Genomic DNA, 72,089 nt, shown 5'->3' on the forward strand with positions numbered 1-72,089 from the left:
AAACTACATTCTATGGTTGAATTATCGAAATCGAATATGCCCCTTTTTATTAAGTCTGGTAATCTAAGAATTAGGGAACAGACACCCTAATTGACGCGAATCCTAAAGATAGATCTATTGGGCCTAACAAACCCCATCCAAAGTACCGGATGCTTTAGTACTTCGAAATTTATATCATATCCGAAGGGTGTCCCGGAATGATGGGGATATTCTTATATATGCATCTTGTTATTGTCGGTTACCAGGTGTTCACCATATGAATGATTTTTATCTCTATGTATGGGATGTGTATTGAAATATGAAATCTTGTGGTCTATTGTTATGATTTGATATATATAGGTTAAACCTATAACTCACCAACATTTTTGTTGACGTTTTAAGCATGTTTATTCTCAGGTGATTATTAAGAGCTTCCGCTGTCGCATACTTAAATAAGGACAAGATTTGGAGTCCATGCTTGTATGATATTGTGTAAAAACTGCATTCAAGAAACTTATTTTGTTGTAACATATTTGTATTGTAAACCATTATGTAATGGTCGTGTGTAAACAGGATATTTTAGATTATCATTATTTGATAATCTACGTAAAGCTTTTTAAACCTTTATTGATGAAATAAAGGTTATGGTTTGTTTAAAAATGAATGCAGTCTTTGAAAAACGTCTCATATAGAGGTCAAAACCTCGCAACGAAATCAATTAATATGGAACGTTTTTAATCAATAAGAACGGGACATTTCAGTTGGTATCCGAGCGTTGGTCTTAGAGAACCAGAAAATTTGCATTAGTGTGTCTTATCGAGTTTGTTAGGATGCATTAGTGAGTCTGGACTTCGACCGTGTTTTCTTTAAAAATGATTGCTTAACATTTTTGTTGGAAACTATATATTTTTAACATATGAATATTATGTGATATATTAATCTCTTAACGTGTTTGATATTATGTGATAGATGTCTACCTCTAGAACAAGTCCCATTGACTCACCTAATAATAATGAAGAGTCAAATGTAAATTGGAATGATTTGTGGACTGATTCACAAGTTCCCGAAGAGGAACCGGAAGAAGAGTCGGAACCGGAAGAAGAATCGGAACCGGAAGAAGAATCGGAACCGAATGAAGAAATAGAACCGGTGGGGGAAATAATAAAACGGTTAAGTAAAAGAAAATCCTCAACCAACCGACCAAAGTTAATTATGGTCAATGGTGTTTCCGCCAAGGAAGCAAAATATTGGGAGGATTACCAATTCTCCGATGAATCGGATTCCGACGAGAATTCCGATGATGTTATAGAAATTACCCCAACTGAATTTAAAAAGGCAAAAGAAAATAATAAGGGAAAGGGCATAAAAATAGAGAAATCTAATTCCAACCCCGATGAACTTTATATGTATCGTCAACCCCCGAAGTCCTTAAGTTGTAACAATGACCCGGGAACCTCTAAACCACCAGGTTTTTCTAAACCAATGTGGACAACGACGGCTCGTATTAGGGGAACATCATATATCCCTAGAAACTTGGCAAAACGAACCAAAACCGAAGAAGAAGAAACTAGCGAGTCAGAATAAGATAGTTGTATTCGTGTGGTGTAATATATGGAATATAGTGTTCTTATGCTTTATGATATATGTAAAAATTGCTTGTATTAATAAGTATTTTTTTTTATGAATCTAACTCTTGTCTATTTTACAGTTTAAAAACACAAAATGGATAGACAACCCAATATTTTAAGAGACCTACCCGGAGACATGATTGATGAAATCTTGTCTAGAGTCGGCCAGAATTCTTCGGCACAACTATTTAAGGCGAGATCAGTTTGTAAGACATTCGAAGAACGTTCCAAGAATGTCTTGGTTTATAAGAGACTTTCGTTTGAAAGATGGGGGATATCACATTGGGAAACCCATAAGTTACGATGTGTTTACTTTGACGCATATATTGCGGGGAACCCAAATGCTATTTTACGCAACGGGTTAAGAAATTATTTTGACTCAATATATCCGAACATTGGACTTCGTGATTTAGAAAAAGCGGCTAACATGCAACATAAAGAAGCATGTTATGCTTACGGATTAGTAATGTTCGCTTCTCACCAAAGTGAGAACAAGAACATCGGGCTACAACTATTAAACAAAACGTTTCCACAAGTGACGGAGTCGGTAATTGGGGTAAGAAATGAGGTTTTTAGATTATTACGGGACTGTTGGACATTACGTAACCCTCGTCCCTTTGATGACGTTACAACACGCTGTCTTATCAACGGCCATAACGGTTATGTTTCACAAGACCAAGGATGGGAAGTAGTCCTAGTAAAACCAGAATGCATGACTTGTTTCTGGACGTATGAATTACGTGTCTTTATTGCCTTTGCTGAACGACTTGTGTACTAGCTAGAATTGTCTTCACAACTATCTTGTATCAAAGTTATTGTGTGCTATATTTGATGCTTTATGTAAAATAAGCGGTATTGTAAGTTTGTAAAATATTGTATAAAAGTTTGAACGCGAAATATTATTATAATCAGTTTTTCATATAGAATTGTAGTAGTTGAATTGTATATTAGCTACTAAGTATGAACTTAACGGGTAGGTACTACCCGAATTTAAACTTATAAAACGCTAATATGAAGAAAAAGCTTTTATAAATGAGTTCATATTATGCTACGAAATACTATTAACTACTCTTAATATTCTGTATGATTAACTTGTTCCATTTAACTATTTTGAAGGAAATGGCACCGACTACTCGACACACCGTGAATATGAATGAAGAGGAATTCCGTACTTTTCTAGCTTCAAACATAGCCGCAGTACAGGCTGCGCTACATACCAACAATAACCTTGGATCTAGCAGTACAGGAAATCGTGTAGGATGCACCTACAAAGAATTCACTGCCTGCAAACCTTTGGAATTTGATGGAACCGAAGGACCGATCGGATTGAAACGGTGGACCGAGAAGGTTGAATCAGTGTTTGCCATAAGTAAGTGTACTGAAGAGGACAAAGTGAAGTACGCTACGCATACCTTCACAGGTTCTGCGTTAACATGGTGGAATACCTATCTAGAGCAAGTGGGACAAGATGATGCGTATGCACTACCGTGGTCAGCATTCAAGCACTTGATGAACGAGAAGTACCGTCCCAGAACCGAGGTCAATAAGCTCAAGACAGAACTTAGAGGGTTACGAACCCAAGGATTTGATATTACCACGTACGAAAGACGATTCACAGAATTGTGCCTATTGTGTCCGGGAGCATTCGAAGATGAGGAAGAGAAGATCGACGCGTTTGTGAAAGGATTACCGGAAAGAATCCAAGAAGATATAAGTTCACACGAGCCCGCCTCCATACAACAGGCATGTAGAATGGCTCACAAACTAGTGAACCAGATTGAAGAAAGAATTAAAGAACAGACTGCTGAAGAGGCCAATGTGAAGCAAGTCAAAAGAAAGTGGGAGGAAAACGGTGATAAGAATCACCAATACAACAACAACAGCAATTACAACAATAATCGCAACAATTATCCCAACAATCGCAACATCTATCGCAACTACAACAAACGGCCCAACAACAACAACAACAACAACAACAGCAACTACAACAATCATCCCAACAACAATAATAACCGCAACAACAACAACAATCAGAAGCAACTATGCCAAAGGTGTGAAAAGAATCACTCGGGGTTCTGCACCAAATTTTGCAACAAGTGTAAAAGAAATGGTCATAGCGCGGCGAAGTGTGAGGTCTACGGACCAGGGGTTAATAGAACGAAAGGAACAAATGGTGTCGGAACGAGTAATGGCGGAGCAAGTAGTGTCGGAGCAAGTTATGCCAATGTAGTTTGTTATAAATGTGGAAAACCAGGCCACATTATTAGAAATTGCCCGAACCAGGAGAACACGAATGGACAAGGCCGTGGAAGAGTTTTCAATATTAATGCGGTAGAGGCACAGGAAGACCCGGAGCTTGTTACGGGTACGTTTCTTATTGACAATAAATCTGCTTACGTTTTATTTGATTCGGGTGCGGATAGAAGCTATATGAGTAGAGATTTTTGTGCTAAATTAAGTTGTCCATTGACGCCTTTGGATAGTAAATTTTTACTCGAATTAGCAAATGGTAAATTAATTTCAGCAGATAATATATGTCGGAATCGAGAAATTAAACTGGTTAGCGAAACATTTAAGATTGATTTGATACCAGTAGAGTTAGGGAGTTTTGATGTGATAATCGGTATGGACTGGTTGAAAGAAGTGAAAGCGGAGATCGTTTGTTACAAAAATGCAATTCGCATTATACGAGAAAAAGGAAAACCCTTAATGGTGTACGGAGAAAAGGGCAACACGAAGCTACATCTTATTAGTAATTTGAAGGCACAAAAACTAATAAGAAAAGGTTGCTATGCTGTTCTAGCACACGTCGAGAAAGTACAAACTGAAGAAAAGAGCATCAATGATGTTCCCATTGCAAAAGAATTTCCCGATGTATTTCCGAAAGAATTACCGGGATTACCCCCACATCGATCCGTTGAATTTCAAATAGATCTTGTACCAGGAGCTGCACCAATAGCTCGTGCTCCTTACAGACTCGCACCCAGTGAGATGAAAGAACTGCAAAGCCAATTACAAGAACTTTTAGAGCGTGGTTTCATTCGACCAAGCACATCACCGTGGGGAGCTCCTGTTTTGTTTGTCAAGAAGAAAGATGGTACATTCAGGTTGTGTATCGACTACCGAGAGTTGAACAAACTTACCATCAAGAACCGCTACCCACTACCGAGAATCGACGACTTATTTGATCAACTACAAGGCTCGTCTGTTTATTCAAAGATTGACTTACGTTCCGGGTATCATCAAATGCGGGTGAAAGAATATGATATTCCAAAGACTGCTTTCAGAACACGTTACGGTCATTACGAGTTTATGGTCATGCCGTTTGGTTTAACTAATGCACCAGCTGTGTTCATGGACCTTATGAACCGAGTGTGTGGACCATACCTTGACAAGTTTGTCATTGTTTTCATTGATGACATACTTATTTACTCAAAGAATGACCAAGAACACGGTGAACATTTGAGAAAGGTGTTAGAAGTATTGAGGAAGGAAGAATTGTACGCTAAGTTTTCAAAGTGTGCATTTTGGTTGGAAGAAGTTCAATTCCTCGGTCACATAGTGAACAAAGAAGGTATTAAGGTGGATCCGGCAAAGATAGAAACTGTTGAAAAGTGGGAAATCCCGAAAACTCCGAAACACATACGCCAGTTTTTAGGACTAGCTGGTTACTACAGAAGGTTCATCCAAGACTTTTCCAGAATAGCAAAACCCTTGACTGCATTAACGCATAAAGGGAAGAAATTTGAATGGAATGATGAACAAGAGAAAGCGTTTCAGTTATTGAAGAAAAAGCTAACTACGGCACCTATATTGTCATTGCCTGAAGGGAATGATGATTTTGTGATTTATTGTGACGCATCAAAGCAAGGTCTCGGTTGTGTATTAATGCAACGAATGAAGGTGATTGCTTATGCGTCTAGACAATTGAAGATTCACGAACAAAATTATACGACGCATGATTTGGAATTAGGCGCGGTTGTTTTTGCATTAAAGACTTGGAGGCACTACTTATATGGGGTCAAAAGTATTATATATACCGACCACAAAAGTCTTCAACACATATTTAATCAGAAACAACTGAATATGAGGCAGCGTAGGTGGATTGAATTATTGAATGATTACGATTTTGAGATTCGTTACCACCCGGGGAAGGCAAATGTGGTAGCCGATGCCTTGAGCAGGAAGGATAGAGAACCCATTCGAGTAAAATCTATGAATATAATGATTCATAATAACATTACTACTCAAATAAAGGAGGCGCAACAAGGAGTTTTAAAAGAGGGAAATTTAAAGGATGAAATACCCAAAGGATCGGAGAAGCATCTTAATATTCGGGAAGACGGAACCCGGTATAGGGCTGAAAGGATTTGGGTACCAAAATTTGGAGATATGAGAGAAATGGTACTTAGAGAAGCTCATAAAACCAGATACTCAATACATCCTGGAACGGGGAAGATGTACAAGGATCTCAAGAAACATTTTTGGTGGTCGGGTATGAAAGCCGATGTTGCTAAATACGTAGGAGAATGTTTGACGTGTTCTAAGGTCAAAGCTGAGCATCAGAAACCATCAGGTCTACTTCAACAACCCGAAATCCCGGAATGGAAATGGGAAAACATTACCATGGATTTCATCACTAAATTGCCAAGGACTGCAAGTGGTTTTGATACTATTTGGGTAATAGTTTATCGTCTCACCAAATCAGCACACTTCCTACCAATAAGAGAAGATGACAAGATGGAGAAGTTAGCACGACTGTATTTGAAGGAAGTCGTCTCCAGACATGGAATACCAATCTCTATTATCTCTGATAGGGATGGCAGATTTATTTCAAGATTCTGGCAGACATTACAGCAAGCATTAGGAACTCGTCTAGACATGAGTACTGCCTATCATCCACAAACTGATGGGCAGAGCGAAAGGACGATACAAACGCTTGAAGACATGCTACGAGCATGTGTTATTGATTTCGGAAACAGTTGGGATCGACATCTACCGTTAGCAGAATTTTCCTACAACAACAGCTACCATTCAAGCATTGAGATGGCGCCGTTTGAAGCACTTTATGGTAGAAAGTGCAGGTCTCCGATTTGTTGGAGTGAGGTGGGGGATAGACAGATTACGGGTCCGGAGATTATACAAGAAACTACCGAGAAGATCATCCAAATTCAACAACGGTTGAAAACCGCCCAAAGTCGACAAAAGAGCTACGCTGACATTAAAAGAAAAGATATAGAATTTGAAATTGGAGAGATGGTCATGCTTAAAGTTTCACCTTGGAAAGGCGTTGTTCGATTTGGTAAACGAGGGAAATTAAATCCAAGGTATATTGGACCATTCAAGATTATTGATCGTGTCGGACCAGTAGCTTACCGACTTGAGTTACCTCAACAACTCGCAGCTGTACATAACACTTTCCACGTCTCGAATTTGAAGAAATGTTTTGCTAAAGAAGATCTCACTATTCCGTTAGATGAAATCCAAATCAACGAAAAACTCCAATTCATCGAAGAACCCGTCGAAATAATGGATCGTGAGGTTAAAAGACTTAAGCAAAACAAGATACCAATTGTTAAGGTTCGATGGAATGCTTGTAGAGGACCCGAGTTCACCTGGGAGCGTGAAGATCAGATGAAGAAGAAATACCCGCATCTATTTCCAGAAGATTCGTCAACACCTTCAACAGCTTAAAATTTCGGGACGAAATTTATTTAACGGGTAGGTACTGTAGTGACCCGAACTTTTCCATGTTTATATATATTAATTGAGATTGATGTTTACATGATTAAATGTTTCCAACATGTTAAGCAATCAAACTTGTTAAGACTTGATTAATTGAAATAGGTTTCATATAGACAATTGACCACCCAAGTTGACCGGTGATTCACGAACGTTAAAACTTGTAAAAAAACTATATGATGACATATATATGGTTATATATATAGTTAACATGATATTATGATAAATAAACATATCATTAATTATATTAACAATGAACTACATATGTAAAAACAAGACTACTAACTTAATGATTTTGAAACGAGACATATATGTAACGTTTATCATTGTAACGACATTTAATGTATATATATCATATTAAGAGATATTCGTACATCATAATATCATGATAATATAATAATTTAAAATCTCTTTTGTTATTATAAACATTGGGTTAACAACATTTAACAAGATCGTTAACCTAAAGGTTTCAAAACAACACTTACATGTAACGACTAACGATGACTTAACGACTCAGTTAAAATGTATATACATGTAGTGTTTTAATATGTATTTATACACTTTTGAAAGACTTCAATACACTTATCAAAATACTTCTACTTAACAAAAATGCTTACAATTACATTCTCGTTCAGTTTCATCAACAATTCTACTCGTATGCACCCGTATTCGTACTCGTACAATACACAGCTTTTAGATGTATGTACTATTGGTATATACACTCCAATGATCAGCTCTTAGCAGCCCATGTGAGTCACCTAACACATGTGGGAACCATCATTTGGCAACTAGCATGAAATATCTCATAAGATTACAAAAATATGAGTAATCATTCATGACTTATTTACATGAAAACAAAATTACATATCCTTTATATCTAATCCATACACCAACGACCAAAAACACCTACAAACACTTTCATTCTTCAATTTTCTTCATCTAATTGAACTCTCTCAAGTTCTATCTTCAAGTTCTAAGTGTTCTTCATAAATTCCAAAAGTTCTAGTTTCATAAAATCAAGAATACTTTCAAGTTTGCTAGCTCACTTCCAATCTTGTAAGGTGATCATCCAACCTCAAGAAATCTTTGTTTCTTACAGTAGGTTATCATTCTAATACAAGGTAATAATCATATTCAAACTTTGGTTCAATTTCTATAACTATAACAATCTTATTTCAAGTGATGATCTTACTTGAACTTGTTTTCGTGTCATGATTTTGCTTCAAGAACTTTGAGCCATCCAAGGATCCATTGAAGCTAGATCCATTTTTCTCTTTTCCAGTAGGTTCATCCAAGGAACTTAAGGTAGTAATGATGTTCATAACATCATTCGATTCATACATATAAAGCTATCTTATTCGAAGGTTTAAACTTGTAATCACTAGAACATAGTTTAGTTAATTCTAAACTTGTTCGCAAACAAAAGTTAATCCTTCTAACTTGACTTTTAAAATCAACTAAACACATGTTATATATCTATATGATATGCTAACTTAATGATTTAAAACCTGGAAACACGAAAAACACCGTAAAACCGGATTTACGCCGTCGTAGTAACACCGCGGGCTGTTTTGGGTTAGTTAATTAAAAACTATGATAAACTTTGATTTAAAAGTTGTTATTCTGAGAAAATTATTTTTATTATGAACATGAAACTATATCCAAAAATTATGGTTAAACTCAAAGTGGAAGTATGTTTTCTAAAATGGTCATCTAGACGTCGTTCTTTCGACTGAAATGACTACCTTTACAAAAACGACTTGTAACTTATTTTTCCGACTAGAAACCTATACTTTTTTTGTTTAGATTCATAAAATAGAGTTCAATATGAAACAATAGCAATTTGATTCACTCAAAACGGATTTAAAATGAAGAAGTTATGGGTAAAACAAGATTGGATAATTTTTCTCATTTTAGCTACGTGAAAATTGGTAACAAATCTATTCCAACCATAACTTAATCAACTTGTATTATATATTATGTAATCTTGAGATACCATAGACACGTATACAATGTTTCGACCTATCATGTCGACACATCTATATATATTTCGGAACAACCATAGACACTCTATATGTGAATGTTGGAGTTAGCTATACAGGGTTGAGGTTGATTCCAAAATATATATAGTTTGAGTTGTGATCAATACTGAGATACGTATACACTGGGTCGTGGATTGATTCAAGATAATATTTATCGATTTATTTCTGTACATCTAACTGTGGACAACTAGTTGTAGGTTACTAACGAGGACAGCTGACTTAATAAACTTAAAACATCAAAATATATTAAAAGTGTTGTAAATATATTTTGAACATACTTTGATATATATGTATATATTTTTATAGGTTCGTGAATCAACCAGTGGCCAAGTCTTACTTCCCGACGAAGTAAAAATCTGTGAAAGTGAGTTATAGTCCCACTTTTAAAATCTAATATTTTTGGGATGAGAATACATGCAGGTTTTATAAATGATTTACAAAATAGACACAAGTACGTGAAACTACATTCTATGGTTGAATTATCGAAATCGAATATGCCCCTTTTTATTAAGTCTGGAAATCTAAGAATTAGGGAACAGACACCCTAATTGACGCGAATCCTAAAGATAGATCTATTGGGCCTAACAAACCCCATCCAAAGTACCGGATGCTTTAGTACTTCGAAATTTATATCATATCCGAAGGGTGTCCCGGAATGATGGGGATATTCTTATATATGCATCTTGTTATTGTCGGTTACCAGGTGTTCACCATATGAATGATTTTTATCTCTATGTATGGGATGTGTATTGAAATATGAAATCTTGTGGTCTATTGTTATGATTTGATATATATAGGTTAAACCTATAACTCACCAACATTTTTGTTGACGTTTTAAGCATGTTTATTCTCAGGTGATTATTAAGAGCTTCCGCTGTCGCATACTTAAATAAGGACAAGATTTGGAGTCCATGCTTGTATGATATTGTGTAAAAACTGCATTCAAGAAACTTATTTTGTTGTAACATATTTGTATTGTAAACCATTATGTAATGGTCGTGTGTAAACAGGATATTTTAGATTATCATTATTTGATAATCTACGTAAAGCTTTTTAAACCTTTATTGATGAAATAAAGGTTATGGTTTGTTTAAAAATGAATGCAGTCTTTGAAAAACGTCTCATATAGAGGTCAAAACCTCGCAACGAAATCAATTAATATGGAACGTTTTTAATCAATAAGAACGGGACATTTCACATAATATACAATACAAGTTGATTAAGTTATGGTTGGAATAGATTTGTTACCAATTTTCACGTAGCTAAAATGAGAAAAATTATCCAATCTTGTTTTACCCATAACTTCTTCATTTTAAATCCGTTTTGAGTGAATCAAATTGCTATGGTTTCATATTGAACTCTATTTTACGAATCTAAACAAAAAAAGTATAGGTTTATAGTCGGAAAAATAAGTTACAAGTCGTTTTTGTAAAGGTAGTCATTTCAGTCGAAAGAACGACGTCTAGATGACCATTTTAGAAAACATACTTCCACTTTGAGTTTAACCATAATTTTTGGATATAGTTTCATGTTCATAATAACAATCATTTTCTCAGAATAACAACTTTTAAATCAAAGTTTGTCATAGTTTTTAATTAACTAACCCAAAACAGCCCGCGGTGTTACTACGACGGCGTAAATCCGGTTTTACGGTGTTTTTCGTGTTTCCAGGTTTTAAATCATTAAGTTAGCATATCATATAGATATATAATATGTGTTTAGTTGATTTTAAAAGTCAAGTTAGAAGGATTAACTTTTGTTTGCGAACAAGTTTAGAATTAACTAAACTATGTTCTAGTGATTACAAGTTTAAACCTTCGAATAAGATAGCTTTATATGTATGAATCGAATGATGTTATGAACATCATTACTACCTTAAGTTCCTTGGATAAACCTATTGGAAAAGAGAAAAATGGATCTAGCTTCAATGGATCCTTGGATGGCTCGAAGTTCTTGAAGCAGAATCATGACACGAAAACAAGTTCAAGTAAGATCATCACTTGAAATAAGATTGTTATAGTTATAGAAATTGAACCAAATTTTGAATATGATTATTACCTTGTTTTAGAATGATAACCTACTGTAAGAAACAAAGATTTCTTGAGGTTAGATGATCACCTTACAAGATTGGAAGTGAGCTAGCAAACTTGAAAGTATTCTTGATTTTATGTAACTAGAACTTGTAGAATATATGAAGAACACATAGAACTTGAAGATAGAACTTGAGAGAGATCAATTAGATGAAGAAAATTGAAGAATGAAAGTTTTTGTAGGTGTTTTTGGTCGTTGGTGTATGGATTAGTGAAAGGTCCGAGACTAATCCTCCCGGACGGAATCTTCAACAGTTGGTTCCATCGCGATGATCGACTCCAAGTAAGGTCCTTAGTATGAGTTAATGCACAGCGGAAGACTTAATTCGTACCTGAGAATAAACATGTTTTTAAAAAGTCAACATAAAGTTGGTGAGATATATAGGTTTGATGCTAGCAGCGTTATAACTATGAACCACAAGATTTCATATTTATAAACATAATACACTCGCAAGTGTATGAAAAGCATTCCAAGCAATGGGCACCCGGTAACTAGCCTTAACAAGAGTGTGTACCCCTGAGTTATATAATATGTGCACCGAATCAAGTGCGTTCCGTTAACCTCGGAGTACTAAACACCCGTTCTTCTAGTTTACTAGAACAACATCTGGGTGGGGGTGTAAAACCCGATAGATCTATCTTTAGGATTCGCGCCTACCAGTTCATAAACCAATAGTTAAAGTTACCAAGCTAGGGGATTTTTGATTCAAACCCATGTAGAACGTAATTTTAGTCACTTGTGTCCATAACGTAAATCATTTATAAAAAAACAGCGCATGTATTCTCAGCCCAAAAATATTTAGAGTTTAAAAGGGATCTATATACTCACCATACTGTATTTTGTAGTAAAAATACATATAACATCAGAACAAATGTAGGGTTGGCCTCGGATTCACGAACCTATATCAGGTATATATATTAATACATAAAATCATCATCAAACAAGTTTATATATATATATTTCAATTGTTATATATTTCTAGGTATATATACTTTTATATATATATATTCTTTATATAAGTATTTATTTGATAAAAATAATATTAATAATGTTAATGAATAAAGAGTTATATTATTTTGTAATAATAATAATAATATTCATAAAATTAATAATAATAATGATAATAATAAAAAATAGGTTAATGATAAAATAATTATTTTAATACCACAACTAATAATAATAATAAAAGTAATAATGATATCATAATCAAAAATTTTTATCATAACTATACACTATCTTATGCTTATAATTTTTATCATTATCTTTTAAGCCCTATTACTTATAATTTCCTACTCATTTTATTTAGTATTTTACTTTTATCGTCTTTTATATAACATAACAATAATCATAATAATTGTAACCATAATAATTTTATCAATTAATAGTAATAATAATAATAATGATAATAATAATAATAATAGGGGCTACCTTATAAGTCATTTCTTAAAAAAAATGTCATTGCCCAGATTCGAACCCTGGACCTCTTGCTAACTCGAAACAACTCCTAACCATCAATCTATCTCAGCTTTTCTGATGTAATTTGTATACTACTTCCATTTAACCCGTTTCCTATCTGTTTCATTTTTCTACTTCTTAATAAAAATTTATTCAATCGATCAAATCATCAATTTCATATTCCTATATGTAAATCACAGCTACACTCCCAATATTTCGGTCCATTTTCTGGTCAGCCCATCATCATTACTCACCGGCCCAACACACGGCCCAATCTATCTTTAATTCAAACCCGGAAGTAAAAAGGGTTTTGGTTTATACAGCAAACAGAAAAGGGTGAGTGATAGCAGCCGCAGGAAAAATAAATAAATAAGGGTTTCCTTTTCTCCCTAGCCTTTCCCTTCTCCAATCCGACATCTCAACAATAATACTGTATTTCTCCTTCTTGCTTCCTTATTACTGTTTTCAGAAAAAAAATAACTGCAGTGATGGTGGCGGTTCTTAAAACAGAAAAGATAGAGAGTTTGAGGGTTGGTGGTTTGATCGAAAACGAAAAAGAGAAGAAGAGGAGATGGCTTGGTGGCGGTTTGTTGTATATGGGTTTGATTATGGTAATTGATGATGACTGGTTTAGTGTTGGTGTTTGTATTCGAACAGAAACAAGTGGATTGCAGGAGAACCGAAAGAAAGGGAAACTGGAGCAGGCTGTGGTGTTTTGTTTTGGTGTTTTAATGGCGACGGTGGTGACAGAAATAGCAGACAGAAACAGTGTGACAGCTTGTGGCTTCAAGGGTGGTGTTTGATTAGTGATGAAGGTAATTTACATGGTTTTAATTTCAAACAGAAAGATAGAAGCAAGAAGTTGTAGCAATCTGTGGTGACCGTGGGGTTTATGTTGGGTTAGGGTCTGTGGTGGTGATTATCGAATGTTAGGTGGTAGTTCTTGGTGGTGGAACGTGACTATCATGGTGGTTTGTTGATATAGTGATGGTCAATGGTGATGATGATTGATTGTAATCGAACGTAAACAGGAAGGTGGTAATAGGATTATTGTTGTAGGTGTTTGAAGATGAAGCTAAGGTGGTTCATGGTTGTGCTGGGTGTTCGATTATAGAAGTTAGAAGGAGTATGTTGAGATGTTTTGCAAAGGTGGTTTGGTGCTCAATTTAAATGATAAACAAATGTGGGTTTACTTGAGAATAAAAAAAAACATAGATATAAAACAAAATAGACTTGATAAAGATGGATATAGACTTCGTTCAATTGAGGGGTTAAATTCAACAATCAGTTACAGTATTTACAAATCAAATACAGTGGAAAATGACATATAAGCGAATGTTTGATTCTATCATGCTTGTATATATATATTTTATTAACAATAATAATATTAATATTAATAATAATATTACAATTACAATACTAATAATAATAAGAAATATATTATGAAGGATATCATTAATTATGATTATATCAGTAATAATATAACAGTTTATTTATATATGCATATTTTCATATTACTACTACATATATATTTTTAACATTGAAAGTGATAATTATTTTACTACAACAATATAATTTATAATTTCTTTACTTATTATATTAATTATTAATATTAATTAAAGTTAAAATTTTACTACTAGTTATAGTGAGATTGATATTAAAGATGACATTAATAACATTAATTAATATAACAAATCAGATATATCAAGTTCAATATTAAAATTTTCGTATAGAAACATGTATTTATGTACATATATTTTTATATATGTATATATGTATAGATAGTCATTTACAACAATAGTTCGTGAATCGTCAGTCATGGTCAAAAGGGTCATGGTCGAAAGGTAACTGATTATCCGAACATAAATTTCAAACTTTCTAGACTCAATATTACAAATTTTGCTTATCGTGTCGGAAACATATAAAGATTAAGGTTTAAATTTGGTCGGAAATTTCCGGGTCGTTACAGTACCCACCCGTTAAAGAAATTTCGTCCCCGAAATTTGATAGAGGTTGTCATGGATAACAATGGGAATATTTTCATGACAAATATAAGGTAATAATGGAGTTTAGTCATCATTGAGAGATATAGATAAAATGATTCGATCATGTGATGCGCACGAGTGAAGCTATCATAAAAGAGTGAAATGAGTAAATAAATATATTTATTTCAACCGATGACGTAGTTACTATTGACTTCCGAAATTTAAGGATTTAAAGAAAATCTTACGTAATAAGATTTGGTTCTTCGGCGATCAGGATCTTCTTTGATTTAATACGGCAAATCTGTTTTGATTTCTTTGTTGAATATTTCACTATAAAATTACTTCCTTCGTTTCTTCTTCCCGTCCTCGAGTCAAGCTAGCAATGATCCGGAATTCGTAGGTATGAAATTTGGAATGAACATAGCTAATGCTCTTAGAAAGAAATGGTAATGGCACGATTTTTATTTGTCAAATTACCAGAATATCCAGAAAGATAGAACTATCAAGATGATATGTTCTTGATATATTTGGAGATTGGATAGAATGTAAGAGCCGTGTAACATGGCACATGATGACGGTACTGTGAATCATCACATTCCATTAGAAACTTAACATGACTTACTGTAATATAATGAAGTTGATCAAGTTTCATTATATTATACTAATTCATGCATCAGTTCCCAACACTACTTCAGAACATTCCTATTTTAAACTCAAAGGTTTCAGAATTTAGAAACTATTGCAGTTTCTTTTATATTGTAACGCGGATATAAATGATTTCGGATAAGGATAGTTATGAAAATATCTTCAGAGATACTGAGGATATTTATATTTAAAGACACGATGATATCTTAGGTTTTCTATCATCGATGGATAACGAGGAGGATTTGTTTTAGAATAAGAAGTAAGGTGTGTATTGACGATCTCGATAGACACTGAATCATTTGAATCCTTTGAAGGCAGGTTCCATTCTCTGTGGTTTATTCACAACCTCTTTCATACTTTGCTCAATCCACTTCTCTTAAGTTTTACCAACTCACTGTACTTTATTGTCTCACTTTTGACTGTTAAAGTCGTTTACAGTTTTTGCTGCTTCATCAGCATTTCAAGAATTATCTGTAGTTCAAGATATTTTTCAGAACTTCACATTTGGAGTATGAATTTCTTAGGGATAGACGTTGTAAGTATAACTGGAGAAGTTCTGCGAGATTTTCAATATACCGATTGTTGATTCCGTTAAAGAGATGACGAGCTGCTGGTACATCTGCTGATGATGTCGTGAAATATGAAAGATTCTACGATAACGACGGCGAAAGGATGATGTATATATATCGAGATTATAATAAGGCTAATCTTTCAGAGAGGTCGAAGTGGAGCTGTAACAAAATTTGGTTACTTTGAAAAGGAATTATAAGGTTGTTTTTGCTAATGAATGATAAGGAATTCGACGTGGATACGTTTTAACTATAACTTCAGTTTCGAAAGTTTTTCAGGTGCATAAGTGTATGCATAAATCTCTCTTCCATAAACAAGGTGTGGCGGATTCAATTTCTCGATCGAGGTGTTTTCAAGAATTATGAAAGATTTGAACGCGAATTGTAATTGTCAAAGTACAAATGAGGTTTAGGATAAAATCAAGTGGCAAACTTGAAGAATTGTTTAGTTTCATATGTTATAATCAACATTTTAATTCATTTTACTTGTCCATAGTTAGCAGTATAATAGTCCGATTCTCCAATAATCCAATAAATTCATATATAAATTAGATATATAATATTCGAATTAGTTAATACGTATCGTGACCCGTGTACATGTCTCAGACTCGATCACAACTCAAACTATATATATAGATGGGTCGATATGATATGTCAAAACATTGTATACGTGTCCCGATATTTATAATGCGTAAATAACAGAATGACGATAAATAAAGTGCGTAAAATAAATAACAGAAATTAAATGACGATAAATAAAATTGCGAGAATGTAAATTGCGAGAATGTAAATTGCGATAAATTAAATGTTAATCAGTTAGCTGGGAGCAGTTAGCCGGAACAGTTAGCGTGTAATCCTAACCAAATTTCAATTAGTTAATTCGTCTGTTTCTAACACTTTTTATTTTGTCCAATGTTTTCTTCGTTATGCCACTTGTTGGATTCTGATAGGTCAAAATCCAAATATGAAATTTGAATGAAAATGGTTATTCTGTGGTGAACGGATACGTATATCGATAGTTGTAAGTAGGATAGTAAATGATCGTTGAATCAGATTCGAAGAATGTACAGTGTAACTTATTAATGTGAATTCTAAATATTCCTCGGGTACTATCCACCCGTTAAAATATTTTCATCATTAACAATTTGTACGAAAGAATTTTTAATTACGATCTTTATGAAAATATACTTGCATATATATTTTCTTCAGATGTAATTATGGATTTAATGAGTCAATAAGATATTAAACTCATTTGATTTATCGTTAATACTGGATTACATGATCTCTAAAACATTAGAGATTTCATAATCACCATGTCTAACGGAGGTAAATGAGATTGAACGATACATAAGGCGAAGATAATCGATATAGAACGATATGTAGAACGAAGATCATATTCGAAGTACAGAATGAGATATTGAGGCGTGTGATGTTGATATCCGAGGTGTAGATTGAAATGTTGAGGTTTACGACGCGGTTGTGGTTGAGGGTGATAAGGGTACAGTCGGCGTTGATGATGGTGATACGAATTATGCTGCTGGTGCTGCTGCTGGTGTTTGCAACCTTCGCACCATGTTCTCCAAAGCCGTCACACGAGCACGAAGTTCGTTAACTTTTGCTAGTACATCGGGATGATTGGCGGTTGGAGCGAGCGAATGAAATATGGGATAGTATGTAATCGTGACGAGGTACTCGGAAAAGGGGAGAGAAAATGGTTTCTCGAACTGGTTCGCCGGTAAGCGCTTCAGGTTCGCCGCCAAAAGAGTAATTCGGTGGATGAAAAGGATCTTCGTCGTGAAATGATTTTCGAATATAGGATGATATTCTAACTTCATAGAATATCTATGTATATAATACTAAAGATTTTGTAGACTACGGAGGAATATACGGCATACGTCAGGCAAATCTACAGATGCGCTAAGATAGGGATTATCAGATACGCTAAGATATGAATTTTGTCTATACACTATCAATGCATTAAATGCAGTAAGATGTGTCTAGACCTATGAATGATAAGCAGGCAATTCCCTAAGGATGATAAGCAGATGGTTTCCGACTAAGACTGATAAGCAAAACTTTTTGACATGTAGACACGGTCAAAGTCCAGACTCATTAACGTATCTAAACAACTAATAGTTAGACACACTAATGCAAGGCCTGGTTCGCTAAGACCAACGCTCTGATACCAACTGAAAGGTCCGAGACTAATCCTCCCGGACGGAATCTTCAACAGTTGGTTCCATCGCGATGATCGACTCCAAGTAAGGTCCTTAGTATGAGTTAATGCACAGCGGAAGACTTAATTCGTACCTGAGAATAAACATGTTTTTAAAAAGTCAACATAAAGTTGGTGAGATATATAGGTTTGATGCTAGCAGCGTTATAACTATGGACCACAAGATTTCATATTTATAAACATAATACACTCGCAAGTGTATGAAAAGCATTCCAAGCAATGGGCACCCGGTAACTAGCCTTAACAAGAGTGTGTACCCCTGAGTTATATAATATGTGCACCGAATCAAGTGCGTTCCGTTAACCTCGAAGTACTAAACACCCGTTCTTCTAGTTTACTAGAACAACATCTGGGTGGGGGTGTAAAACCCGATAGATCTATCTTTAGGATTCGCGCCTACCAGTTCATAAACCAATAGTTAAAGTTACCAAGCTAGGGGATTTTTGATTCAAACCCATGTAGAACGTAATTTTAGTCACTTGTGTCCATAACGTAAATCATTTATAAAAAAACAGCGCATGTATTCTCAGCCCAAAAATATTTAGAGTTTAAAAGGGATCTATATACTCACCATACTGTATTTTGTAGTAAAAATACATATAACATCAGAACAAATGTAGGGTTGGCCTCGGATTCACGAACCTATATCAGGTATATATATTAATACATAAAATCATCATCAAACAAGTTTATATATATATATTTCAATTGTTATATATTTCTAGGTATATATACTTTTATATATATATATTCTTTATATAAGTATTTATTTGATAAAAATAATATTAATAATGTTAATGAATAAAGAGTTATATTATTTTGTAATAATAATAATAATATTCATAAAATTAATAATAATAATGATAATAATAAAAAATAGGTTAATGATAAAATAATTATTTTAATACCACAACTAATAATAATAATAAAAGTAATAATGATATCATAATCAAAAATTTTTATCATAACTATACACTATCTTATGCTTATAATTTTTATCATTATCTTTTAAGCCCTATTACTTATAATTTCCTACTCATTTTATTTAGTATTTTACTTTTATCGTCTTTTATATAACATAACAATAATCATAATAATTGTAACCATAATAATTTTATCAATTAATAGTAATAATAATAATAATGATAATAATAATAATAATAGGGGCTACCTTATAAGTCATTTCTTAAAAAAAATGTCATTGCCCATATTCGAACCCTGGACCTCTTGCTAACTCGAAACAACTCCTAACCATCAATCTATCTCAGCTTTTCTGATGTAATTTGTATACTACTTCCATTTAACCCGTTTCCTATCTGTTTCATTTTTCTACTTCTTAATAAAAATTTATTCAATCGATCAAATCATCAATTTCATATTCCTATATGTAAATCACAGCTACACTCCCAATATTTCGGTCCATTTTCTGGTCAGCCCATCATCATTACTCACCGGCCCAATACACGGCCCAATCTATCTTTAATTCAAACCCGGAAGTAAAAAGGGTTTTGGTTTATACAGCAAACAGAAAAGGGTGAGTGATAGCAGCCGCAGGAAAAATAAATAAATAAGGGTTTCCTTTTCTCCTTAGCCTTTCCCTTCTCCAATCCGACATCTCAACAATAATACTGTATTTCTCCTTCTTGCTTCCTTATTACTGTTTTCAGAAAAAAAATAACTGCAGTGATGGTGGCGGTTCTTAAAACAGAAAAGATAGAGAGTTTGAGGGTTGGTGGTTTGATCGAAAACGAAAAAGAGAAGAAGAGGAGATGGCTTGGTGGCGGTTTGTTGTATATGGGTTTGATTATGGTAATTGATGATGACTGGTTTAGTGTTGGTGTTTGTATTCGAACAGAAACAAGTGGATTGCAGGAGAACCGAAAGAAAGGGAAACTGGAGCAGGCTGTGGTGTTTTGTTTTGGTGTTTTAATGGCGACGGTGGTGACAGAAATAGCAGACAGAAACAGTGTGACAGCTTGTGGCTTCAAGGGTGGTGTTTGATTAGTGATGAAGGTAATTTACATGGTTTTAATTTCAAACAGAAAGATAGAAGCAAGAAGTTGTAGCAATCTGTGGTGACCGTGGGGTTTATGTTGGGTTAGGGTCTGTGGTGGTGATTATCGAATGTTAGGTGGTAGTTCTTGGTGGTGGAACGTGACTATCATGGTGGTTTGTTGATATAGTGATGGTCAATGGTGATGATGATTGATTGTAATCGAACGTAAACAGGAAGGTGGTAATAGGATTATTGTTGTAGGTGTTTGAAGATGAAGCTAAGGTGGTTCATGGTTGTGCTGGGTGTTCGATTATAGAAGTTAGAAGGAGTATGTTGAGATGTTTTGCAAAGGTGGTTTGGTGCTCAATTTAAATGATAAACAAATGTGGGTTTACTTGAGAATAAAAAAAAACATAGATATAAAACAAAATAGACTTGATAAAGATGGATATAGACTTCGTTCAATTGAGGGGTTAAATTCAACAATCAGTTACAGTATTTACAAATCAAATACAGTGGAAAATGACATATAAGCGAATGTTTGATTCTATCATGCTTGTATATATATATTTTATTAACAATAATAATATTAATATTAATAATAATATTACAATTACAATACTAATAATAATAAGAAATATATTATGAAGGATATCATTAATTATGATTATATCAGTAATAATATAACAGTTTATTTATATATGCATATTTTCATATTACTACTACATATATATTTTTAACATTGAAAGTGATAATTATTTTACTACAACAATATAATTTATAATTTCTTTACTTATTATATTAATTATTAATATTAATTAAAGTTAAAATTTTACTACTAGTTATAGTGAGATTGATATTAAAGATGACATTAATAACATTAATTAATATAACAAATCAGATATATCAAGTTCAATATTAAAATTTTCGTATAGAAACATGTATTTATGTACATATATTTTTATATATGTATATATGTATAGATAGTCATTTACAACAATAGTTCGTGAATCGTCAGTCATGGTCAAAAGGGTCATGGTCGAAAGGTAACTGATTATCCGAACATAAATTTCAAACTTTCTAGACTCAATATTACAAATTTTGCTTATCGTGTCGGAAACATATAAAGATTAAGGTTTAAATTTGGTCGGAAATTTCCGGGTCGTTACAATTAGATATAAAGGATATGTAATTTTGTTTTCATGTAAATAAGTCATGAATTATTACTCATATTTTTGTAATTTTATGAGATATTTCATGCTAGTAGCCAAATGATGGTTCCCACATATGTTAGGTGACTCACATGGGCTGCTAAGAGCTGATCATTGGAGTGTATATACCAATAGTACATACATCTAAAAGCTGTGTATTGTACGAGTACGAATACGGGTGCATACGAGTAGAATTGTTGATGAAACTGAACGAGGATGTAATTGTAAGCATTTTTGTTAAGTAGAAGTATTTTGATAAGTGTATTGAAGTCTTTCAAAAGTGTATAAATACATATTAAAACACTACATGTATATACATTTTAACTGAGTCGTTAAGTCATCGTTAGTCGTTACATGTAAGTGTTGTTTTGAAACCTTTAGGTTAACGATCTTGTTAAATGTTGTTAACCCAATGTTTATAATATCAAATGAGATTTTAAATTATTATATTATCATGATATTATCATGTATGAATATCTCTTAATATGATATATATCCATTAAATGTCTTTACAACGATAATCGTTACATATATGTCTCGTTTAAAAATCATTAAGTTAGTAGTCTTGTTTTTACATATGTAGTTCATTGTTAATATACTTAATGATATGTTTACTTATCATAGTATCATGTTAACTATATATATATCCATATATATGTCATCATATAGTTTTTACAAGTTTTAACGTTCGTGAATCACCGGTCAACTTGGGTGGTCAATTGTCTATATGAAACATATTTCAATTAATCAAGTCTTAACAAGTTTGATTGCTTAACATGTTGGAAACATTTAATCATGTAAATATCAATCTCAATTAATATATATAAACATGGAAAAGTTCGGGTCACTACATGGACGTCCCTATAAATAACCATATACACTCAATCGGACACGATGGGCGGGATATTTATATGTACGAATAATCGTTCATTTAACCGGACACGGGAATGGATTAATAGCCACTAGAATTATTAAAACAGGGGTGAAATTATGTACAAGGACAATTGGCATAATTGATAACAAAGTATTAAAACCTTGGGTTACACTCAGTCGACATCCTGGTGTAATTATTAAACAAAGTATTAAAATCTTGTTACAGTTTAAGTCCCCAATTAGTTGGAATATTTAAACTTCGGGTATAAGGATAATTTGACGAGGACACTCGCACTTTATATTTATGACTGATGGACTGTTATGGACAAAAACCAGACGGACATATTAAATAATCCAGGACAAAGGACAATTAACCCATGGGCATAAAACTAAAATCAACACGTTAAACATCATGATTACGGAAGTTTAAATAAGCATAATTCTTTTATTTCATATTTAATTTCCTTTATTTTATATTTAATTGCACTTCTAATTATCGTATTTTTATTTATTGTTATTGTATTTAATTGCACTTTTAATTATCGTACTTTTTAATTATCGCAAGTTTATTTTATCGCACTTTTATTATTCGCAATTTCATTATCGTTATTTACTTTACGCTTTAAATTAAGTCTTTTATTTATTTAATATTTTACATTTTGTTTTAACTGCAACTAAAGTTTTTAAAATCGACAAACCGGTCATTAAACGGTAAAAACCCCCCTTTATAATAATAATATTACTTATATATATATATTTTTATTTTTATAAAAGTAAACTAATATAGCGTTAAGCTTTGTTTAAAGATTTTCCCTGTGGAACGAACCGGATTTACTAAAAACTACACTACTGTACGATTAGGTACACTGCCTATAAGTGTTGTAGCAAGGTTTAAGTATATCCATCCTATAAATAAATAAATATCTTGTGTAAAATTGTATCGTATTTAATAGTATTTCCTGCTAAAATTTAATAGTATTTTATACCCCTTAGCTTTAACATCAAGTTATTTTTGGCGCCGCTGCCGGGGAAACAATCTAGCTTAAAAGCCGAAAGCGCAACGCGAATATATATATAAGAAAAAAAAAGATTTTTCTTTTTAGTTACTTTTATAAAAAAAAATACGCTTTTGTAAAAATACGTTTTAAATATTCAAAAATATTAAAAGAAAAACAAAAATATAAATATTTTTAAGAGTTTGGTAAATATTTAAGTTTTATAAAGTTTCTTTATTTCTATTTTTTTTGTTTGTAAAAATTTAAGTTTTATTTAATTTATTTTATAAATATATTTTATATATATATTTTACACAAAAAAAACAGAAAAAAAAATATAGTAAAACTCGAGTCCGGTACTGTAGCAGCCCATTCTGTGGCCCGAAACCCTAGCCCATGCGAACTGAAATTATGGAGACATTATTTGCGCTCAAATTATGGAGACATTATTTGTATGGAACTAAAAGTACTATCTTTACCGATCACAAGAGTCTCCAACACATCTTCGATCAGAAGCAACTGAACATGAGACAGCGTCGATGGATTGAGATTCTAAACGACTACGATTGTGAACTTCGCTACCATCCGGGAAAGGCCAATGTTGTAGCTGACGCATTAAGTTGAAAGGAGAGGACGGTACCTCTTCGCGTTCGGGCTCTGAACATCACCATCCATTCGAATCTTCACAGCCAGATCCGAGCGGCCCAAGAAGAGGCTCTCAAGGAGGAGAACATATCTCGTGAATACCTGAATGTTCTTGTCTCTAAATTCGAGGTTAAGGAGTCTGGACTCCGATGTTATGCCGGAAGAATTTGGGTACCTCGTTACGGAGATCTACGGAACCTTATACTTGATGAAGCCCACAAGTTAAGATATTCGATTCATCCAGGAGCCGGAAAAATATACCACGATCTTAAGGAACAGTATTGGTGGCCAAATCTTAAGAAGGATGTTGCAACTTATGTTGGAAGGTGTTTGACTTGTTCGAAGGTTAAGGCTGAACATCAGAGGCCATCTGGATTACTTCACCAACCAGAAATCCCACAATGGAAATGGGAAGTAATTACGATAGATTTCATCACAAAGCTACCAAAGACGGTGGGCGGATACGATACAATCTGGGTTATCGTTGACCGTCTTACCAAATCTGCTCATTTTCTAGCGATGAAAGAAACAGATACAATGGAGAGACTTGCTCAACTGTACATCAAAGAGGTTGTATCTCGTCATGGTGTGCCTCTATCAATTATCTCAGATCGTGATCCCCGTTTTGCTTCCAGATTCTGGCGTTCTTTGCAAGAAGCCTTGGGAACTCGTCTCGATATGAGCACCGCTTATCACCCACAGACCGACGGTCAGAGTGAACGAACGATTCAGACATTGGAGGACATATTACGTGCATGTGTTATTAACTTTGGAAAGTCTTGGGAAAGACATCTGCCGCTAGCCGAATTCTCTTATAACAACAGTTATCATTCGAGTATTAAAGCCGCGCCTTTTGAAGCGTTGTATGGCCGCAAGTGCCGTTCTCCTATTTGTTGGGCCGAGTTAGGCGAAGTGTAAATCACCGGACCCGAGATAGTCCATGAAACGACGGAGAAGATTTCTCAGATTCAGGCAAGACTTAAGACGGCCAGCGATCGCCAAAAGAGTTATGCTGATCTTAAACGTAAAGACTTCGAATTCAACATAGGTGACCGGGTAATGTTGAAGGTCGCACCTTGGAAAGGTGTAATTCGTTTTGGAAAGTGCAGCAAGTTAAACCCGCGATATATTAGTCCTTTTGAGATTTTGGAACGTGTTGGACCCGTTGCTTATCGTCTGGATCTTCCGACTCAGTTGAGTGCTGTTCATACTACCTTCCATGTATCAAATTTGAAGAAGTGTCTTGCTCCACCGGAACTCGTCATACCATTGGAAGAACTTACCATTGATGACCAACTCCACTTTGTGGAAGAACCTGTCGAAATTATGGACCGTGAGGTCAAAACCTTGAAACGCAATAAGATTCCAATTGTCCGAGTTCGATGGAATGCCAAGCGTGGACCTGAGTTTACCTGGGAACGAGAGGATCAAATGATGCAGAAGTACCCTCACCTTTTCCCGACTCCAACACCTACCTCAGCTTAAATTTCGGGACGAAATTTCCATTAACAGGTGGGTAATGTAACAACCCGACTTTTTCGACTTGCTTTTGTGCCTTGTATTTTAGCGAAACTGCGTATTTGTGCGTACTGTGTTACTTTATTACTCCGGAACCTTGGCACACGTGTTTTATATGCATATTTACCCTAAAACATGCCTTGGTGTATGTGGAATGCTTAACTTGTCCATTGGATGCTTTATAACAGTTAGTGTTATTTAACGTTACGAATAAAATGCGGACTGCGCGCACGATTGACTTTTGTCGGAACCGGAACTTTTGGACTGCGAAATATTAATTATTATTTTATAATAATAATTACTTGGGCCTTTGGATGCTTAATTTTATTTATTTAATTGCTAAAGCCCAATAGTTAGTCTTGTTGGACTTTCTACCTTGTTGGGCTCAAGCCCACCCTACTCTAGCTAGTGACCCAATTAATTAGCCCAAGTATTATCACTAGTGACCCATAATAAATAAATAAATAAATTAATTAATTAATTAGTGAGTCATACTAGCATAATGGATAAGGTTTATCTAATTGTCACATAGGATTCTAGCAAAAGGACACACTTTAGACAACCACTAACCAAAAAGCAAAATGGTGTCTCCCCCTCCCCCCCTCAAAAATTTCGGCCATATGGCCTTCCATGTCATCAATCCAAGTTAAATTATGCCTATAAATACTAGCCTAATCCCATTCATTTAACACTTACTCTCATTTGAATTTCACACACACTTGTTCTTTCTTTCTTTCCTTACTTGTAAGTTTTCTTTTTCTTCCTCTTTTCTTCATCATTTTCGTGTACATCATCATCATTTTTATGGAGATCAAGTTCCTTGTAGCTTTGATCTTACTTATATCTTGTTGATTCAAGCATTAATCTTTCAAGAACATGGAAGATTCAAGCTTTCTAGCTTGAATCTTCATATCTTTTGTAGATCTACTTCTTTTATACTTTAATCTTTCTATTTTGTGATAAAGATTCAAACTTTTGTTTGTAATCTTCATGCATCTTCAAGATCCAAGCTTTATGCTTCAAGATCTTCAAGAACAAACAAGATGCAAGCTTTCTAGCTTGAATCTTCATATCTTTTTGTTAGATCCAAGTTCTTTTTGCTTTGATCATGTTGTTTTGTGAAAAAGATTCAAACTTGTGTTTGTTATCTTCATATATCTTAAAGATCCAAGCTTTATGCTTCAAGATCTTCAAGAACACTTAAAGGTTCAAGCTTTCTAGCTTTGCAACCTTGTAACTTGTATGAAATGGATCCAAGCTCTCTAGCTTAGGGTTCCATCACCTCATTTGACTTAGATTGTGCTTATACTTGTTGAATTAATGTAAAGTTTGTAACTTTAGTTGTTATTGTGAATTGAAATTGTGTTAAGACTAAGGATATGATGTAACCTTGCTTCATCATCCATCTAAGACTCATGAATGAGTTGTGTTCTTACTTGGTCTTAACATATTGGGTATTGATGGTGAATCTTGGTCAAAAGTGATGCTAAACCATCAACGAGTTGTACACTTGAAGCTACAAGCATCAAGGATGAGAACCGTGATGAGCATCAAGCACCAAGAACCCCACCGGAGCACTTGACCACTGATTTTCGTATCTGTTAAGACCACCTGGGCTACTGTAAAGTTGATTTTCAGTTAGTTCGGTTCGAGTAGATGATTTTCCGTTTAGGCCTCGTCTTAATCCGAGTTACGGTTTAGGATTTATGGCCCTCCGAGAGTCACTACACCCTATTAACGTTATGCTGAAATTTCTGACCTACTCGCACTTAAACCATCGCCACGGTCAAAAGAAGACGAGTTAGGTTATGTAAATTGGTCAGTGGTTAGGGGACTCATATACGGAGCCATAGCCACTGATTATGCATCTTTTCGATTTACGTAGAGGTTGTAGCAGCTGACCGAATTCAGCCTATTGTTTCGATCTCTATTCTTGTCGAACTTACTTAGCTTTTATGATGATGAATGATGATGATGATTACACTTAAACTTATTTTATGCACTATTAGAATTTATAAAGACAACCTACTGACCTAGTAACCTTGATTTAGGTTGACGACCTTTCGGACCGACTTACTACTTGCGTACTTTCATTACCGACTTTACCGCTTTTATCACTTTGGATTATAGTATCCCTTTTTACTACTTTAACTATTTTGGGACTAAGAATACATGCACTTTTACGTTTTACATACTAGGCACGAGTACTTAAACTTTATATATGTGTGGGTTATATAACGGCATAAACATTCCCTTTAGCACGGTAACATTTAGTCATTGGTCTTTGAACCGGTGAACGCGAATCTTAGATATGGATCCATAGGGTTTGACATCCCCACTCGGGCTAGTCGCGCTAGCATTTAACGGGTGTTTAATACTTCGTGAACATACGCACTCGCCAAGTGTACTTTCAGGGGGTTATAAACGTTAAGTCTAGTTACCGGGTGCCCACGGTTATGCATATACTTTTCATACTATTTTGATACGCTGTTGTAGCACTGAAATCTCGTGGCCTATCTTACGTTACTATTACAACTTAAAATATAGCTCACCAACATTCGTGTTGACTTTTTAAGCGTGTATTTCTCAGGTGCCTAGAGGTTTATTGCTTCCGCTGTTACACTTGCTGTCATGCTGTTATTGAATTACTGTTATGGACCTACTGTACTAGTTATCCGCTGCATTACTAGAGATGTCTCAAATTATGAAACTTATGTTTTGCATTCGTAAACTTATGTTATTTTAAAACAATGGTTTGTAATAAGTCTTATGACATGTTATCTTTGTAAAACGTTATCTTTTTAATGAATGCAAATCGGTTTTCAAACAGCATATAGTGTTTGACCTTGTGATGATCCTGTTGTTGATGATCCGTACACGATGGTTTTGTACGGGGCGTCACACGGTAGATCACGACTAAGGCAAACCGAAGCTCCTGGCCATTCGTTGTCTGATAATACGTTGTATGTTTTAATAACAAAACGATGTAATTAGGGGTATCAAAGATAAATGGGCTAAAATTCATAAGTTTGTTGGGCTAGGGAAATATAAAGGCCAATATAAATGTTGGGCGACAACATAAAATATAAATAACTTTAACAATATAAATTCGCTCAAACCACTGCTAATGTCGACTGCTATTGTTATGAAGCATACATGGTGATAATGATAAGGATACAAGGTTGATATAAGTGAAGTTAGATCATAGCGAGATGATTTTGGATGATAGATAATACGGTAATGATAGTGAGTATGCAAGATGATGATGGTATTCGAATTTAAGGATGATAATGATGAAAATTAGGATCATGATGATGAAGATAATAATAATTGATGATAGTGATGATGAAACAGAAATGGTATGATAAGGATACATGATAGAATGATGATGGTATTATATGATGTCGATTGTGTGTTAGAAGAACAGACATGATACGGATTATATTGTTTTAACTCGGAATTAAAAACAGAAAATGATAAGCGGATCAGTGGTTAAGCGTAGGAGGGTTTGAAGGAAAGGTCGAGGGTTCGAGCCTCGACTGTAGCAATTTTTTTTTTTTTAAAAAGATGAAGTAGAACAGACAGGATAAAATGGTTAAAGATAGATAGAAACGGAACTAAACCTGGAAAACTGATTAGTTTGGATGGTTTGTGGTGTTATTGGGTTAGTGGGACGTCGCGGGTTCAAACCCGGACTTGGGCATTTTTTAAAGGCTACTTCTTTGAGGTAGATTACTTATTACATCTTATCATTATTATTATCATTAATATTATTGTTGTTATTAATAATTATTGTTATTAGATTATTACAAATATTAAAAATATAATTATTAGTATCATTCATACAATTAATATTATTATCATTATTGTTAGTATTAGTAATATCATTATTATTATTATTATTACTCTTATTATCATTATTATCATAAGTATTAAAGTTATTATTATCATAATTACTATTATTATTAGTAGTATTATTATCATTATAGTTATTAATATAAATATTAGTATTATTATTGTTATTAGAAAATCATTATTTTTATAGTTATAAGTATTATCATTTTTAATATCATTATTAACATTATTATTATTATTATTATTATTATTATTATTATTATTATTATTATTATTATTATTATTATTATTACTACTACTACTACTACAACTACTACTATTATTTTATCATTATTACTAAAATTATCTTTTTATTTAGATTAACATTGTTATTAAGACTATCATACTTATTAAAATCATTATTATTATTACTATCATTATTATTATTATTACAACAAATATTTTTCATATAAAATATATTCATTACATATCTATACTAATATAACATACTTTTATATTCTTAAAATGTTACTTTTATATAATAAAAATTAAGTGATACACAAAATATAAAAATATTATACATTACAGAATATTCTGAGCACTAACATGTAATAATTATAATAACTAATGTGTGAACTATTAATATAACAAGCATATTAATATTAATACATAAACTTGTTTAAATATTATTATGTGTGTTAATATATACATAAATGATATAGGTTCATGAATCCGAGACCAACCCTACACTTGTTCAATGACGTCATATGTATTTTTACTACGAAATACAGTATGGTGAGTTTCATTTGCTCCCTTTTTAAATGCTTTTGCAATATATATTTTTGGGACTGAGAATACATGCGCTGTTTTATCAATGTTTGACGAAATAGACACAAGTACTTAAAACTACATTGTATGGTTGGATTATTAAACCGAATATCGCCCCTTCAAGTCTGGTAGCCTAAGAATTAGGGAAATGACCCCTAATTAACGTGAATCCCAAAGATAGATCTATGGGCCTAACAAACGCCATTCTGGAATTTGGAATGCTTTAGTACTTCGATTTAAATGGTGATTGCGATTGCCAATATTTATGGCATACTTACGAGTATGCGGGGGATATTCTATATGCATTATGTTAATGTCGGTTACCAGGTGTTCATCATATGAATGATTTTTATGCACTTGCGAGTGTAATTTTATTTATGAAAAATGAGAATCTTGTGGTCTATTAAAATTATGAAAATGAATGATTATGATAAAACTATGAACTCACCAACCTTTGGGTTGACACTTTTAAGCATGTTTAATCTCAAGTATGAAAGAAATTTTCCGCTGTGCATTTGCTCACTTTAAAGATATTACATGGAGTCGTTCATGGCATACTTAGGACAGTACCTCGCAATGGGACCAAATGTTGATGACTTCGTCCAAGTGGATTAGGACGGGGTCTGACATGTGGTATCAGAGCGGTGGTCGTAGCGAACCAGGTCTTGCATTAGTGTGTCTAATTAGTAGTTGTTAGGATGCATTAATGAGTCTGGACTTCGACCTAGTAGTTGTTAGGTTATATTAATGAGTCTAGACTTGAACCTGGTCTGCATGTTAAAAGTTTTGCTTACCGTTCTTTGTTGAAAAATATCTATCTATCATTTTCAGTCTCGACACGTCTTATTGCAACTAATGCATAGATGGTGTACAGATGAATTTATATTCTATCACATTAAACTTTGTCTGAAACGTTTCCTTAATTCCCTCCTTAATCTACGAGATCTTATGTACAATATTTAGGTATTCTATATAGTTAGAATATCATCCGATATTCGAAAATCATTACATATCGAAAACCCTTTATCTAACCGTACAAGATCAAACTCGCAACTAGTTCAAGTCCCTTGAATTCCGACAACTATCCCGATATGGATTTCCACTCGAGCTCTGAAGGAATTGTAACCGGAATGGGTCAATCAATCAGTCATCATCAGTTCTGGATGAATTGAGGATGGGTTCGTAGTTTACTTAATCATTGGAGACAAGAAGAAGGCGATTCCTTCCATCCACCACATTGCCCTCTTGGCGATGAACCTGAAGCACTTACCGGCGAACCTGTTCGTAATACCATTTTCTCTCTCATTTCCCGAATATCTCGCCATGATTATATACTATCTCAAAACCTTATTCACTCTGTCATTCCTACCGACAATCATCCCGGAGTAATAAGTCAACGAGCTTCACGCCCGAGTTGTAGCCTTGAAAAATAGGGTGCAAAACGTACCAGCTTCAGCAACATCACTGGCACCAACAGTACCACCATCAGCAACATCAACAGTACAATCACCACCACCAACAGCAACATCCGCATCCGACACCTCAACATCATAATCTGTCCCACGAGCATCAACATCATACGCACCATAGATACCAAGGAATACCAACAACAATGAACGATGAAGTATTGATCCATAACTTCATTGAAGAAATATTCTGCGAAGAATATTTGGTTCCTAATAGTTAACGATGAAGTATTGATCCATAACTTCATTGAAGAAATATTCTGCGAAGAATATGTGGTTCCTAATAGTTAACGATGAAGTATTGATCCATAACTTCATTCAAGAAATATTCTGCGAAGAATATGTGGTTTCTAAAGTCTTAGAGATTATTTATTCTAGCTCAAACCGAAAAGTAAATGAGATTTATATCATATTAACTCATTAAATCCATGATTTACACCTGAAGAAAATATATATGTATATATATTTTCATAAAGATTGTAATTAAAAATTCTTTTGTACAAACTGTTAATGGTGAAAATATTTTAACGGGTAGGTAATACCCGAGGAATATTTAGTTTTCACATTAAAAATTACACTGTACATTCTTCAATTCAGATTCAGCGGTCAATAGTAATACTGCTCAAATCCACACATATACGTATCCGTTCACCAAAGAACAACTATTTTCATTCAAATTTAATTTCATAATTCGGATTTTGACCGATCAAAATCCAAGTCAAGATTTAACAGAAGACATCACTTTTAGATTCCTACATCTTTCAAAGCTATACTTTGAATTCAAAACTGTACCAGATCCATTGGCGTGTTATTACCGAAAATAACTTTACAATACCTTTCCAAAATTAGCCAATTTTGTCACAGCTCCAGTAAATCAACTTCGACTTTCATTCGGGTTAGTCTTATTATAACTTTGATATATAAGTTTGCCACTTGATTTCATCTTAAATATTCATTCGTATCTTGACGATTACAATCAGCGTTTAATCATCTAAAAATACAATTCTTTTGAAACCACCTCGGATTGATAACCGATGATTCAGATATGGTAGCATTAAATGCAGAGGAAACAGCAAAATTGTAGATGGTCTAAACGGCCAAAAGTTTGATAATAAAGAATGGAAGGTTGGAACGCTTGATAGAAAATTTAGTACTGAAAAACGGATTGAGCTAACCCGGAAGAAGACTAAGGACAAATACAAGGACCAAACCATATATTCAAAGAATGTAGATAATTCTGTATTCGATGAAATCTTAAGGGAATATCTTGCTCCGTACCCATGTTAAATCTTGTGGAAAATCTTTCTTCATCAACCTTAGATCCTAGAAATTCTGAAAATATCATCATAAATATCTTCGATATTTCTGAGGATATTTTCATAACTCTTCTTGTCTAAAATTATTCATCTCTTCGTGCTATCCGTGTTACATCATAAAGGAAATTATCTTAATTTTTAAAATTCTTTGAAATTCGAGTTTAAATTATGAATGATTTCTGGGGAAGTGTTGGGAATTGAAGCATGAGTTAGTATAATATAATGACGCCCGGTCAACGTGATTATATTACAGTAAGTCATGCTGAGTTTCTAATGGAATGTGATAAAGGATCACAGATCATACCTTTATTATGCACCATGTTACATAACTCTTTCATTCTACTTAACCTCTGAACATACCAAAATATATATATATATATATATATATATATATATATATATATATATATATATATATATATATATATATATATATATATATATATATATATATATATATATATATATATATATATTCTTGATAGTTCCATCCTCAGGGATTCTGGTAATTTTGACAAAACAAATCGTGCTAATACATTCCTTTCTGCTTAGAATACTATAATCATTCGAAACTTCATACCTACAAATTCTGGATCATTACTTACCTTACTCAAAGTCAAGAAAAGAAAACAAACGCATGAAGCTTCAAAATGTAAGGGAAAATATAAAACCCAACAACAACACAGTAATTACAAACCGTGTATATCAATGCATATAGCAATATAAAGACACGGGAGAATGGAAAATACTATAACCCCAAGGTAATAGTAGAAGTGAATAGATTCCCCCGGTGGTAAATGGAAAAGAAGAATGACAGATGCGATAGTCAGGAAAATATAAAAAAATCAGAACTAGATTTAACATTTTCAGAATCTTTTGGAAGTATGAAATGAGGAAGAAAGTATAGGAGTGGTGGGAATAATGAAACGGAAGAAGCTAATTTATAGTGAAAATACCAGACAAAGCAATCGAGACAAATAATCGCATTTAATTATAGAGATCTTAATTTTCATAAATCCAGAAGAATCAGATCTTATAGATTTCCAAGATTTTCTTTGAAATCTCCTGAATTCCGGAATTCAACCATGACTAGTCAAAAATTATGATGAAACTTGTCTTTCTCATTTCACGATTTAGTGATAGCTTCATTCGTACTCTTCGAGTAATCGAATTGTCTTATTCATTTTACTCAATGATGATAAAACTCTATTTATCAACTCATATTCATTATGAAAACATTTTTATTGTTAGCCATGACGACCTCGATTAAATTTCGGGACGAAATTTCTTTAACGGGTAGGTACTGTGACGACTCGAAAAATTTCGACTAATTTTAAATCAAACTCTCGATACGATCTAATATCTTTGACAGGATAAGCGAAGTCTGTAAGGTTGAGTCTTAATTTTTGAATTTATTTACATACATTCATTTAACTTCGACCATTTTCGATGATTCACGAACAACTGTTTGTAAATAGATATGTGTATATATATATATATATATATATATATATATATATATATATATATATATATATATATATATTATATTATTATTATTATTATTATATGATATATCACATAGGAAGCATGGGTTAAGTTGATGGGTACAAACAAACAATAAATTTAAACAAGTTGAGATTACTATAATGCTTTATAGATTATATGAATTGTATGCTCCTTCTTTTGGTCCGACCCATGCACCCACCTAGATAACTATATTTATATATATAAGTTTGGATGTGGAATTATATATCACCACCCACCATCTCCTTTTTCTGTTTCACATAGCTATCTATCTAAACTATCTATATATACGACATACATATGAACACCTCATCATTCCCTACTTTCTATTATTTGTTTCTAACTTTTCATTTACTAATTACACCCGTGAGTATGTATGATTATTAATTATTCGCTTTCAATCAATATCTAATCTTTAATATATTTATCCACTAACCCATTTGAAAGTTAGTTGTTGACATGCACGTTTAAAATTTCATCAACTTACATCTATATTTCTTTCAACTCTTTGCTTCTTTATATATTAGATACATACTAATTATTAGAGGTATTAACACACACCTACCACACTCATCTATGCTTCCATCTCTATTTTCTGTTTATTGATAAATCATAACACTCACACAAACAATCACCTCTTTCTCACATTATATACAAACGTGAATAACCCAGGAAAAATCCGACACCTTCACCATAAACTCGCCACACTCGTATACGATCACCAAGGAGTTACGCCATTTCACCATCATCGAGCAAACACCCACTTTCGAATATCACCACCCTTCCTCTTCTTCAAACGTTAACATGCTACTACTGCCTTGTTCTCATCTGGTTAAACCAGTCCTCACCATCAAACACCACATCATTGAAGATGATCACCACTAATTATTATTGTGTTCCTGTTTTTTTTTTGTGATCGATAAAAACCACCACTACGTAACCGGGAATCACCATGTCCACCACCGCTACTCTCTCCCTATATAGATAAGTAAATCTCTCTCTCTCTCTATATATATATATATATATATATATATATATATATATATATATATATATATATATATATATATATATATATATATATATATATATATCTTCTCCTTCTGTTTACCAATGATCGAGCCAACACCTTCAATCCCCAATCACCACGACTAAATCAAACCTCTTATGTTTGGATGCAGCTACGACTACGTATAGATGTTGATTAACCGAACAAAAGTGTCTTATCCTCAAACCCATTTATTGTTTGCAACCACCAATTTCTCTCTTTCCCTCTCTATTTTTCTATTACTATCGTAAACCATCACCAAGCCACCTCCATTTTTATGGTTCTTGTCTTTCTACTCTATTGCCACTGTAACCAAACCCAAACACTTTCATAAATCTGCTGCTTATTTTCTATATCGAATGAACACCCCAAAATTAGAAAACTAGAAACCCTCGTTTGTTTATTGCTCAATTTGCTTTTCTGTAATCATTTGTATATAATGCTATTTCTTTTTGGCCAACATATATCAAGCTAATAACCCCACCAGCAGTTTTACTACTCGTTCCCTGCTGCAACTTGTGTGTTTGTTTCTAAATACTTTAACCTCACAAACCCCACAAGAAGCAGAAGAAATTGACGTGCCTTTTAAAAAGCAAATACTCTTTTAATGTTTAAAGGGGTCACGATGGGATATATATATATATATATATATATATATACATATATATATATATATATATATATATATATATATATATATATATATATATATATATATATATATTTGGATCCTAATTACTACATACATCATGGAAGTTGTGGCCGACATTAGGAGTCACAAAGGTAGTATTTAATTATTTCTTTGGTATGATGGGAGTGATTGATTGAATGTTGCAAATGACATTTTCCCTGATATTCTTTTTAAAAACCGAATCCTAGGTCCACAAAGTGCTGCTTTAGGTCGCTTCTACTTGCTGGGTCATTTTGATTCCATTTTTTATTAGCAGGCCATGTAAATGAATAAAGGTGGGTCAAAAAACCATTTATTCTATTGGGTCGAACTTTCTGTTATACAGTGGATCACGACTAAGGCAAACCGAAGCTCCTGGCCGTTCGTTGTCTGATAATACGTTGTATGTTTTAATAACAAAACGATGTAATTATGGGTATCAAAGATAAATGGGCTAAAAGTCATAAGTTTGTTGGGCTAGTGAAATATAAAGGACAATATAAATGTTGGGCTACAACATAAAATATAAATAACTTTAACAATATAAATTCGCTCAAACCACTGCTAATGTCGACTGCTATTGTTATGAAGCATACATGGTGATAATGATAAGGATACAAGGTTGATATAAGTGAAGTTAGATCATAGCGAGATGATTTTGGATGATAGATAATACGGTAATGATAGTGAGTATGCAAGATGATGATGGTATTCGAATTTAAGGATGATAATGATGAAAATTAGGATCATGATGATGAAGATAATAATAATTGATGATAGTGATGATGAAACAGAAATGGTATGATAAGGATACATGATAGAATGATGATGGTATTATATGATGTCGATTGTGTGTTAGAAGAACAGACATGATACGGATTATATTGTTTTAACTCGGAATTAAAAACAAAAAATGATAAGTGGATCAGTGGTTAAGCGTAGGAGGGTTTGAAGGAAAGGTAGAGGGTTCGAGCCTCGACTGTAGCATTTTTTTTTTTTTTAAAAAGAAGATCAAGTAGAACAAACAGGATAAAATGGTTAAAGATAGATAGAAACGGAACTAAACCTGGAAAACTGATTAGTTTGGATGGTTTGTGGTGTTATTGGGTTAATGGGACGTCGCGGGTTCAAACCCGGACTTGGGCATTTTTTAAAGGCTACTTCTTTGAGGTAGATTACTTATTACATCTTATCATTATTATTATCATTATTATTATTGTTGTTATTAATTATTATTGTTATTAGATTATTACAAATATTAAAAATATAATTATTAGTATCATTCATACAATTAATATTATTATCATTATTGTTAGTATTAGTAATATCATTATTATTATTATTATTATTATTATTATTATTATTGTTATTATTATTATTATTATTATTATTATTATTATTATTATTATTATTACTCTTATTATCATTATTACCATTATTATCATTAGTAGTAAAGTTATTATTATCATAATTACTATTATTATTAGTAGTATTATTATCATTATAGTTATTAATATAAATATTAGTATTATTATTATTAGAAAAATCATTATTTTTATAGTTATAAGTATTATCATTTTTAATATCATTATTAACATTATTATTATTATTATTATTATTATTATTATTATTATTATTATTATTATTATTATTATTACTACTACTATTATTTTATCATTATTACTAAAATTATCTTTTTATTTAGATTAACATTGTTATTAAGACTATCATACTTATTAAAATCATTATTATTATTACTATCATTATTATTATTATTATTACAACAAATATTTTTCATATAAAATATATCATTACATATCTATACTAATATAACATACTTTTATATTCTTAAAATGTTACTTTTATATAATAAAAATTAAGTGATACATAAAATATAAAAATATTATACATTACAGAATATTCTGAGCACTAACATGTAATAATTATAATAACTAATGTGTGAACTATTAATATAACAAGCATATTAATATTAATACATAAACTTGTTTAAATATTATTATGTGTGTTAATATATACATAAATGATATAGGTTCGTGAATCCGAGACCAACCCTACACTTGTTCAATGACGTCATATGTATTTTTACTACGAAATACAGTATGGTGAGTTTCATTTGCTCTCTTTTAAATGCTTTTGCAATATATATTTTTGGGACTGAGAATACATGCGCTGTTTTATCAATGCTTGACGAAATAGACACAAGTACTTAAAACTACATTGTATGGTTGGATTATTAAACCGAATATGGCCCCTTCAAGTCTGGTAGCCTAAGAATAGGGAAATGGTGAAATGTCCCGTTCTTATTGATTAAAAACGTTCCATATTAATTGATTTCGTTGCGAGGTTTTGACCTCTATATGAGACGTTTTTCAAAGACTGCATTCATTTTAAAACAAACCATAACCTTTATTTCATCAATAAAGGTTTAAAAAGCTTTACGTAGATTATCAAATAATGATAATCTAAAATATCCTGTTTACACACAACCATTACATAATGGTTTACAATACAAATATGTTACAACAAAATAAGTTTCTTGAATGCAGTTTTTACACAATATCATACAAGCATGGACTCCAAATCTCGTCCTTATTTAAGTATGCGACAGCGGAAGCTCTTAATAATCACCTGAGAATAAACATGCTTAAAGCGTCAACAAAAATGTTGGTGAGTTATAGGTTTAACCTATATATATCAAATCATAATAATAGACCACAAGATTTCATATTTCAATACACATCCCATACATAGAGATAAAAATCATTCATATGGTGAACACCTGGTAACCGACATTAACAAGATGCATATATAAGAATATCCCCATCATTCCGGGACACCCTTCGGATATGATATAAATTTCGAAGTACTAAAGCATCCGGTACTTTGGATGGGGTTTGTTAGGCCCAATAGATCTATCTTTAGGATTCGCGTCAATTAGGGTGTCTGTTCCCTAATTCTTAGATTACCAGACTTAATAAAAAGGGACATATTCGATTTCGATAATTCAACCATAGAATGTAGTTTCACGTACTTGTGTCTATTTTGTAAATCATTTATAAAACCTACATGTATTCTCATCCCAAAAATATTAGATTTTAAAAGTGGGACTATAACTCACTTTCACAGATTTTTACTTCGTCGGAAAGTAAGACTTGGCCACTGGTTGATTCACGAACCTATAACAATATATACATATATATCAAAGTATGTTCAAAATATATTTACAACACTTTTAATATATTTTGATGTTTTAAGTTTATTAAGTCAGCTGTCCTCGTTAGTAACCTACAACTAGTTGTCCACAGTTAGATGTACAGAAATAAATCGATAAATATTATCTTCAATCAATCCACGACCCAGTGTATACGTATCTCAGTATTGATCACAACTCAAACTATATATATTTTGGAATCAACCTCAACCCTGTATAGCTAACTCCAACATTCACATATAGAGTGTCTATGGTTGTTCCGAAATATATATAGATGTGTCGACATGATAGGTCGAAACATTGTATACGTGTCTATGGTATCTCAAGATTACATAATGTACAATACAAGTTGATTAAGTTATGGTTGGAATAGATTTGTTACCAATTTTCACGTAGCTAAAATGAGAAAAATTATCCAATCTTGTTTTACCCATAACTTCTTCATTTTAAATCCGTTTTGAGTGAATCAAATTGCTATGGTTTCATATTGAACTCTATTTTATGAATCTAGACATAAAAAGTATAGGTTTATAGTCGGAAAAATAAGTTACAAGTCATTTTTGTAAAGGTAGTCATTTCAGTCGAAAGAACGACGTCTAGATGACCATTTTAGAAAACATACTTCCACTTTGAGTTTAACCATAATTTTTGGATATAGTTTCATGTTCATAATAAAAATCATTTTCTCAGAATAACAACTTTTAAATCAAAGTTTATCATAGTTTTTAATTAACTAACCCAAAACAGCCCGCGGTGTTACTACGACGGCGTAAATCCGGTTTTACGGTGTTTTTCGTGTTTCCAGGTTTTAAATCATTAAGTTAGCATATCATATAGATATAGAAAATGTGTTTAGTTGATTTTAAAAGTCAAGTTAGAAGGATTAACTTTTGTTTGCGAACAAGTTTAGAATTAACTAAACTATGTTCTAGTGATTACAAGTTTAAACCTTCGAATAAGATAGCTTTATATGTATGAATTGAATATTGTTATGAACATCATTACTACCTTAAGTTCCTTGGATAAACCTACTGGAAAAGATAAAAATGGATCTAGCTTCAACGGATCCTTGGATGGCTCGAAGTTCTTGAAGCAGAATCATGACACGAAAACAAGTTCAAGTAAGATCATCACTTGAAATAAGATTGTTATAGTTATAGAAATTGAACCAAAGTTTGAATATGATTATTACCTTGTATTAGAATGATAACCTACTGTAAGAAACAAAGATTTCTTGAGGTTGGATGATCACCTTACAAGATTGGAAGTGAGCTAGCAAACTTGAAAGTATTCTTGATTTTATGTAACTAGAACTTGTAGAATATATGAAGAACACTTAGAACTTGAAGATAGAACTTGAGAGAGATCAATTAGATGAAGAAAATTGAAGAATGAAAGTGTTTGTAGGTGTTTTTGGTCGTTGGTGTATGGATTAGATATAAAGGATATGTAATTTTGTTTTCATGTAAATAAGTCATGAATGATTACTCATATTTTTGTAATTTTATGAGATATTTCATGCTAGTTGCCAAATGATGGTTCCCACATATGTTAGGTGACTCACATGGGCTGCTAAGAGTTGATCATTGGAGTGTATATACCAATAGTGCATACATCTAAAAGCTGTGTATTGTACGAGTACGAATACGGGTGCATACGAGTAGAATTGTTGATGAAACTGAATGAGGATGTAATTGTAAGAATTTTTGTTAAGTAAAAGTATTTTGATAAGTGTATTGAAGTCTTTCAAAAGTGTATAAATACATATTAAAACACTACATGTATATACATTTTAACTGAGTCGTTAAGTCATCGTTAGTCGTTACATGTAAGTGTTGTTTTGAAACCTTTAGGTTAACGATCTTGTTAAATGTTGTTAACCCAATGTTTATAATATCAAATGAAATTTTAAATTATTATATTATCATGATATTATCATGTATGAATATCTCTTAATATGATATATATATACATTAAATGTCTTTACAACGATAATCGTTACATATATGTCTCGTTTAAAAATCATTAAGTTAGTAGTCTTGTTTTTACATATGTAGTTCATTGTTAATATACTTAATGATATGTTTACTCATCATAGTATCATGTTAACTATATATATATCCATATATATTTCATCATATAGTTTTTACAAGTTTTAACGTTCGTGAATCACCGGTCAACTTGGGTTGTCAATTGTCTATATGAAACATATTTCAATTAATCAAGTCTTAAAAAGTTTGATTGCTTAACATGTTGGAAACATTTAATCATGTAAATATCAATCTCAATTAATATATATAAACATGGAAAAGTTCGGGTCACTACAGTACCTACCCGTTAAATAAATTTCGTCCCGAAATTTTAAGATGTTGAAGGTGTTGACGAATCTTCTGGAAATAGATGCGGGTATTTCTTCTTCATCTGATCTTCACGCTCCCAGGTGAACTCGGGTCCTCTACGAGCATTCCATCGAACCTTAACAATTGGTATCTTGTTTTGCTTAAGTCTTTTAACCTCACGATCCATTATTTCGACGGGTTCTTCGATGAATTGAAGTTTTTCGTTGATTTGGATTTCATCTAACGGAATAGTGAGATCTTCTTTAGCAAAACATTTCTTCAAATTCGAGACGTAGAAAGTGTTATGTACAGCCGCGAGTTGTTGAGGTAACTCAAGTCGGTAAGCTACTGGTCCGACACGATCAATAATCTTGAATGGTCCAATATACCTTGGATTTAATTTCCCTCGTTTACCAAATCGAACAACGCCTTTCCAAGGTGCAACTTTAAGCATGACCATCTCTCCAATTTCAAATTCTATATCTTTTCTTTTAATGTCAGCGTAGCTCTTTTGTCGACTTTGGGCGGTTTTCAATCGTTGTTGAATTTGGATGATCTTCTCGGTAGTTTCTTGTATAATCTCCGGACCCGTAATCTGTCTATCCCCCACTTCACTCCAACAAATCGGAGACCTGCACTTTCTACCATAAAGTGCTTCAAACGGCGCCATCTCAATGCTTGAATGGTAGCTGTTGTTGTAGGAGAATTCTGCTAACGGTAGATGTCAATCCCAACTGTTTCTGAAATCAATAACACATGCTCGTAGCATGTCTTCAAGCGTTTGTATCGTCCTTTCGCTCTGCCCATCAGTTTGTGGATGATTGGCAGTACTCATGTCTAGACGAGTCCCCAATGCTTGTTGCAATGTCTGCCAGAACCTTGAAACAAATCTACCATCCCTATCAGAGATAATAGAGATTGGTATTCCATGTTTGGAGACGACTTCCTTCAAATACAGTCGTGCTAACTTCTCCATCTTGTCATCTTCTCTTATTGGCAGGAAGTGTGCTGATTTGGTGAGACGATCAACTATTACCCAAATAGTATCAAAACCACTTGCAGTCCTTGGCAATTTAGTGATGAAATCCATGGTAATGTTTTCCCATTTCCATTCCGGGATTTCGGGTTGTTGAAGTAGACCTGATGGTTTCTGATGCTCAGCTATATATATATATATATATATATCCATATATATGTCATCATATAGTTTTTAACTATATATATATCCATATATATGTCATCATATAGTTTTTACAAGTATAACAACTGAAATGTCCCGTTCTTATTGATTAAAAACGTTCCATATTAATTGATTTCGTTGCGAGGTTTTGACCTCTATATGAGACGTTTTTCAAAGACTGCATTCATTTTAAAACAAACCATAACCTTTATTTCATCAATAAAGGTTTAAAAAGCTTTACGTAGATTATCAAATAATGATAATCTAAAATATCCTGTTTACACAAGACCATTACATAATGGTTTACAATACAAATATGTTACAACAAAATAAGTTTCTTGAATGCAGTTTTTACACAATATCATACAAGCATGGACTCCAAATCTCGTCCTTATTTAAGTATGTGACAGTGGAAGCTCTTAATAATCACCTGAGAATAAACATGCTTAAAACCTCAACAAAAATGTTGGTGAGTTATAGGTTTAACCTATATATATCAAATCATAATAATAGACCACAAGATTTCATATTTCAATACACATCCCATACATAGAGATAAAAATCATTCATATGGTGAACACCTGGTAACCGACATTAACAAGATGCATATATAAGAATATCCCCATCATTCCGGGACACCCTTCGGATATGATATAAATTTCGAAGTACTAAAGCATCCGGTACTTTGGATGGGGTTTGTTAGGCCCAATAGATCTATCTTTAGGATTCGCGTCAATTAGGGTGTATGTTCCCTAATTCTTAGATTACCAGACTTAATAAAAAGGGGCATATTCGATTTCGATAATTCAACCATAGAATGTAGTTTCACGTACTTGTGTCTATTTTGTAAATCATTTATAAAACCTGCATGTATTCTCATCCCAAAAATATTAGATTTTAAAAGTGGGACTATAACTCACTTTCACAGATTTTTACTTCGTCGGGAAGTAAGACTTGGCCACTGGTTGATTCACGAACCTATAACAATATATACATATATATCAAAGTATGTTCAAAATATATTTACAACACTTTTAATATATTTTGATGTTTTAAGTTTATTAAGTCAGCTGTCCTCGTTAGTAACCTACAACTAGTTGTCCACAGTTAGATGTACAGAAATAAATCGATAAATATTATCTTGAATCAATCCACGACCCAGTGTATACGTATCTCAGTATTGATCACAACTCAAACTATATATATTTTGGAATCAACCTCAACCCTGTATAGCTAACTCCAACATTCACATATAGAGTGTCTATGGTTGTTCCGAAATATATATAGATGTGTTGACATGATAGGTCCAAACATTGTATACGTGTATATGGTATCTCAAGATTACATAATATACAATACAAGTTGATTAAGTTATGGTTGGAATAGATTTGTTACCAATTTTCACGTAGCTAAAATGAGAAAAATTATCCAATCTTGTTTTACCCATAACTTCTTCATTTTAAATCCGTTTTGAGTGAATCAAATTGCTATGGTTTCATATTGAACTCTATTTTATGAATCTAGACAGAAAAAGTATAGGTTTATAGTCGGAAAATAAGTTACAAGTCATTTTTGTAAAGGTAGGCATTTCAGTCGAAAGAACGACGTCTAGATGACCATTTTAGAAAACATACTTCCACTTTGAGTTTAACCATAATTTTTGGATATAGTTTCATGTTCATAATAAAAATCATTTTCTCAGAATAACAACTTTTAAATCAAAGTTTATCATAATTTTTAATTAACTAACCCAAAACAGCCCGCGGTGTTACTACGACGGCGTAAATCCGGTTTTACGGTGTTTTTCGTGTTTCCAGGTTTTAAATCATTAAGTTAGCATATCATATAGATATAGAACATGTGTTTAGTTGATTTTAAAAGTCAAGTTAGAAGGATTAACTTTTGTTTGCGAACAAGTTTAGAATTAACTAAACTATGTTCTAGTGATTACAAGTTTAAACCTTCGAATAAGATAGCTTTATATGTATGAATCGAATGATGTTATGAACATCATTACTACCTTAAGTTCCTTGGATAAACCTACTGGAAAAGAGAAAAATGGATCTAGCTTCAACGGATCCTTGGATGGCTCGAAGTTCTTGAAGCAGAATCATGACACGAAAACAAGTTCAAGTAAGATCATCACTTGAAATAAGATTGTTATAGTTATAGAAATTGAACCAAAGTTTGAATATGATTATTACCTTGTATTAGAATGATAACCTACTGTAAGAAACAAAGATTTCTTGAGGTTGGATGATCACCTTACAAGATTGGAAGTGAGCTAGCAAACTTGAAAGTATTCTTGATTTTATGTAACTAGAACTTGTAGAATATATGAAGAACACTTAGAACTTGAAGATAGAACTTGAGAGAGATCAATTAGATAAAGAAAATTGAAGAATGAAAGTGTTTGTAGGTGTTTTTGGTCATTGGTGTATGGATTAGATATAAAGGATATGTAATTTTGTTTTCATGTAAATAAGTCATGAATGATTACTCATATTTTTGTAATTTTATGAGATATTTCATGCTAGTTGCCAAATGATGGTTCCCACATGTGTTAGGTGACTCACATGGGCTGCTAAGAGCTGATCATTGGAGTGTATATACCAATAGTACATACATCTAAAAGCTGTGTATTGTACGAGTACGAATACGGGTGCATACGAGTAGAATTGTTGATGAAACTGAACGAGGATGTAATTGTAAGCATTTTTGTTAAGTAGAAGTATTTTGATAAGTGTATTGAAGTCTTTCAAAAGTGTATAAATACATATTAAAACACTACATGTATATACATTTTAACTGAGTCGTTAAGTCATCGTTAGTCGTTACATGTAAGTGTTGTTTTGAAACCTTTAGGTTAACGATCTTGTTAAATGTTGTTAACCCAATGTTTATAATATCAAATGAGATTTTAAATTATTATATTATCATGATATTATCATGTATGAATATCTCTTAATATGATATATATACATTAAATGTCTTTACAACGATAATCGTTACATATATGTCTCGTTTAAAAATCATTAAGTTAGTAGTCTTGTTTTTACATATGTAGTTCATTGTTAATATACTTAATGATATGTTTACTTATCATAGTATCATGTTAACTATATATATATCCATATATATGTCATCATATAGTTTTTACAAGTTTTAACGTTCGTGAATCACCGGTCAACTTGGGTTGTCAATTGTCTATATGAAACATATTTCAATTAATCAAGTCTTAACAAGTTTGATTGCTTAACATGTTGGAAACATTTAATCATGTAAATATCAATCTCAATTAATATATATAAACATGGAAAAGTTCGGGTCACTACAAATGGCCCCTAATTAACGCGAATCCTAAATATAGATCTATGGGCCTAACAAACCCCATTCTGGAATTTGGAATGCTTTAGTACTTCGATTTAAATGGTGATTGCGATTGCCAATATTTATGGCATACTTACGAGTATGCGGGGGATATTCTATATGCGTTATGTTAATGTCGGTTACCAGGTGTTCATCATACGAATGATTTTTATGCACTTGCGAGTGTAATGTTATTTATGAAAAATGAGAATCTTGTGGTCTATTAAAATTATGAAAATGAATGATTATGATAAAACTATGAACTCACAAACCTTTTGGTTGACACTTTTAAGCATGTTTATTCACAAGTATGAAAGAAATCTCCCGCTGTGAATTTGCTCACTTTAAAGATATTACATGGAGTCGTTCATGGCATACTTAGAACAGTACCTCGCAATGAGACCAAATGTTGATGACTTCGTCCAGGTGGATTAGGACAAGGTATGACATGTTTTGTATTCGTGTTATGTAACTCCTAGCATCTTGCTAGGTATATTATTTAATAAAATTATTGCCTTTCGATAAGAAAAGAAAAAAAAAATTAAACTCATTAGGTAGTATAAATAATTAATAATTTGCACCTGATATGGGTTGAAGCTTAAGTAAAAATTAATTAAAGTGTACATTTTGTAAACCCACGGGTTTACCCGCGGGTTGCGGGTACGGGCAGAAAAGTTTACCCGTTGGTGGGTAAACGACTACCCGTGGATAAAAAAAAATCCTGGTGGGCGGGTCGTGGGTACCAAGGATCCGTGCCCGTTGCCCGCGAGTGTCATCCCTACTCTTACACGTTGGTTTGTCAAATCGATAAACATGCAACATAAGCTTTGACTGCTATTCTTTTAGTTATATAGTTAGAAATATATATATATATATATATATATATATATATATATATATATATATATATATATATATATATATATATATATATATATATATATATATATATATATATATATATATTATACTATACTATATGTTATATAAAGGGAGAGGATTCAGTGAGAACTCTAGGAACTCCAAAAAACACCTAAATACACTTAAATTCGAGCAAAAAAGAGGAATTCGAGCAAAAATACAAAACACGGACGAACAAAAATTTCATAGTCGAAAAAAAAAAAAAAAAAATTCGAAAAAAATGTAGAACCATTTTTTGTTCGAATATCAAAATTTTTGTTCGACTACCTATATGTTCTACATTTTTGCGTTCGAATTTCAAAAATGTAGAACACATTTTTTGTTCGAATATCAAATTTTTGTTCGTCCTTCTTTTTTTTTTTTGTTCGACTTTCTCCATTTTTGCTAGACTATCAGGTTTTTTGCTCGTCCGTGTCCTATTTTTTGCTCGAATACGGAGTTTTTTTGCCCGAATTTTCCATTTTTGCTCGAATTTCAGTGTATTTTTGAATTCTCAGGGTTCTCACACAAAAAAAAGTTCTCATTTGATCATATAAATATAAATACTCCGTATAATATAATCTCGACTGGATATAAATAGATAAAAACGAATACGATTATGATTATTATGATAAAAACGAATACGATTATGATAAATGCGAATACGATTACGATAAATACAAATACGATTACGATTATGATTGATTACACTTCCTTTTGTTATAGCTGGTTATTTTACGTTTATATCCTATAATAAATACCTCTAATTAAATCTTGTGGGTAACTATGAATTCCCTTCTTTCTTTGATTCTTTGATCAGAATAGTGATGAGATCAGAAAGGCCATCACGAGTTAATTACGGAGTATATTGTAAGGCTGCCTATCATTCAAATCGGTAGTCAAAGACAGGAGTTGTACGTGCAGTAAGAAGTTTAAAGGTAAATGCGTACGTGAACTCTTAATTAATATAATTAATCTTTTGTTAATTTAGGCTGGGAGGTTTTCTGTAACGTTCCGGTAAAGATTTGGGTAAATTAGATTTATGAGAAATAGCTATATATTATATATAGGATTGGCTGGTAATGGCGGCGTTAGAAGTTGTGGATTTAATCCAGATGGTACAATCTTTTTTACCTGCAGAAGAAGCTGCACGTACCATGGTGTTATCTAAGTTATGGCTACATGCTTGGTCTACCAGCCCTAGCCTTAGGATCTCTTGTGATACTAGCTATCGGTCTTATCTAAACCTCTGTCAAACTAAATTGCTGGAAGACATGTTGATCTCCCGTCATAACCTTAGGACGCTTAGTGTAACAGTGAATAGTCACCGCGGTTTCAAACTTTGGGTTCCTCCTGTTACCAAATGTGTGTCGTTACGAGTATTGGAGTTGGTTAATGTGTGCATAAGTCAAGTTGTACTTGATAACCTATTCTCTACCTGTACCTTACTTGAAGTGATAAACATTAAATTTCTCAATATATTGGACACAATCAAGGTTGGAAGACTCCGGTGTCTTCGAGATTTAAAAATAGTTCCACTACGAGAAGATTTCAAGTTGGAAATTGATGACGCCCCAAGTCTTTGTTCATTTGCTTACAAGTCAGAGCCATGGGTGAGTAAGGGGTTCGGTGAACACTCTAGGGGACTAGAGTATGGATTAGCTGCTAACTCGAATCCTTTTGCAAGTGTTAGACACCTATGTTTAAGCAATGTGATAATGAAACGCACACTTCTTGACATCGTCAACTCAGTATTTCCTTTTCTCGAGAGTTTAACCATTAGTATGAAAGATTGTTGGCTGAACTATATGAAAATCATTTGTATTTCTTTGAAGAGATTGAACCTCATATGGAAGAAGGACGATTACTTTAATTACACCTCCGCCCCATTAAAGGTCATTTGCGCTTCAAGGTTACTATTTTTCCGGTACAAGGGCTTTAAAATGCCCATTCTATTGTTTCCAACTAGTGCTCCCAAGGAAATTGAACTAATACTGAAGTTGAAGCTGAGCTACACATATTCTCTGTCTTCGTTCTTTATCCAGATGCGGAAAGAATTATTCAATATTTCAAGCAAGTTTAGGATTAAAATTATTAACATGTTTAATAATAATTTTGTAGTGCCAAGTAACATAAACCTTAATATCAAACCGGCTACTGATGTCGAGGAGATATCATTTGAAAATTTTTCAACTAAGGATCTATGGGAGAACTCATCATCACTCTTTGATGCGTTTATTTCTATTTGTCATCCTAAGTATGTCAAAGTGTTGTCCATTAAAGACAGTCACTCCGGGAAGCTAGTCGTAGAAGCGATGATCAAATGGACAAGAAGCCGAAGCGACCTTAAAGATGTTGAAATAAAAAACGATAGAAATGGAAGATGGGAAACTCTGAAAAGTGCTCCAATAAGTTCTGATGTTGAGGGATATGGATTAAGTTGTGATATGTATACCTTGTTTAAACTAAACTGGAAGCTAGTCGTAGAAGCAATGAGTATATGGACAAGAAGAAGCCGTAGCGACCTTAAAGATGTTGAAATGAAAAACGAGGAAACTATGAAATATGCTCCAATAATTAGTTCTCTTGATGAGGGATTAAGTTGTGATCGGTATGGCCATTATATTGCTATGTTTAAACTAAACTGGTAGCAGGTATTCTCCATAGAAAAAACTATTCCTATATATAAAATTAATACATGGATGGTGAAGGGGCACATATGGATGTATGGTTGTAAGAGTATCATCTTTTATTACCTATAGTTATAGTTATTATTATTTGTACTAAGTGAATTTAAGATTATGTATCACCTCACCGTTTCTTAGTATTAGTATTATATTTCAATTTCAATTATTATTATAGTTATAATTATAATTATAATAATTATAATTATATGAAGTATATTAATATAATATACTTATATATTTATTTTGTAATTTGAACTTTTAATATCTTGTTGATGGATTAGGATTATTCATGGCACTAAAACATGGGCGTACTGAAAATTCATAAATATAAAGAACGTAAACGATCGGTATGGCCATTACAAGAACATAAAAACTATCCATCACCACTGCTCAAATATGTTCATCCATCTTCCAAATGTTCATTGAAGCAAAGCCTTCAACAGCCTCGGCCTTTCCCTTAGCTGTGTGCGTACCCTCATTGTTATTCACTTTTTCTTTTCAAGTTCTTGTTAACAGGGCTCCAGCCAACACTCGGGACGTGAGAAAAGATAACTGGTTACAAGTAGTAGTAGTAGTAGTAGTTTATAAACATTTCTAATAAATATACAGTATATTTTGTATTGTAACAAACAGTATAATAAACAATGGATACATTGAATAAACATAATAATATTCATAAGTTTGGTACATACATACTCTTTCATGGGTGTGTGTCACATCTAACTCATTTTCATGAGACTCCAGCTTCTCCTTGATCGCAGATACAACCTGAACGTCTCCAGTTAAAGGTGTATCCAATGTGTCTGTAGACAGGGGATGATTCCATTCCAAGTTAAAATCTTTAATCTGGACCAAGAATACAAACTCATTGTTCAAACAAACTTCTAGTTCAACCGCAATTTTCTAACTATTAAGGTTAAGCAACATTAAGTATGTAATCTACTATTAATATTTTAAAATTCAATATACTAATAATACCTAAGGGTATGAAAAACTATGACTATAAATAGTAACAACATAATCAACGCAGTAGCTCAAGCATAACAATTTATTTTAAATTATAAAATATAAATTGAATAAGAGATGATTCAGGATATGGTTTATGTGTCTAAACGGGTCACATGGATAGTAAATTCTATGAAATAGATAACATAACAAGTACATTAATAAAAAGTGAACATGTCAATTGGGTTGAAAGCCTTCCGAAAGGTATTGTAATGTGCTTGAAGTAGCCAACTCACATTCGGCAGATTGTGATGGACCAAAAGTCATTTGAAAACCCACAACCAACTACAGCAAGAGTCCACACTGACAGCCCATGTAAACAATATTTAAATCAACAATTTTAATTTACGTGACTAGATATGTAGAACAATACCAAAGATATTTACTAGCCACCTAATGATGTGGATTAATTAAATTATCTCTAACCACGGGGTGGTGGTATAATGGTTGAGGGACCATCCTTCCATAGAGGAGGTTATGGGTTCGATTCTAGGCAGCTGTAGTTATTACCTCGTGGCTACAGAGGTTCACCCGCAATGACTCCGGGCTGCTCACAATGAGGGTAGTCGTCCTGAATTAGTCAATTCATAAAAAGTTAGATACTCGGTTTAATAAGAAAAAAATACCTCTTGGCCTACGATGCAAATATCGCAACAAGAAGTCCAGCCATTGTTGGGAAATTACGGTCTCACTAATTCCTACCACCCAGCCCAATAATAACAGTAAAGAAATAAGAACAATACACAACACAAGATTTAACGTGGAAACTTCAAAATAGGAGAAAAACCACCGGCCACAAAGAGAAAAATACAATATATCACAAATTGTTACAATGATATAGACGACTCTCTTAAGCCAACTACACTCTCCAAAATATTTAACTAATACAATTTTCAAACAAGGGTAAGAAAAAAAGAAATAATCAAATACTTAAAGTGTATTGATTGATGCAATTTGGAATGAAGACTTAACCTCTCTTTTATAACCAAGCAAGTCCCCTCCAACTTTTTCCTCCTACCTATGTGGGATAACATCCTTCACAAATACTATGCAACCATATCCAATTCTTCTAACCAAAACTATATCCAACAAATCTCCACCTTTTGAATAGAAGAAGATAACCATGCTTCCATATTGCAAGGATAACCGATGTAGACGCTTCCTCGACGACAACTTCAAGATCCTCATCTTCATACCGTTGACATTATCTCCCAAGAGACAAAACTTGCATCTTCATCGAACATTGTCAAGACCCGACAATCATTGTCATAATAGACAATCATAACTCTAAATAGAATTATCATACCCCACCATAAAGAGTATCACACTTAGAATATCACATTCCAAGCATTTCACCTCGGCACATGTTGTATAACCAGCTGAACAGTTATGGTGCAACTTCCTGTTTGGTTTTCCCGAAAGTTCCATCAGCTACAACATCAGTTTCCACCACACACCTTGCATCAACGCCAAACCAATGCCCATGTGCAATTTGTGGAACCGCTAACGAACATCCCTTTCCATGGTAGCGCGGACACACCATGAGGATGACGTGACTTCAGAGGAATTCATCACTCTCCGTAACAACGGAGACAATGTTAGCGTCTTTGGAGCCATTTGCCGGATTAGCTCCACCGGGACAATTAACCCTTACATGTCCAGTCTTCCCGCACTTCCAGCATGTCAGATTCTTTCTAGAGTTTCTCTTCTGCCTATCCGAACACAACAGTACCGTAGCTTCTGATGACGAGACCCTGTTACCTTCCAATCTTTTCTCCTCGGATAGGAGCTTACTAGTAACATCTTCAAACTTCAACGTTTCTTTCCCGTACATTAGAATAGGTTTCATGTGCTCATAGGACGATGATAAAGATAATATCAACCTCAAAGCTTTATCTTCATCATCCGTTTTAACTCCAATAGCCTCCAGTTCCGAAACAATACCGTTAAGAATACTTAGATGATCTGAAATCTTTGAACCCTCATCCATACGCAGAGCATGAAATTGTTCTTTAAGACACAACCGATTTGAGATGCCCTTACCCTGGTACAACTGCTCTAGTTTAACCCAAAGCTCATTTGTCGTTGATAACCCGTGCACATTTGCAAGTACGTTCTTTGCAAGACACAAACGAATCGTACTTGCTGCCCTCAAATCCATATCATCCCATTCTTCTTCATCGAACTTACTGCTAGAATCACTGCCGGGAACAAAGGTGGGTTTACCTTTCAATGCCTTGTGTAACCCGGACTGAATCAACACATCCTTGACTTGAACCTGCCATAAGCCAAAATTGATCCTCCCATTAAATTTCTCTACATTAAACCTCATTGGACTGAACTTCAATATCGTATCCGTATCCAATAAACAACACTTTCTCTGATTTTGCTCACATTTCGACTGGCAGACAGATGTAGTGGAGTGGCGCACAGGATCCGTTAAATTGAAAAATCTAACACCCGGTCCACTACAATTTCTAGACACCACTTACTCCGAATCAGAAAAAATATTGTCTAACCAGATACCCTATACGATCAATAGAACTCGTTTCTAATGTGGACGACCCACTCCCGTGGCAACCACAGAGCATACTCCGACTCCTATAACCGAGACCCCCCGTCAAACCTGACGCTCTAATACCAGTTGTTGGGAAATTACGGTCTCACTAATTCCCACCACTCAGCCCAATAATAACAGTAAAGAAATAAGAATAATACACAACACAAGATTTAACGTGAAAACTCCAAAACAGGAGAAAAACCACCTGCCCCCAAAGAGAAAAATACACTATATCACAAATTGTTACAATGATATAGACGACTCCCTTAAGCCAACTACACTCTCCAAAATATTTAACTGGTACAACTTTCAAACAAGGGTAAGAAAGAAAGGAATAATCAAATACTTAAAGTGTATTGATTGGTGCAATTTGAAATGAAGACTTAACCCCTCTTTTATAACCAAGCAAGTCCTGTAACACCGGCCTTTGTTTTTTTAAAAACACACAGCGAAAGACTTTATTTACAAACACAATATATGTCACTTCATTACATTAATCCGTGTAATTACGTTTATGTTTACACAACGGTGTTACGTTATTACAAAACATTATTTATACAAAAGTCCACATCAGAGTTGGGTTGTCAAACATGTCTTCTGGAACAGCACCCATCCCGACTAGCAGTACCTAAACCTGCAAGGGGAGAACATGTGGGGGATTAGCGCACCGCTAAGTGAATGAAATCTATCTAACAGATATAGCTTAAGCCACACACAAGCTATATACTAACAACAACACCTGCTAACTACCAACTAGCATACAATAAGACAATTCGAGGATCGGCGGCTTGTACGAGCACACGACTCTCAGCTGATCGGGCCCGAGTCTACCGATAGTCCCTGCTACTCAATTCACAGTATAGTTATCCTGATGCAGGGGGTGCATCGTTCACACTATACTCCACAATTAGTAGCATATGGACCCAACCTCCCATAGGAACGGTTGACCTCATACGGACTCTAACCTCTCCTAGGCACGGTCTCGAGTCCCCAGTCTCCCTAGGCCAGACTGGTGTCATTCACACAGTGTACACATAATTCACATACAACATTAGGCCTACTATATTATTCTAACATGGCAATTTCTACACTATGCATGGTAAAGGAGTCAATTACAGTAGCATGATATGCTACTTAAACTCTATCCGGAGATACACCCACTCACCGATTACTAGCTACAGCTCAGTTATCTTACTTTTGAGCTTCTTCCTTGTTCTTATCACCTGAGAACAACACAAACGAAGTCAATATACTTATCTCAATCAATATTATAACCAAATCATACTATAAACTAGGTCATAACATCATTTCACAAGTCCATAACGTAACTCCATTCACTATTGTCAAACAAGTACGTGGAAAACAGGACACGTACGCCAAAACCTATTTTCCTGCCCTAAAAATTGTTTGATCCATCTTCTTAAAAGTTTATCATTGAAGTTTAATCTTCAATATGATTCCAACGATATTTGATTCATCAAAAACGGAGTTACGGTTTGAAAGTTATGACCAAAACAAATTTCTCAAATTGCTGAAAAGACACACTACCCAACTCGGTAGTGTGTGTCATAGACACTCGACCGAGTGTGTAGACACTCGGACGAATGAGTAGAGACACTCGACCGACTGTCTTTTCAAAAGACACACTACCGAGTGTGTAGACACACGGTCCACTTCAAAGGACACTCGACCGAGTGTGTACACACACGGCCCACTTTCAAAAGACACTCGACCGAGTGTGTTCTTGAGCTGCTGAAAATTGGAAAAGTGACGGGTTTGAGCCAAAAATCACCAAATCTCGACCATATACTCGTTTTAAACCTCAAAACTCATCACATCTTGTTTATAAAACCTTTTGGGATATAAACCCACAAACATTACATCAAAATAACAACGAATTAAGCAATTTTGACCCAAAATCACACTTTTATAAAACCTAGCACAAAAACTCCATTTTTACACAAATTTAAACATGAAAACACATGATTCTTACCTTGTTTGAATCAGTAAAACACAAAGAATCAATTTCTAACACTAATTAGACTTCAAATCGAGATTTGGAGAATTAGGGTTCAAGAGGGAGATGAAGTTAGGTACGGGAGTGATTTTGGGGAAAAATCTAGAAAATGTGGAATGAAGCAAGTAATACCCACTTATTTGGGTTAAAACCCATACCCCATCACACACGGGTATTTACCAGTTATCTGAAATCTTACGTACCTCGTTAGGCGACCCTAACGAAGTCCAAATTAAATAAACAAACCTGTTTTGTGACCCTTGTCACAAACTGGTCTTAACCAAATAATAAAATAACACTATTCACCTAATTAAAATTAAAAGCATATAAAGCACATAATAAAATTCTAAGGACAAAATAGTCCACTTACAACTAGCTCAGGTTTCAGTCTGTTACAAATCCACCCCCCTTAAAGAGATTCCGTCCTCGGAATCTGGTCTTGGTCAAACAAAAGAGGGTAGCGGGTTCTCATCAACTCTTCCGCTTCCCACGTAAGATTAGAACCCAAACTGTGTTTTCACTCAATCAACACCATCGGAATCTTTTTATTTCTCAACTTAGTCACCTTTCGGTCAACTACACGAATCGGGTCTTCTACCAATTTCTTATTAAAATTGACCCTTAAATCTTCTAAAGGAAGAAGTTGTGTTTCATCGTCGACTTTACACTTACGAAGATAACATACGTTGAATGTATTATGAATACCAGCTAACTCTGGCGGAAGATCTAACACCACCGTCTGATCATTCAACACTTCGCTGATCGGAAACGGACCAATGAATCTCGGAGCTAACTTACCACGTTTACCGAATCTGATAACCCCTTTCCACGGCGAAACTTTCAGATACACTCGTTCACCCACACTAAAGGTTACCGGACATCTACGCGGATCAGCATACATTTTCTGTCTATCTCTAGCGGCTTTCAACTTTTCTCGCGCAATTGCAACTTTTTCGGCTGTCATTTGAACAATTTCGGGACCTGCAAACTGTTTCTCCCCGGCTTCAAACCAACAAGTCTGAGTTCTGCAATGACGACCGTATAACATTTCATAGGGCGGCATCCCTATACTCGAATGATATGAATTATTATTGTAACGACCCAGCCCGTATTAAAACCGGCCCATAAAAATTTTATCTTATAATATGCTTTAAATAATACTTTAGGTCCCAATTGTGTTTCCATAAACATCTTTAATACAATAGAAGGTTTAATAAATATTAAAACATTTAATACATTGATTAATTGTCCAAACGGACATACACGACCCGACTAGTTTAGTTTCCAACCAAAACCGAGCATGGTGATTTGGGACTACGCTACCCAAATCCTAATCGATTACAAAAGCAAGATCTTCTAAGCAACCTAGCCAAGATCTCTAATCCCCAAGCTTACCCGAGCCACCAAGCATGCGAACCTATAAAAATATCAACAACGAGAGGGTAAGCTAACGCTTGGTGAATGATAATATACTACATACATATATATGTATAAAATGGACACGCCACATAAAAAATCTAATACCGCATACCGGAGCATCCAAGCATAAAGGCAAGCTAAGCTAAGCATACCGTATAATCACTAAGCAACAAGCTAGTAACAACAACCATAAAGTAAGTCACCAACGACGATGTGAACCACGCCAATAAGCTACACCCGGAGGGTTAGCTACATCACAACAATACATTAATATATATATAACAGAGCGTAAATGAAATGTCCCGTTCTTATTGATTAAAAACGTTCCATATTAATTGATTTCGTTGCGAGGTTTTGACCTCTATATGAGACGTTTTTCAAAGACTGCATTCATTTTTAAAACAAACCATAACCTTTATTTCATAAATAAAGGTTTAAAAAGCTTTACGTAGATTATCAAATAATGATAATCTAAAATATCCTGTTTACACACGACCATTACATAATGGTTTACAATACAAATATGTTACATCGAAATCAGTTTCTTGAATGCAGTTTTTACACAATATCATACAAACATGGACTCCAAATCTTGTCCTTATTTTAGTATGCAACAGCGGAAGCTCTTAATATTCACCTGAGAATAAACATGCTTTAAACGTCAACAAAAATGTTGGTGAGTTATAGGTTTAACCTATATATATCAAATCGTAACAATAGACCACAAGATTTCATATTTCAATACACATCCCATACATAGAGATAAAAATCATTCATATGGTGAACACCTGGTAACCGATAATAACAAGATGCATATATAAGAATATCCCCATCATTCCGGGACACCCTTCGGATATGATATAAATTTCGAAGTACTAAAGCATCCAGTACTTTGGATGGGGTTTGTTAGGCCCAATAGATCTATCTTTAGGATTCGCGTCAATTAGGGTGTCTGTTCCCTAATTCTTAGATTACCAGACTTAATAAAAAGGGGCATATTCGATTTCGATAATTCAACCATAGAATGTAGTTTCACGTACTTGTGTCTATTTTGTAAATCATTTATAAAACCTGCATGTATTCTCATCCCAAAAATATTAGATTTTAAAAGTGGGACTATAACTCACTTTCACAGATTTTTACTTCGTCGGGAAGTAAGACTTGGCCACTGGTTGATTCACGAACCTATAACAATATATACATATATATCAAAGTATGTTCAAAATATATTTACAACACTTTTAATATATTTTGATGTTTTAAGTTTATTAAGTCAGCTGTCCTCGTTAGTAACCTACAACTAGTTGTCCACAGTTAGATGTATAAAAATAAATCGATAAATATTATCTTGAATCAATCCACGACCCAGTGTATACGTATCTCAGTATTGATCACAACTCAAACTATATATATTTTGGAATCAACCTCAACCCTGTATAGCTAACTCCAACATTCACATATAGAGTGTCTATGGTTGTTCCGAAATATATATAGATGTGTCGACATGATAGGTCGAAACATTGTATACGTGTCTATGGTATCTCAAGATTACATAATATACAATACAAGTTGATTAAGTTATGGATGGAATAGATTTGTTACCAATTTTCACGTAGCTAAAATGAGAAAAATTATCCAATCTTGATTTACCCATAACTTCTTCATTTTAAATCCGTTTTGAGTGAATCAAATTGCTATGGTTTCATATTGAACTATATTTTATGAATCTAAACAGAAAAAGTATAGGTTTATAGTCGGAAAAATAAGTTACAAGTCGTTTTTATAAAGGTAGTCATTTCAGTCGAAAGAACGACGTCTAGATGACCATTTTAGAAAACATACTTCCATTTTGAGTTTAACCATAATTTTGGATATAGTTTCATGTTCATAATAAAAATCATTTTCTCAGAATAACAACTTTTAAATCAAAGTTTATCATAGTTTTTAATTAACTAACCCAAAACAGCCCGCGGTGTTACTACGACGGCGTAAATCCGGTTTTACGGTGTTTTTCGTGTTTCCAGGTTTTAAATCATTAAGTTAGCATATCATATAGATATAGAACATGTGTTTAGTTAATTTTAAAAGTCAAGTTAGAAGGATTAACTTTTGTTTGCGAACAAGTTTAGAATTAACTAAACTATGTTCTAGTGATTACAAGTTTAAACCTTCGAATAAGATAGCTTTATATGTATGAATCGAATGATGTTATGAACATCATTACTACCTTAAGTTCCTTGGATAAACCTACTGGAAAAGAGAAAAATGGATCTAGCTTCAATGGATCCTTGGATGGCTCGAAGTTCTTGAAGCAGAATCATGACACGAAAACAAGTTCAAGTAAGATCATCACTTGAAATAAGATTGTTATAGTTATAGAAATTGAACCAAAGTTTGAATATGATTATTACCTTGTATTAGAATGATAACCTACTGTAAGAAACAAATATTTCTTAAGGTTGGATGATCACCTTACAAGATTGGAAGTGAGCTAGCAAACTTGAAAGTATTCTTGATTTTATGAAACTAGAACTTTTGGAATTTATGAAGAACACTTAGAACTTGAAGATAGAACTTGAGAGAGATCAATTAGATGAAGAAAATTGAAGAATGAAAGTGTTTGTAGGTGTTTTTGGTCGTTGGTGTATGGATTAGATATAAAGGATATGTAATTTTGTTTTCATGTAAATAAGTCATGAATGATTACTCATATTTTTATAATTTTATGAGATATTTCATGCTAGTTGCCAAATGATGGTTCCCACATGTGTTAGGTGACTCACATGGGCTGCTAAGAGCTGATCATTGGAGTGTATATACCAATAGTACATACATCTAAAAGCTGTGTATTGTATGAGTACGAATACGGGTGCATACGAGTAGAATTGTTGATGAAACTGAACGAGGATGTAATTGTAAGCATTTTTGTTAAGTAGAAGTATTTTGATAAGTGTATTGAAGTTTTTCAAAAGTGTATAAATACATATTAAAACACTACATGTATATACATTTTAACTGAGTCGTTAAGTCATCGTTAGTCGTTACATGTAAGTGTTGTTTTGAAACCTTTAGGTTAACGATCTTGTTAAATGTTGTTAACCCAATGTTTATAATATCAAATGAGATTTTAAATTATTATATTATCATGATATTATCATGTATGAATATCTCTTAATATGATATATATACATTAAATGTCTTTACAACGATAATCGTTACATATATGTCTCGTTTTAAAATCATTAAGTTAGTAGTCTTGTTTTTACATATGTAGTTCATTGTTAATATACTTAATGATATGTTTACTTATCATAGTATCATGTTAACTATATATATATCCATATATATGTCATCATATAGTTTTTACAAGTTTTAACGTTCGTGAATCACCGGTCAACTTGGGTGGTCAATTGTCTATATGAAACATATTTCAATTAATCAAGTCTTAACAAGTTTGATTGCTTAACATGTTGGAAACATTTAATCATGTAAATATCAATCTCAATTAATATATATAAACATGGAAAAGTTCGGGTCACTACAGTACCTACCCGTTAAATAAATTTCGTCCCGAAATTTTAAGCTGTTGAAGGTGTTGACGAATCTTCTGGAAATAGATGCGGGTATTTCTTCTTCATCTGATCTTCACGCTCCCAGGTGAACTCGGGTCCTCTACGAGCATTCCATCGAACCTTAACAATTGGTATCTTGTTTTGCTTAAGTCTTTTAACCTCACGATCCATTATTTCGACGGGTTCTTCGATGAATTGAAGTTTTTCGTTGATTTGGATTTCATCTAACGGAATAGTGAGATCTTCTTTAGCAAAACATTTCTTTAAATTCGAGACGTGGAAAGTGTTATGTACAGCCGCGAGTTGTTGAGGTAACTCTAGTCAGTAAGCTACTGGTCCGATACGATCAATAATCTTGAATGGTCCAATATACCTTGGATTTAATTTCCCTCGTTTACCAAATCGAACAACGCCTTTCAAAGGTGCAACTTTAAGCATGACCATCTCTCCAATTTCAAATTCTATATCTTTTCTTTTAATGTCAGCGTAGCTCTTTTGTCGACTTTGGGCGGTTTTCAACCGTTGTTGAATTTGGATGATCTTCTCGGTAGTTTCTTGTATAATCTCTGGACCCGTAATCTGTCTATCCCCCACTTCACTCCAACAAATCGGAGACCTGCACTTTCTACCATAAAGTGCTTCAAACGGCGCCATCTCAATGCTTGAATGGTAGCTGTTGTTGTAGGAAAATTCTGCTAACGGTAGATGTCGATCCCAACTGTTTCCGAAATCAATAACACATGCTCGTAGCATGTCTTCAAGCGTTTGTATCGTCCTTTCGCTCTGCCCATCAGTTTGTGGATGATAGGCAGTACTCATGTCTAGACGAGTTCCTAATGCTTGCTGTAATATCTGCCAGAATCTTGAAATAAATCTGCCATCCCTATCAGAGATAATAGAGATTGGTATTCCATGTCTGGAGATGACTTCCTTCAAATACAGTCGTGCTAACTTCTCCATCTTGTCATCTTCTCTTATTGGCAAGAAGTGTGCTGATTTGGTGAGACGGTCAACTATTACCCAAATAGTATCAAAACCACTTGCAGTCCTTGGCAATTTAGTGATGAAATCCATGGTAATGTTTTCCCATTTCCATTCCGGGATTTCGGGTTGTTGAAGTAGACCTGATGGTTTCTGATGCTCAGCTTTGACCTTAGAACACGTCAAACATTCTCCTACGTATTTAGCAACATCGGCTTTCATACCCGGCCACCAAAAATGTTTCTTGAGATCCTTGTACATCTTCCCCGTTCCAGGATGTATTGAGTATCTGGTTTTATGAGCTTCTCTAAGTACCATTTCTCTCATATCTCCAAATTTTGGTACCCAAATCCTTTCAGCCCTATACCGGGTTCCGTCTTCCCGAATATTAAGATGCTTCTCCGATCCTTTGGGTATTTCATCCTTTAAATTTCCCTCTTTTAAAACTCCTTGTTGCGCCTCCTTTATTTGAGTAGTAATGTTATTATGAATCATTATATTCATAGATTTTACTCGAATGGGTTCTCTGTCCTTCCTGCTCAAGGCATCGGCTACCACATTTGCCTTCCCCGGGTGGTAACGAATCTCAAAGTCGTAATCATTCAATAATTCAATCCACCTACGCTGCCTCATATTCAGTTGTTTCTGATTAAATATGTGTTGAAGACTTTTGTGGTCGGTATATATAATACTTTTGACCCCATATAAGTAGTGCCTCCAAGTCTTTAATGCAAAAACAACCGCGCCTAATTCCAAATCATGCGTCGTATAATTTTGTTCGTGAATCTTCAATTTTCTAGACGCATAAGCAATCACCTTCGTTCGTTGCATTAATACACAACCGAGACCTTGCTTTGATGCATCACAATAAATCACAAAATCATCATTCCCTTCAGGCAATGACAATATAGGTGCCGTAGTTAGCTTTTTCTTCAATAACTGAAACGCTTTCTCTTGTTCGTCATTCCATTCAAATTTCTTCCCTTTATGCGTTAATGCAGTCAAGGGTTTTGCTATTCTGGAAAAGTCTTGGATGAACCTTCTGTAGTAACCAGCTAGTCCTAAAAACTGGCGTATGTGTTTCGGAGTTTTCGGGGTTTCCCACTTTTCAACAGTTTCTATCTTTGCCGGATCCACCTTAATACCTTCTTTGTTCACTATGTGACCGAGGAATTGAACTTCTTCCAACCAAAATGCACACTTTGAAAACTTAGCGTACAATTCTTCCTTCCTCAATACTTCTAACACCTTTCTCAAATGTTCACCGTGTTCTTGGTCATTCTTTGAGTAAATAAGTATGTCATCAATGAAAACAATGACAAACTTGTCAAGGTATGGTCCACACACTCGGTTCATAAGGTCCATGAACACAGCTGGTGCATTAGTTAAACCAAACGGCATGACCATAAACTCGTAATGACCGTAACGTGTTCTGAAAGCAGTCTTTGGAATATCATCTTCTTTCACCCGCATTTGATGATACCCGGAACGTAAGTCAATCTTTGAATAAACAGACGAGCCTTGTAGTTGATCAAATAAGTCATCGATTCTCGGTAGTGGGTAGCGCTTCTTGATGGTAAGTTTGTTCAACTCTCGGTAGTCGATACACAATCTGAATGTACCATCTTTCTTCTTGACAAACAAAACAGGAGCTCCCCACGGTGATGTGCTTGGTCGAATGAAACCACGCTCTAAAAGTTCTTGTAATTGGCTTTGTAGTTCTTTCATCTCGCTGGGTGCGAGTCTGTAAGGAGCACGAGCTATTGGTGCAGCTCCTGGTACAAGATCTATTTGAAATTCAATGGATCGATGTGGGGGTAATCCCGGTAATTCTTTCGGAAATACATCAGGAAATTCTTTTGCGACGGGAACATCATTGATGCTCTTTTCTTCAGTTTGTACTTTCTCGACGTGTGCTAGAACAGCATAGCAACCTTTTCTTATTAGTTTTTGTGCCTTCAAATTACTAATAAGATGTAGCTTCGTGTTGCCCTTTTCTCCGTACACCATTAAGGGTTTTCCTTTTTCTCGTATAATGCGAATTGCATTTTTGTAACAAACGATTTCCGCTTTCACTTCTTTCAACCAGTCCATACCGATTATCACATCAAAACTCCCTAACTCTACTGGTATCAAATCAATCTTAAATGTTTCGCTAACCAGTTTAATTTCTCGATTTCGACATATATTATCTGCTGAAATTAATTTACCATTTGCTAATTCGAGTAAAAATTTACTATCCAAAGGCGTCAATGGACAACTTAATTTAGCACAAAAATCTCTACTCATATAGCTTCTATCCGCACCCGAATCAAATAAAACGTAAGCAGATTTATTGTCAATAAGAAACGTACCCGTAACAAGCTCCGGGTCTTCCTGTACCTCTGCCGCATTAATATTGAAAACTCTTCCACGGCCTTGTCCATTCGTGTTCTCCTGGTTCGGGCAATTTCTAATAATGTGGCCCGGTTTTCCACATTTATAACAAACTACATTGGCATAACTTGCTCCGACACTACTTGCTCCGCCATTACTCGTTCCGACACCATTTGTTCCTTTCGTTCTATTAACCCCTGGTCCGTATACCTCACACTTCACCGCGCTATGACCATTTCTTTTACACTTGTTGCAAAATTTAGTGCAGAACCCCGAGTGATTCTTTTCACACCTTTGGCATAGCTGCTTCTGATTGTTGTTGTTGTTGCGGTTATTATTGTTGTTGGGATGATTGTTGTAGTTGCTGTTGTTGTTGTTGTTGTTGTTGGGCCGTTTGTTGTAGTTGCGATTGATGTTGCGATTGTTGGGATAATTGTTGCGATTATTGTTGTAATTGCTGTTGTTGTTGTATTGGTGATTCTTATCACCGTTTTCCTCCCACTTTCTTTTGACTTGCTTCACATTGGCCTCTTCAGCAGTCTGTTCTTTAATTCTTTCTTCAATTTGGTTCACGAGTTTGTGAGCCATTCTACATGCCTGTTGTATGGAGGCGGGCTCGTGTGAACTTATATCTTCTTGGATTCTTTCCGGTAATCCTTTCACAAACGCGTCGATCTTCTCTTCCTCATCTTCGAATGCTCCCGGACACAATAGGCACAATTCTGTGAATCGTCTTTCGTACGTGGTAATATCAAATCCTTGGGTTCGTAACCCTCTAAGTTCTGTCTTGAGCTTATTGACCTCGGTTCTGGGACGGTACTTCTCGTTCATCAAGTGCTTGAATGCTGACCACGGTAGTGCGTACGCATCGTCTTGTCCCACTTGCTCTAGATAGGTATTCCACCATGTTAACGCAGAACCTGTGAAGGTATGCGTAGCGTACTTTACTTTGTCCTCTTCAGTACACTTACTTATGGCAAACACCGATTCGACCTTCTCGGTCCACCGTTTCAATCCGATCGGTCCTTCGGTTCCATCAAATTCCAAAGGTTTGCAGGCAGTGAATTCTTTGTAGGTGCATCCTACACGATTTCCTGTACTGCTAGATCCAAGGTTATTGTTGGTATGTAGCGCAGCCTGTACTGCGGCTATGTTTGAAGCTAGAAAATTACGGAATTCCTCTTCATTCATATTCACGGTGTGTCGAGTAGTCGGTGCCATTTCCTTCAAAATAGTTAAATGGAACAAGTTAATCATACAGAATATTAAGAGTAGTTAATAGTATTTCGTAGCATAATATGAACTCATTTATAAAAGCTTTTTCTTCATATTAGCGTTTTATAAGTTTAAATTCGGGTAGTACCTACCCGTTAAGTTCATACTTAGTAGCTAATATACAATTCAACTACTACAATTCTATATGAAAAACTGATTATAATAATATTTCGCGTTCAAACTTTTATACAATATTTTACAAACTTACAATACCGCTTATTTTACATAAAGCATGAAATATAGCACACAATAACTTTGATACAAGATAGTTGTGAAGATAATTCTAGCTAGTACACAAGTCGTTCAGCAAAGGCAATAAAGACACGTAATTCATACGTCCAGAAACAAGTCATGCATTCTGGTTTTACTAGGACTACTTCCCATCCTTGGTCTTGTGCAACATAACCGTTATGGCCGTTGATAAGACAGCGTGTTGTAACGTCGTCAAAGGGACGAGGGTTACGTAATGTCCAACAGTCCCGTAATAATCTAAAAACCTCATTTCTTACCCCAATTACCGACTCCGTCACTTGTGGAAACGTTTTGTTTAATAGTTGTAGCCCGATGTTCTTGTTCTCACTTTGGTGAGAAGCGAACATTACTAATCCGTAAGCATAACATGCTTCTTTATGTTGCATGTTAGCCGCTTTTTCTAAATCACGAAGTCCAATATTCGGATATATTGAGTCAAAATAATTTCTTAACCCGTTGCGTAAAATAGCATTTGGGTTCCCCGCAATATATGCGTCAAAGTAAACACATCGTAACTTATGGGTTTCCCAATGTGATATCCCCCATCTTTCAAACGAAAGTCTCTTATAAACCAAGACATTCTTGGAACGTTCTTCGAATGTCTTACAAACTGATCTCGCCTTAAATAGTTGTGCCGAGGAATTCTGACCGACTCTAGACAAGATTTCATCAATCATGTCTCCGGGTAGGTCTCTTAAAATATTGGGTTGTCTATCCATTTTGTGTTTTTATACTGTAAAATAGACAAGAGTTAGATTCATAAAAAAATACTTATTAATACAAGCAATTTTTACATATATCATAAAGCATAAGAACACTATATTACATATATTACACCACACGAATACAACTATCTTATTCCGACTCGCTCGTTTCTTCTTCTTCGGTTTTGGTTCGTTTTGCCAAGTTTCTAGGGATATATGATGTTCCCCTAATACGAGCTGTCGTTGTCCACATTGGTTTAGAAAAACCTGGTGGTTTAGAGGTTCCCGGGTCATTGTTACAACTTAAGGACTTCGGGCGTTGACGATACATATAAAGTTCATCGGGGTTGGAATTAGATTTCTCTATTTTTATGCCCTTTCCCTTATTATTTTCTTTTGCCTTTTTAAATTCAGTTGGGGTAATTTCTATAACATCATCGGAATTCTCGTCGGAATCCGATTCATCGGAGAATTGGTAATCCTCCCAATATTTTGCTTCCTTGGCGGAAACACCATTGACCATAATTAACCTTGGTCGGTTGGTTGAGGATTTTATTTTACTTAACCGTTTTATTATTTCCCCCACCGGTTCTATTTCTTCATCCGGTTCCGATTCTTCTTCCGGTTCCGATTCTTCTTCCGGTTCCGACTCTTCTTCCGGTTCCTCTTCGGGAACTTGTGAATCAGTCCACGAATCATTCCAATTTACATTTGACTCTTCATTATTATTAGGTGAGTCAATGGGACTTGTTCTAGAGGTAGACATCTATCACATAATATCAAACGCGTTAAGAGATTAATATATCACATAATATTCACATGTTAAAAATATATAGTTTCCAACAAAATTTGTTAAGCAATCATTTTTCAAGTAAACACGGTCGAAGTCCAGACTCACTAATGCATCCTAACAAACTCGATAAGACACACTAATGAAAAATTCTGGTTCTCTAAGACCAACGTTCGGATACCAACTGAAATGTCCCGTTCTTATTGATTAAAAACGTTCCATATTAATTGATTTCGTTGCGAGGTTTTGACCTCTATATGAGACGTTTTTCAAAGACTGCATTCATTTTTAAAACAAACCATAACCTTTATTTCATAAATAAAGGTTTAAAAAGCTTTACGTAGATTATCAAATAATGATAATCTAAAATATCCTGTTTACACACGACCATTACATAATGGTTTACAATACAAATATGTTACATCGAAATCAGTTTCTTGAATGCAGTTTTTACACAATATCATACAAACATGGACTCCAAATCTTGTCCTTATTTTAGTATGCAACAGCGGAAGCTCTTAATATTCACCTGAGAATAAACATGCTTTAAACGTCAACAAAAATGTTGGTGAGTTATAGGTTTAACCTCTATATATCAAATCGTAACAATAGACCACAAGATTTCATATTTCAATACACATCCCATACATAGAGATAAAAATCATTCATATGGTGAACACCTGGTAACCGACAATAACAAGATGCATATATAAGAATATCCCCATCATTCCGGGACACCCTTCGGATATGATATAAATTTCGAAGTACTAAAGCATCCAGTACTTTGGATGGGGTTTGTTAGGCCCAATAGATCTATCTTTAGGATTCGCGTCAATTAGGGTGTCTGTTCCCTAATTCTTAGATTACCAGACTTAATAAAAAGGGGCATATTCGATTTCGATAATTCAACCATAGAATGTAGTTTCACGTACTTGTGTCTATTTTGTAAATCATTTATAAAACCTGCATGTATTCTCATCCCAAAAATATTAGATTTTAAAAGTGGGACTATAACTCACTTTCACAGATTTTTACTTCGCCGGGAAGTAAGACTTGGCCACTGGTTGATTCACGAACCTATAACAATATATACATATATATCAAAGTATGTTCAAAATATATTTACAACACTTTTAATATATTTTGATGTTTTAAGTTTATTAAGTCAGCTGTCCTCGTTAGTAACCTACAACTAGTTGTCCACAGTTAGATGTATAAAAATAAATCGATAAATATTATCTTGAATCAATCCACGACCCAGTGTATACGTATCTCAGTATTGATCACAACTCAAACTATATATATTTTGGAATCAACCTCAACCCTGTATAGCTAACTCCAACATTCACATATAGAGTGTCTATGGTTGTTCCGAAATATATATAGATGTGTCGACATGATAGGTCGAAACATTGTATACGTGTCTATGGTATCTCAAGATTACATAATATACAATACAAGTTGATTAAGTTATGGATGGAATAGATTTGTTACCAATTTTCACGTAGCTAAAATGAGAAAAATTATCCAATCTTGATTTACCCATAACTTCTTCATTTTAAATCCGTTTTGAGTGAATCAAATTGCTATGGTTTCATATTGAACTATATTTTATGAATCTAAACAGAAAAAGTATAGGTTTATAGTCGGAAAAATAAGTTACAAGTCGTTTTTATAAAGGTAGTCATTTCAGTCGAAAGAACGACGTCTAGATGACCATTTTAGAAAACATACTTCCATTTTGAGTTTAACCATAATTTTGGATATAGTTTCATGTTCATAATAAAAATCATTTTCTCAGAATAACAACTTTTAAATCAAAGTTTATCATAGTTTTTAATTAACTAACCCAAAACAGCCCGCGGTGTTACTACGACGGCGTAAATCCGGTTTTACGGTGTTTTTCGTGTTTCCAGGTTTTAAATCATTAAGTTAGCATATCATATAGATATAGAACATGTGTTTAGTTAATTTTAAAAGTCAAGTTAGAAGGATTAACTTTTGTTTGCGAACAAGTTTAGAATTAACTAAACTATGTTCTAGTGATTACAAGTTTAAACCTTCGAATAAGATAGCTTTATATGTATGAATCGAATGATGTTATGAACATCATTACTACCTTAAGTTCCTTGGATAAACCTACTGGAAAAGAGAAAAATGGATCTAGCTTCAATGGATCCTTGGATGGCTCGAAGTTCTTGAAGCAGAATCATGACACGAAAACAAGTTCAAGTAAGATCATCACTTGAAATAAGATTGTTATAGTTATAGAAATTGAACCAAAGTTTGAATATGATTATTACCTTGTATTAGAATGATAACCTACTGTAAGAAACAAATATTTCTTAAGGTTGGATGATCACCTTACAAGATTGGAAGTGAGCTAGCAAACTTGAAAGTATTCTTGATTTTATGAAACTAGAACTTTTGGAATTTATGAAGAACACTTAGAACTTGAAGATAGAACTTGAGAGAGATCAATTAGATGAAGAAAATTGAAGAATGAAAGTGTTTGTAGGTGTTTTTGGTCGTTGGTGTATGGATTAGATATAAAGGATATGTAATTTTGTTTTCATGTAAATAAGTCATGAATGATTACTCATATTTTTGTAATTTTATGAGATATTTCATGCTAGTTGCCAAATGATGGTTCCCACATGTGTTAGGTGACTCACATGGGCTGCTAAGAGCTGATCATTGGAGTGTATATACCAATAGTACATACATCTAAAAGCTGTGTATTGTACGAGTACGAATAAGGGTGCATACGAGTAGAATTGTTGATGAAACTGAACGAGGATGTAATTGTAAGCATTTTTGTTAAGTAGAAGTATTTTGATAAGTGTATTGAAGTCTTTCAAAAGTGTATAAATACATATTAAAACACTACATGTATATACATTTTAACTGAGTCGTTAAGTCATCGTTAGTCGTTACATGTAAGTGTTGTTTTGAAACCTTTAGGTTAACGATCTTGTTAAATGTTGTTAACCCAATGTTTATAATATCAAATGAGATTTTAAATTATTATATTATCATGATATTATCATGTATGAATATCTCTTAATATGATATATATACATTAAATGTCTTTACAACGATAATCGTTACATATATGTCTCGTTTAAAAATCATTAAGTTAGTAGTCTTGTTTTTACATATGTAGTTCATTGTTAATATACTTAATGATATGTTTACTTATCATAGTATCATGTTAACTATATATATATCCATATATATGTCATCATATAGTTTTTACAAGTTTTAACGTTCGTGAATCACCGGTCAACTTGGGTGGTCAATTGTCTATATGAAACATATTTCAATTAATCAAGTCTTAACAAGTTTGATTGCTTAACATGTTGGAAACATTTAATCATGTAAATATCAATCTCAATTAATATATATAAACATGGAAAAGTTCGGGTCACTACAGTAAAACCGCCCAAGGTTAACCAATCGCACAAAGGAATGGTACTCGAATTTCCCATCGGTGTTCGTAACAACCGTTAGTGTACAACACATATATCACTAACCCTTGGACAACACATATCCGTTCATGAAACCGTTAGCGTACAACGCATATATCACTAACTTGGACAACACATATCCATTCATAAAGTCGTTAGCGTACAACACATATATCACTAACTTGGACAACACATATCCATTCGTAAAGTCGTTAGCGTACAACACATATATCACTAACTTGGACAACACATAACCATTCGTAAAACCGTTAGCGTACAACACATATATCACTAACTTGGACAACACATATCCATTCGTAAAACCGTTAGCGTACAACACATATATCACTAACTTGGACAACACATATCCATTCATAAAAATAAACACATCACAATTCAATATCAACCCTTCGCCATTGGGGTTATCCAATTCACAATCACGTGTGATAATGTACACACAAAACGTGTACCTCGCCAAAGGTGGTCAACCAAAACGCACATCCGTGCTAATTGGACCTATACACAAGTCCATCAAATCCACCTATATGTGAAGTGAGCTCTATAACCGAGAACCACTTCACCCGACCCGCACCCATCCTACACATACATATGCACATAGGATATTATCACTCACCTTGTAGCCTCGATGAATGCTTCCAAGTAATCCGCAACTCGTCAATGGAAAGTACCTATTCCATTATCACAAATTCAACAACACACTTAGATTGAATTTACAAACCAACCCAATTCGACACTTAGTGCAAATTCGACCCAAATGCACTTCCAAGTACAAACCGCGCCCAAACTATCCAATAATCACTAACACGAGTGACAATGTTTCTAATATGCCAATTAAACCCGAACACAAGTGTTAAACACGTGTCTCGTCCATTTTGACACCAAAACCCTAATTTTGACCCATTAAGTCAAAATCTCACCATTTACAAGTCTTGACACCAAAACACATTTAACTCGGGTTTATACTTCAACTTAATCCATTTTAAGTTTATAAACCTTATTAAATCAACAATCGGGTCAAAATCATCATCAAACCCTAATTTTGGCTCTAGTCAAAATTAGTCAACCCCATGAACCCTAATTGCTTCCAACATCTCAAAAATCACTAAATGCTAGTGATTTCACCCAAATTGCAAGTCTCACAAGCATGAACTTGTACACCAAACCCAAAACCCGCCAATAACAACAATAAACTCGAATATTGGTGTTAATCTCCAATTAACAACTAAATGGGTTCTATCTATGAATCATACAATCAAAAGTCCCAAAATTGAATGAAGAACACAAAAATGAAATTCGGAGTTAGAGCTTACCACTAGTATCACCGTGTAGCTAAGAACGAGGAGAACAAACTTGTCAACTACGCCAAAGATCAAAACCCACTTCTTCCTTTCCAAAATCCCACTTGAATCACTTGGGGATTTTAAGTTTTGAGAGGAAAATAGGAAAGAAAAGGAAAAAAGAAAATAAAGAAAATGAATGAGTGGATGAGGTTAAAGCCTCAAATCTGGCTCAAACGTGAAAAGACTAAAATGCCCTTGCTTCTCGTTTAATATTACAAGAATCTGGTGCCAGTTTGTGCAGTATGCCGCGCCTTGGCCTTAAATGTCGCGCCGCGACATTTGACTAAGTCTGGGATCATTT

The sequence above is a fragment of the Rutidosis leptorrhynchoides genome, chromosome 2 (genome assembly GCF_046630445.1).
Source record: "Rutidosis leptorrhynchoides isolate AG116_Rl617_1_P2 chromosome 2, CSIRO_AGI_Rlap_v1, whole genome shotgun sequence".
Taxonomy (NCBI): domain Eukaryota; kingdom Viridiplantae; phylum Streptophyta; class Magnoliopsida; order Asterales; family Asteraceae; genus Rutidosis; species Rutidosis leptorrhynchoides.